The sequence below is a fragment of the Tenrec ecaudatus genome, chromosome 8 (genome assembly GCF_050624435.1).
Source record: "Tenrec ecaudatus isolate mTenEca1 chromosome 8, mTenEca1.hap1, whole genome shotgun sequence".
Lineage (NCBI taxonomy): Eukaryota > Metazoa > Chordata > Mammalia > Afrosoricida > Tenrecidae > Tenrec > Tenrec ecaudatus.
In genome coordinates, this window is record NC_134537.1 from 18,946,639 (window position 1) to 19,018,727 (window position 72,089).

General features: G+C 38.5%; 1 protein-coding gene across 1 annotated transcript; it reads right to left on the minus strand.

Moving 5' to 3' along the window:
- Nucleotides 1–41,422: 41,422 nt before the first annotated feature.
- On the minus strand, nucleotides 41,423–41,764 carry LOC142454655 (large ribosomal subunit protein eL29-like). Its single transcript, XM_075555864.1, has one exon. The coding sequence runs from the start codon at nucleotides 41,762–41,764 to the stop codon at nucleotides 41,423–41,425; it is 342 nt and encodes a 113-aa protein (XP_075411979.1).
- Nucleotides 41,765–72,089: the final 30,325 nt, after the last annotated feature.

A 72,089-nucleotide genomic window follows, 5' to 3' on the forward strand; every position in this document is an offset into this window, starting at 1 on the left:
TCCAATAATTGGGTAGTTAACTCTGGAGGCTCAGCTAGATTTGTGTTTGAGGTTTTGGTATAGATGTCTTAGATGGTGGCAGAATGGTTATGCATTAGGCTGCCAACCCCAAAGTTGGCTGTTTGAAACTATCGGCTGCGCCATAACAGAAAGATGAGGCGTTCTATAACTGAAACCCACCTGGGTAGTTCTACTGTTTGATTGGGTTGCTATGAGTCAGAATTAACTTGATGGCAGTGAATTTGATTTGTTATGTCTTAACAAATTTGATTTGTTACGTCTTAAGTGAGGCTGTATATTTCCAGCAGGGGACATATGATTAATGGCAATCATTGTTCTGGGATTTGATACTAGTTTTTACTGTTGATTGTTGATTAGAGTCAATATTTTATTAGGGTATGCAAAATATTAATGTTCTAGTTACATTATTTCATCCTCATTTTTATGTGAAATAATTATCTATGGGGGGAATAAAACACCCTTTATCTACTTTTCCCCCTACAGAATAGGGAGGAAAATATTATTATAGTTCCCCTGTACCTCCTATTTATCAAAATGGTGACTTAGTTCTATATCATCTTTCAAAGATGACTGATGAGTTCTTTTATTAGTGTCATTCTGAACTCATAATGCAAACTTAGAGCTGTGGAATTGATTACAACTTAGTGACACTGCAGGAGAGACAGGTACAGGCTCACAGAGTTCCTACAGCTGTAAATCTACAGGGAAGCCAACCGCCACATCTTTCTGCCAGAGAGCAGCTCGTGCACTTAAACCTGGGTCAGCAGGTGAGCGCTTCAACACTGGGCCACCAAGGAAGGGTCCTATGAACACATAGATGTAGGTATTTTTTGAAATAGAACATTGAGTAAAAACGTATTATAAAATAATGCAATCATTTATGAAACAAAAGTATCCAAAAGTGAAGCTATTATTGCTTAACATATTCTCCATTAAGGCCGATACCCTTCTGAAGGCAGTTCCAGTCTGTTTGAGGGACTTAAAGATTATTTCTTTTAAATGTTCAAGGGTGGGGAATAAATATATCTGAAAGGACATGATCGAGCTGTCGGGTGGACAGGATAAGGTTTCACAATAAAATTCTCATTGGACAGTCCTTGCCATATGGGGAAAGGATCAAATAAACTGGCATGATGGTGGTGGTCTGGGAGGAAGGGGATAGCCTGGGGAAGGGGATCTTCCAGACCACTTGCCTGACCTTTTCCTCACTAGTGCAAGGTTCAGGTTCCTTACAACTGTATCCCAAAGAGCTCTCATGATCCGGGGTCTTTTGAGATGGCCACTTTGGGATTCTAACCTTGTGAGATGACTTTCTGCCTTGAACTGAACTGGTCTGGCAGATCCTCTTGAGATTTTGAGTGGTCACGCCTCTCAACACTCACCCCCCCATGGTTTTTTTTTTTGAAGTCGTTTTCATGGGAGTAAGAAAAATGAGCGCACTTGTCTTGCAGAGACCTATTTACATATATTTCCTTTGGAATAAACCTATGAGTGTGTGAGCTAGAGCCCCCATAGCAGCACTTTCTGATTGCCCATCACACATCAGGGTATCACAGTTACTATTCTATTAAACTTGAAATGTTCTCACTTTGGTAAGTGGAAGCCTTGGCAGTTAACTTCTGGATCTTTTTTACATAATAAAGGTATATTTTTCAGGTTTTTTTCTATGTGAGATGACATTTCTCAAAAAAAAAGAGATAAGATAGTTGGCAACTTCATGCATGGTGTAAACAATCGTGCCTAACTAGTAATAGGTGTCAATAGAAATTAGTTGACTAATAGCATTTTAAAATGGAAATGAAGATTACAAGATAAACCATCAATGGAGATTTTGCTCTTTGCCTAGATGAAACAACAACAGGGATAAAATGTACTCTTCCACTTGACATTACATAGACAATATTAACTAAACAACCAAACATGGGCAAAATATGCAAGACAATTATTCTCAAATATTATACCATAAGCAGCAAAGCCTAGTGATCCCTGTGGCATGGGAAACAAACTAGGTAAGATCTACCAAATCCACAAGAGATTCCTAGGATGAGACTGGGGAGAGAAGCGTGACAATATCTTTGCTGCAAAGACTTAATTGGAGGTCCTAAGAGGAAAGGTGGTTAGATCTGCATGGTAGGCATCCATGGGAGCCTGTCCAAGAGGAGACACTGCACTAACACAGGGAGTGAGATCTACAGAAGAATCCCTTTGCTTATTGGGCAGATAGCTGATTTGCATAAGAATGTGAAGAAATTACCTGAAGCTGGAGAAAGCACCGCTGAAAAGGATCAGAAGTGTATTAGTCTGGGTAATTTAGAGAAACAAATCCACAGAAACTCATGTATAAGAGAGAGTTTCATATAAAGGGTAAGTGCACATCAAGAAAATATCGCAACCCAGTGCTGCCCAAGCACGCAAGTCCAACATTAACCCATTGACCCATATGTCCAACACCAATCCACAAAGTCCTCCTCCATCTCACAAAACACTCACTATGATGCCGATTGCAGGAGGAAAGCTGAGTCAGTGAATGTGTAAGCATCTCAGTGCTGACAGGGGTCTCTACCCGGCTGCTCCAGCACCAAGGGCTGCATCAGGCTAGGTCAATGTGACTTCTCCTTGGAGATGTCTCGCAGGAAAGTCAGCCTTGCCAGCTGAAGCAGTGAACTACTAAGGCAGCTGTACCCTAGTGCGACCATCACAAAGCAAGAGACTCAAGAACTAGAAAGGGGAGGCTCACTGAGCCATTTATCCCTCTGCCCTTCGATTTACCTCCCATGTGTTTATCAGCCAGGTTGGCACAATTAACTAATTCAAGAAGGAATGATTAAAAACAAAAATTAAGTGGTAACTAGTGCCAGAGTTGTGCTTCATGAATCAAGAGGCATACGTAGAGTATGCTGTTGCAGGTCTGGTCTTCCCATCCAATGTCAAATCAAGAACTGAAATAAATCACTGCTCCCTAGAATAAAGTTCAAGAATACCTTTAAGAATACAGACATTTTGTACATGCAGCAAAGTGATATTAAAAACACGTTTGGCCCATAGTGAGAAAAACAAACCAATAGATACTAACCAAGAAATGACAAAGATGGTAGAATTAGTAGACAAAGTCACTACCATAGCTATTACAAATTAATTCCACATGCTACAGGAGCTACAGATAAGACTGGATATTTTAAATAAAACATCCTGTAGCAACTGAAGTCCAATTTCTAGAACTGAAAACAATGTCTGAGATGAAAATATACTGAAAGGAATTTTTATAGGTTATGTTTTACTGAATAAAACATTATGGACTCAAATATATAGCAATATTTTAAATACATTGAAATTAAAACATGCAGGGAACAAGTTAAGTGAAATAAACAGAACTTCAGTATAAGAAAAAAAAATCAAGCCATCTAATATACATTTGTTTGTGGTCCCTGAAAGATTTGACAGAGGCTTAAAACTTTTTGAAGAAATGACAATTAAATTTTTTCAAAAATAATAAAAGCTATACACGCTCTGATCCAAGAAACTCAACCAACTCCATGAAAAGAAACCTGAAGAATTCATACTCAGGCTTGTCAAAATACAATATATTAAAAGCAGTGATTTTTTTTAAGGAGCCAAAAAGGATACAGCATAAAGATAACAGAAATAGCAGTTTGCTGGTAAAAAAAAAGATAATCTAATTAGAGATGGCTGAGAATAAGCCTTAAATCATGCAAACTCAATTCATTTCACTAAGTCAATTCTGATTCAGTACATCAGGACAGGGTAGAACTGCCCCTGTGGGTTTCCTGTAATGCTCTATGGGAGAAGAAAACCTTGTCTTTTTCTTGTGGACTGCTGGTGGTTTTGAACTATTAAGTTTCTGATTACCATGCAATGCATAACCACATAACCAATGCATGTAACCAGTATTCTCTCTTAAACCACTAGGAAACAGGAAATGGGATAACTGCCAACCGAGAGTTTCAAATCCATCAAAAATATATTTTTCAAAGTTTAAATCAGATTCCAGTTCAAGATGGCCGACTAATCACACAGAAAGCAACAATCAGTAAGAACACATCAAGAAAGAAAAAGCAGGTAGCAAGTAATCTCTGAGAATGACTCAATAGATATATAACCCACACCCACCCAGTCCCTCATCCAAAGAAGGTGAGAGTGATAAGGGGAAGAATGATGGGTAATCACGCCCACCTGGGAGCTGCCTAGTGCTTTCTCCCACAGGACCAAACCGTTGATTGAGCTCACAGCAGACGTGAGTAGTCCCCTAACGTCCCAGCTGGCACACACTCCATCTATCTGGTCCCGACTGCCCATACAGCTTCCTCATCCTTTGGCTAGCATGCCAGACATACACTCTGGAGTTGGATATAACCACCTTGGGGCCCAGCCGAAGTGGCTGGCCCCAGCACCCCTGCTCCCTCAGGACTCCATCTCTAGGGAATACTCCATTTAGACCACCCCAGGCCATCCGGTGTGACATCTTAACTTCCAAGAAGGCATATGTCTCACTCCACTCCCTGTAGGTCACACGAGATGAACTTTACCACAGTAAGGTGCCTGGTCCAGCTGTCTCCACCGCAGTTTCTTCTCAGAGAGCTCCATATCCTGAACAGTGGAGCCCTACCACTCTGATCTGAGGACCCCTTCATCTCTGTTCCTTCGGGACAACTACACTCAGCCCTGGACGGATGAAACCAATTTACCACTCAAATAACAAGAGGTTTGGTCCTGAAGCTCCCATAGCCTCACTGCAGTCCCTCACCTCCAAGTTAGAGCCTGTACCTTTAGCACCTGGAATGAGCAGACCCACTTGCCCCTGGGTCTGCTTGTAGCTACTCATTTGGTCTTTGCTTCGTGCATGGTCAGCACATCTCTCAGCCCACAGAGCACCTGGGCAGTTAGCTTCTGTCTTTTTTTCCTCTTCCATATTTTTCCTTTCTTTAAAACAAAATCTTATACTATTTTTAATAAATTTTATTATTAATGTAACTCTTTATTTTGTCCTTTTTAGTAAAGAAACCAATTTATGCTTAATTAAAATAATTTTCTAATATTTTTGAATGCCTTAAATTAGCATATACCTTCATTCTCATCTTGTCCCTCATTTAAACCACCCAGGCCATTCAGAACTGTAGTCTACCACCTGCATCACCCTCTCTCAACTAGGCTATCAGAATAAAAGGTACCTGACACTGCTACCTCCTCCCCAGAAAACGCAGAACATTATCCAGAATACACTACATGTTTTGTCACAAAGAAGCCTTAACAAATTCAAAAACATTGAGATTCCACAATCCATTTTCTCAGATCACAGTGCTACAAAACTAGAAATGAATAATAGAAAGAAAAGGATCATAAAGACAAATATATGGAGCCTGAACAACACATTACTAAAAAATGACTGGGAAATAGATTAACCAAGAAAATAAATTAAGAAGTAACTTGAAACAAATGAAGATGAAAACAAAACAAACAATTATACTAAACTTTTTGGAAGAGGAAAGGTAGTTATTAAGCGGCATTTTAAAACAAATAATGAACACATGAAAAAGAGGATAAGTCCAAAATTAACACCTTACCACATCACCTGGAACAATTGAAAAATAGAAACAACCTAAACCCTCCAACGACAGAAGAAAAGAAATAATAAAGATCAGAGCAGAAATAAATGAACAGAAATCCATGGGAAAAATCAACAAAGCCAGAAGCTGGTTCTTCAAATTCAAATGAAACAAAAGGAATAATAACATACTACCACAAAAGATTACTCCAACAACTTTGATAACCTAGAAGAAAGAGACTAAGACCTAAAAATACAGCACCTACCCAAATTAATGCAGATAGATGTCGAAAAGACACATAGCAAAAGAAGCAATAGAGATGATCATCCTGAAACTTGCAACTCAGTAAAACACAGAACCAGATGACTTCACAGGGGAATTATGCCACGTATTCAGTGAAAAGTAGTCACCAATTCTACAGACTATTCCAGAATGTAGAAAGGGACAGCAGGCTCCGAAGTCATTCTATTAAGTGAGTATAACCCCGATACTCAAACCAGGCAAAGACTCCAAAAGGCAGAAAACTACAGACCAATAATGCTCCTGAACATAGATGCAAGAATATTTTGACGCTTACAACCCAACATAAGAAAAAAATAATTCACCGTGATCAAGTGGGTTTCATATTAGAGATGAAAATATCATATTAATAAATTCAGAAAAGGCATTTGACAAGATCTAGTACCCATTTCTGAGAAGACACTCAACTAAACGGAATGGAAAGGAATTATGGAACATAGTAAAGGTCATAGATGAAAAACTAACAGAGATTGGAAGGAAATGAGGGACTAACACTAATGAGTGAAAGAAAGAACAAACATTTCTAAAATTGATTGTGATGATGATTGCACAATTATTTTAATGAAATTGAATTATTGAATTGTATGATATGTGTATTCTAGGTCAACAAAATTAGAGGAAACAATTTCTTCAGACATAGACCTTAAACAATTTTATGTTAAAAATTAAATACTTAAAAATAAATAAAATTATAAAATATATTTCCAAAATATTTCTGAGATAAATTGAAGAGAAGACCTACACAAATATGGAAATATACTATGTTCGTAATTCAGAGAACTCAAAATTAGGATGCCTTTTCTCCCTTAATCATCTATCATTTTAATGTGATTTTAAGTTAAAACAAAACAAAACAAAAATACCAGTAGGTCTTTCTTTGGAGGACATAGAAATTTTGTTTTAAAATATATATAGAAATGCAAAGGACCTACATTAGCTGATATCATTTTTAAACCAGAACAAATTAGCGAGCTTATATTACCTGAGCCCAATACTATAGTCTAAACTATGTTATATTAGGGTCAAAATGAATACATATATCCACCCCCCAGCTAGCCATACAGTTAGGTTCCAAATTCTAAACATTATGAAAAAATGGCATTATATAAAAATTGAAGATGATTATATCATATCACATCTGTCAAATTATGTTATTTGGCACATAAATGCCAAAAATCTGAGAATTCTGACCCATAAAGGTTTACATATAACATAACCTATAACTGCCAGTTACTTCTGTCCAACACCTCAGCATTCATTATTTCCAGATATACATATAATAGTCCAATATTAGATTTGTTGCAATTTTGGTAAAAGCAAAATATTGGATCACTACGTAGCTTATAAGTGAGGAATAAATACAGAAAAACTTAAGATTAATGTTTAGAAATAGATATAAACATAGGTGATCAACTAATTTTTTATAGATGAAATTCTACGTAGAAAATAAAATGCTCTTAACAAATACAGCTGTCATTACTGTATACCTATAAGTAATAAAAGAACTTTGATGTAAACCTGATGTATATATGGGTTTTTCAAGTAGAGGCTGTGTTAGCCCAGGTAGACTAGAGAAACAAATGAATAAACACACACGTGTATTAGAGTTTTATATAAAAAGTAATTGTACATTAAGAAAATATCTAAGCCCAGTCCAGATCAAGTCCATACTTTCATTATTAGCTCATATGTCCAATACCAATCTATAAACTCCTCTTGAGACTCACAAAACACATTCAATGATATCGAATGCAGGAAGATCACAGGCCAGTGGGTGGGAAGTCTTGTGGCTCCAGTGGCGTTGTAAGCATCTCCGGGCTGGCAGGGGTCTCCATGTGGTTCCTCCAATCAGGGAACTAGCATATTTTTGTGTATTGTCAGCTGATATGTCTCCCAAGGAGTGAGCTGAAAGAAAATCTCCCTCCTCCAAGGAGGAAGACAGGAGTTCCCAGAATCCTCAGGAGAAGGCCATTCCCACACAGAGGCCTCATTGGCTATGACCTGATTGACACACTAGACTCCAGTCCTTCACTCTCAATCCTCTCAAATTGACATACAATTATAGAACTACCACAGGGGATTTGGCATGGTTGGTCAGGTTAGCACCTGAACCTCATTTTAAACCTTTGCCTTTTTAAAATTCAGTTACAGTTCACCATTGTGTAGACTTATTTTTGAATCTATGGATATGTTTTCCTGCAACCCGATTAAGAAAAAATGTTTTCAACTGATTTCCAAAGAGCTTTTATTCGAAGAATGTATCTAACCCCTGTCGATGTTAGATCACATCCAGTCACAGTAACCCATGTGTAACAGAATGAAAAACTGCCCAGTTCTGAACCATATTCACAATTGTGATGTTTGAGTCCCAGGCTGTAGCCTCTGAGCCACCCCATTTCATAAACCTCTCTTTGTTTTGATAGAACCTGCATTGTATCTCTATGACAATATACAAAAAGTTAATCAAAATGGATCATAGGCATATACATGGAAGTCAAATAGAATTTCTACAAGAAAACATTTTATAAGAGAATTTTTATTGACCTTGGGTTAAGTAAGTTAAAATAATTATGTATAAAAGAATACATCCTCAAATTGGACTTCACCAAGATAAAGGATATTTTTTCAAAAGTCAAAATTTAGATCTATAAAACACATATCTGATGAACACCTTATACTGAGGATATAGAAAGAACATCCAAAGTTCAATATTAACAGAAGATATGGATGCTGTAGCAAAGTATGGTGAAGAAATTAGATGATGCTTGGCTATCAAACAAAATAGCACCTGGGGTCTTTCCAACAAGCAGCCATCTAAGTGAGATATCAACTACGTTCACATGGAGAAGGATTCCAACATCAGTGACCAAAGGATTGCAAATCCTGTGATTTGAAACCAAAAGAGGAATCAGTATCAGAGCCCATGTTAGTCTGGGTGGACTAGAGAAACAAATTCATAGAGACTCATGTGTATAGGAGTTTTATATAAAGGGTAATTATACATTAAGAAAGCATCCCAACCCAGTTCAAGCCCATAAGTCAGATATTAGCCCATATGTCGGATCCAATCAATGAAGTCCTCTTCAGACTCATGAAACATGCAATGATACAAGATGATCACAGGCCAGTGGGGCGAAAGTCTTTGGATTCAGTGGTGTTGTAAGCCTTTCAGCTTCTATGTGGCTTCTCTAGTTTCAGAGGTCTGGTTGAATCAGGATAGGTCCATGTGGCTTTTCAAGCTCAGTGCACCAGTGTAATTCCATGTGTCTTGTCAGCTGCAATGTCTCCCAGAGAGTGAACTGAAGGAGAGACCGTTTCCCATCTCCAAGGAGATAACTCCAGTGTTTCCCCAGAATCATCAGAGGAAGGACATGCCCACAGAGGCTTCATTGGCTCTGTTTTGATTGATAGGCTAGACTCTACCCCTACATTCTTAATCCTCAAATTGACAAATGATTATATAACTACTACAGAACCCAAATTGTGACTTTCTGGTTTGCAGAAGGCTAAGATGGCAAAGGGAGCCCAAGATACATTTGTGAGATCTATACAGGAAATAAGCCTCTGGTGATTTCCCTCTATGAATCATGGAGGGATGGCAATAATCTGGTTACACAACAGAGTGTATTGGAGAGATGACTGTAGGAAATCAAAATGATAGACCTGACTTGAACAGTTAAAACTTTGTCAGTTGACCCCCTTTGACCCTTGATGGGCCTGATCTGGCTTTCAACATTTTTCTGTGTTTGTTTCATTTTTTTTCCCTTCATATTGGTGTTTTTCTCTGATGTATTTTGTCATTGGGGTTAGCCCCCTTGAATTTTTGTTATACTTTGCCCTGTTTTTTTTTGGTATATGAAACCCAGGATTGCTGAACCTATCAAAGCAGCAAGTAGAATAAAGGGTCCTGGGGGGTCCAGTAGGGGTGGTGGGGGATACAGGGGAGAGGATGCCAAAGAGTTCAAGAAGAAAGAGGATGTTTGAAACTCATTGTGGTACCAATTGGACAGTACTACTTGATGTGATTGAACTATGGAATGATATGAGACCTGTATTACCTCCCAGTGAAAAGGATTTTTGAGCCAAAAAAAAAAGTAAGCAAGATAAACTCTGATGATCTTCCCATCTAAACAATATTCTGGTTGCGCTTCTTCCAAAATAGATTTGTTCTTTTTTTTCTGGCAGTCTATATGGTATGCTCAATATTTCTTGACAGCAGGTTACATGTATCATTATGATTTTTGCCACAAAAACCTTATGGATTGTTTCTATTCTGTAATATATGATGTTTTCATGAGCCAGACTCCACTTAAGAACAATAGGTTTCATTTGATGTTCAACCAAGATAAAAGGATAAATAATACTGACCATGAAAATAATAATAATAGCAATACAAATCAAAGTAAAATAAAACAGATAGCATTCATTGAATGCTAACATTTTACTGCGAAAAAACAAACAAAATTCAATATTAACAAGATAAAGGGTCAAATTTGAAAAACGAGCAAATATTTGAACAGAAACTGTATTAAGGAACACATATAGGACATCTATTTACACATAAAGAGATTTGCCACGTCATTCCTTACTTGGTCCATGCAGGTTAAAGTCACAAAGATGCTAATGCACTCCTATTGTTCTCATTATATGCTTTCGAGTCAGTTCCAAAGCATAACAACCATACTCACAACTGAACAACACATTGTCCATCCTCAGTGCTGCTGTCATGTTTAAGTCCATTGTTGCAACCACTGTGTCAATCCATCTCATTGAGGGTTTTCCTCTTTTTTGTTTCTTCTACTTTATGAACCATGATGTCTTTCTCCAGAGACCAGCCTCTCTGACTAATATGTCCAAAGTACTGGAAATAAAGTCATGTCCTTACTTTCAAGGAGCATTCTTGCTGTACTTATTTCAAATCAGTTTGTTTGTTCTTTTGGCAGTCTATGATACTTTAAAAATCATTTTATTGGGGGCTCTTAAAACATTCCATACATCATTTGTATCAAGCATATTTGTACATATATTGCCATCATCATTTCCAAAACATTTTCTACTTGAGCCCTTGGGATAAGCTTCTCTCTTTTCTCTTCCCACCCCCACCCTCTCACTCTCGTGAATCCTTGATCAATTATACATTGTTATGATCATTTCGTATCTTACCCTGTCTGTCATCTCCCTTCACCCACCTTCCTGTTATTCGTCCCCTTTGGGGGGGCTATATATCCAACCTGGTGATGGTACTTTCAATATTCATTGCCAGCAACATAATTCAAACACACCGATTTTTCCCCAAACCATCTTATTGAGAGCTAATATAGAGATCAAATCGTTCCATAGTTCTATCACATCAATCTTTATTATATAAATTCTACCACAATCAATTTAAAACCATTCTCTTCCTTCTTGCATTCCTTGATATCAGCCCCCCCCCCCTTGACCTCACTCCCTCACTGTGCCCCCAGGAACCTTTATTCTATTCATTGTCTTAGTAGGTCATCAATGCTGGGTTCCATATGCCAACAAATAAAAACCATATAACAAAAAATTCAAGCAGGCTCCCCCCAGGTGACAGCCCCGATATCAACATCAACACAGAAAAAGTTGAAAACCAGATCAGGCCCACTGTGTAGCAAAGAGGTTACAAGTCACAAGGTTTTAAATCTTCAAGTCAAGTTGATCCTTTTTTAAAATTTTAATTAAATCATTTTATTGGGGGCTTGTACAACTCTTATCACAATCCACACATATATATCCATTGTGTCAAGTGCCTTTGTACATTTGTTTCCTTCATCATTCTCATAACATTTGCTTTCTACTTGATCCCCTGGTATTTGCTCCTCATTTTTTCCCTTCTCGTTCCCCTCTTCCCCATTAGCCCTTGATAGTTTATAAATTATTATTATTTTGTCATAGCTTACACCATCCGATGTCTCCCTTCACCTACTTCTCAACTGTCCATCCCCCAGCGAGGAGGTTATATTTTTGACCTCCTGTAGTCATCTATCCAATATACTCTGTTTGATAGCCAATTTATTCTCATCCCTCCATTATGGATAGGGGAAAATCCATAGGCTTCTTTCCTGTGTAGATCTGACAAATGTATCTTGGGCTTCCACTGTCACCAAATACATTGATTCTTTTTTCTTATTCCTTATTTGACATCCAATTTTCACAAATTTCCTGGGAGCTGCTTCATGATTACTGATTATGGTTTCAAGCAAGATGAAATCTATGACGACTTCAATCTTTTTTTTCATTGATTATGATGTTATCTAGTGGTCTAGTTGTGAGGATTTGGGTTTTCTTTACATTGAATTGTAATCCATATGGAAACCTGCAGTTGTGGATCTTCTTCAGTGTTACAAATCCTTCTCATTTTCAGCAAGTAAAGTTGGGTTTCCCTGCTTATGGTAGATTGTTAATAAGCCTTCCTCCAACTCTAATTCTGCATTATTCTTCTTCACGTAATCCAGCTGCTCAGATCATGTCCTCAGAAGACAGATTGAATAAACAGGATGAAAAGATGCAACCGTGACACACCTTTCCTTATTTGAAACAACTCAGTGTTCCCTCATTCTATTTGAATGACTCCCTCTTGACCCACACACAGGTTCCACAGGCGCACAATCAAGGGCTTCACAATGCCCATTCTTCTCAATGTTATCCATTGTTCGTTACGCGCCACTGAGTCAAATGATGTTGCGTAGTTAACAAAACACAAGGAACAACTTTCTGGTATTCTCTGCTTTCAGTCAACATCCATCTAATCTCAGCAACGATAGCCCTAGTTCTCTGGGCTCTTCTGAATCTCCCTTGAATTTCTGGCAGGGCATGCTGATGTACTGCTGCAACCATTTAAAAATTATCTGCAGGAAATTGTTACTTATATGTGATATACATTATTTTTGATACTTTTTACATTCTCTGGGTCAGGTCTTTGGAATGGGTATAAATAGAGACCACTTCCCGTCACTTGGCCGTGGAGCGGTCTTCTAAATTTCCTGTCGTAAAGCAGACAGTGCTAATGCTGAATCAGTGCTTGAACATGGCTTTGGGTATTTTATCCTTTCCTGGAGCCCTGTTTTTCACTCATGCCTTCAGCGTGCTTGAATTTCTTCCTTCAGCACTACTGATTTTTTTTTTATCATATGCTACTTCTTGAAATGGCTTGATGTTGTCTTAACTTTTTGGTACAGTGACGATTCCTTCCATCTTTTTCCAAATTTAAATTTGATTGGCATAAAATTCACATATCATACAAATCAATGGTTCAAAAGTGGATTAATTGTAAACACTGATCTTCACTTAACAAAAAAATGAAAGAAGACCTATACCTCACACCATATACAAAAACAAACTAAAGATAGATCAAAGCGCTAGTCCGGGTAGACTAGAGAAGCAAATCCACAGAAACTCATACGTGTGTAGGACAGAATTTTATATAAAGGTTAATTGTACATTAAGGAAGTATCCCGACCCAATCCAGTCTAAGCCTATATGTCCTATATTAGCCCATATGTCTGATACCAATCAATAAAGTCCTCTTAAAACACATGCAATGACACCAAATGCAGGATAATCGGAGGCCAGTAGGTAGAAAGTCTGTGGATCCAGTGGCATTGTAAGCATCTCAGCGCTGGTAGGGGTCTCCATGTGACTTCTCTGACTTTAGAGGTCTGCTTGCATAAGGTCTATGTGGCTTCTCTAGCTCAGGACACTAGTGTAGTTTCATGTTTCCTGTCAGCTGCAATGTCTCCCAGGGAATTAGCAGAGAGAGCGAGAATCTCCTGCCTCCAACTGTGAAAAAATAGGATTTCCCAGAATCCTCAGGAGAAGGCCATGCCCACACAGAGGCCTCATTGGCTATGACCTGATTAACAGACTAGACTCCACCCCTTCACTCTTAATCTTCTCAATTTGACACACAATGCCAACTCAAATACTGCAAGAATCAGGGCAAAAGTAGAGAGCATTATGCTTAGCAAACTCAGTCAATCTTACTAAAATATATATTTAAGATCATCATGGTTATAAGTAAAAATGATGAAACTAAAACATGATTTGTACACCAATTGACAAGACTTTGATAACTAAGAAGAGGCCAGGGTATGGGAGGGAACAGGGATAGAAGGGTGTGTGTGAAAGGAAAATGTAGGGGTTTAACTGGTTGTTGTTTATTTCATTTCTTGAGACCGACTATGAGATTATATATATATATGCATGTCACAAATGTGATATATATATATCCAACAAACGTGGTGTTCAGAATTTAAACTCTGATATAATTTCCTCCTCTGGATTTGAATTTTATTATTTATAATCCTTAGATCACTGTGACTGGTGGGCTTCTGTGTAGATTCAGTTGTTGCCACGCTTAGGTGGTTGCTTGTTTTGAAAAAGCCTTTAAGCTCCCAGGCACCATTATTTTACTGATAGCCAGACACCATCTGATTTCTTCTCCTCACTTTGCTGTATCACTAGACCTTCCATCTTATTTTGAATTTCCTACATCATGTGATATATTTCTAAAGAAACTCTTTTTCTAATAATTTTATTGGGGGTCCTTATAGCTCTTACAACAATCCAAACATCAATTATATCAAGCACATTTGTATATATATTGCTATCATAATTTTCAAAACATTTTATTTCTCCTTGAACCATTAGTATCAGCTCTTTTTTTCCCTACACCCAACCTTGATAAATTATAGATTATTATTATTTTCATATCTTACTCCAACCGCTGTCTCTTTCACCTATGTTTTGGCTGTTCGTCCCTCTCATGGTGGAGGTGGGGTGTTATTACATCGATCAGTTTCCCCTTTCTCCCCTCACCTTCTTCTCTATCCTCATGGTTTTTCTACTCCCATTCCTGTTCCCGAGGGAGTGGGGGAGGTTATCTGACCAGGATTCCATGTGTCCAGAGCACTTATCTGTACCAATGTACACGCTCCGGTCTGACCAGATTTGTAAGGTAGACCTGGGGTTATGATAGTTAAGGGGAGGAAGCATTAAAGAACTAGAGAGGAATGTTGTGTGTTTCATCGGTGCTATACTGCACTTTGGGGGATTTGTCCCTTCATTGTGGTCCTTTTGTGAGCGGATATCCAATTGTCTACAGATGGGCTTTGGATCTCCACTCTGACCCTCCTGTTCACATCATTATGATTGTTTTGGATCTTCTAAGGCCTGATACCTGATCCAGTTGATACCTTGTGATCACACGGGCTGATGTGCTTCTTCCATGTGGGCTTTGTTTCCCTGCTAGATGGCTGCTTGTTTAATTTCAGGCTTTTAAGATGCCCAGGAGCTATATCTTTTTACAGCCAGGCACCATCAGCTTTCTTTACCACCTTTCTATATACCATGTTGTCTTCAGCGATCATGTCAGGAAGGTGAGCATTACAGAATGCCACATTATTGGAACAAAGTATACTTGTGTTGAGAGAGGGCTTGTGTAGAGGCACAAAGTCTGTCTGCCACTTTAATACTTAACATATAACTATATGTACATAGACCTATATCCCTATCATTATATATTAATATGTTTACAGTATATGCATGCTTATATTTATACCTCTATGATTGTCTTTTGCCTCCTAGTTCACTCAGAACCTTTCTAGGTGGCAGTTTGAATCTTGCATTTTTTCCACTTTCTTCAGCTTGATATATGCTGAGAACGCTCTTTCGTGTTGGTTTTCCAACTCCTCATTTTTCCACATGTCATTATAATACTGGACTTGAAACTTTCTGTTCAACTATTGTACTTCATCGTTTCTTCCATTAGCTTTAGCTACTCTACGATTAAGAGCAAGTTTCAGAGTCTCTTCTGACATCTACTTTGACCTTTTCTGTCTTTTCAATTATCTTTTCTTTCTTCACGTATGGTGATCTTAATATCATCTGACATCTTGGTACATCTTCAGTCATTAGTGTTCAGTGAGTTAAACTTATTTTTGATATGTTCTTGAAATGTAGGTGGGATGTACTAAAGGATGTATTTTGGCTGTCATGTACGGTATTATTTTAATTTTGTTCAACTTCAATGTAAACTTCTCACTGACATCAAGTCCATGCTGACTCATAGTTACCCCTTGCAGGTTTCTGAGACTGTTGTTGGGAGTAGAAAGCCCAGTGTGGGAGTTACCCAATCTCCTGTCAACTTGAGGATATTAAGAGTAAAGGGATGAAGTCTAGCCTGTCAATCAGGTCACAGCCTGATGTGTGTGAATCCTCAGGAGGATTCCGGGAACTTCCACTCTTTCTCCCTGTTGGTGGGCCACACTCTCTCTATCTGCTTCACCTTCCTTGTGGAGGAGGCACTCAAGGAGCTGGAGAAACCATGTTGAGACCTACACCACCGGATCCACAAGACTTTTTACCTGAGATCTTCCTGCATTTGGCATCTTTGCATGTGCTGTGTGAGTCTAAAGAGGAATTCATGCACTAGTATCAGACATTTGGACTAAGATAAGACTTATGGCCTTGATCTGGACTGGGCTGGATTGTTTTCTCAATATATAATTGCTCTTGGATATAAAGCTCTCTCTTGCACACATATGAGTTCCTCTGGATTTGTCTCTCTAGTCAACCTGAAGTAGCACACCCAGTCTTTCTCCAGTAGAGCTGCTGGTGATTTTGAAATCTTACCTTACATGTTAGCTATGGATATTTTTTTTTTTCGCAAACAGTCTCTAACCTTGTTTTGACTGCTGATACTGAGCTTCCATGTAGTCTTTTCCGTTAGATTTAGTCAATTTGATTCTTGTGATTTCCATCTAGTGAAGCGCACATGTATTGTCACTGTTTATATTATTGAGTAAATGTAATTGCAAGGAAGAAGTCATTGAAAACTTCTTACCTTGGGATCTCCAGATTTGTTTCTGTCCCCAAGGTCAAATATTCTAACTACTGTTTCTTTTTCTCTGCTTCCAACTTTTGCATTCCAATTACTGATAATCATCAATGCATCTTATTGCCTATTTGATCAATTTCAGACTGAAGAAGTCCATTGACTTCCTCATCACTTGCCTTAGAGGTTGGTGCATACATTTGAACAATAGCCGTGTTACTGAATTCCCATGTGCGCATAGAGAAATTATCTAGTGAGAGAGCACTGTACTGAAGACAGATCTTAAAAGGTTTCTTTCAATGAGGAATGTGATGCCATGAGTCTTGAATTTTTCATTCATAGCATCGTAAACCATATGATTGTGTGGTTTAAAATGAGCAATATCGGTCAGTTTCGGTTCCCTGATGCTTAGGATATGGATCTTTATGGTTTCCTTTTTTGCTTTCCATAACTTCCAAGTTTTCTAGATTCACTATGTGGGACCCTGCAGATCTTTGATATACCATTGACATAACTTCCAGTATCACAGCAACACACAGGCCACTCCAGTGAGGCAAACTGACCGTCAAGTGATGGACACTCCTATTAAAATGACTAAACTTTAAAGACTGAGCTTACCGAGTGGTCAGGAGGACACACAGAAACTGAAATTTGCATAATCTGCTGGTGGGAATGTAAAATGATACAAGTACATTGCAAAACCATTTGGGGAGTTTTTTGTTTTGTTTTGGTATGCTTTTTAAAGACTGCATGTACTACTTGACCTAGCCATATTCCACCTCTACGTATTTTCCTGGGGCAATAGGAGAAGGGTGAAAATTGGCCTATAGAAAGAGTAACAAGATTATTCTAGGACTTTTATTTTCAATAACTCAAAAAAATAAAACAGGATGAATAAATAAACAATTGACATTAGCCAACAAAAGTAAAGATATTAGAATGGTTTAATCTATAGAAGCACATAAATGTAAGAATATCTTTGTGAAAATATCTGTTATTATGAAAATATTTATCATGTATGCTATAAATCAGAATTCTGCATCTTTAAGGTTTTCATATGTGTTTTGTCTTGATATCTGTGTAACCTATTTATTTATTTCATTTTCTTAAGATCTTGGTCCTGTAAGGAGCCTCAGCAATTACTTATTTTCAATGTCTAATTTTAATGGTAGCTTTGAAGGGGATAAAACACGGAAGTTCATGGGGTCACTAGCAGGAAGCATTAAATTCAGACTTTTAATTCTCACAACGCTCCTCCAGTTTTTCTTAAATTTTGTCACATTCTGCTTTCCTTTTAAGCAGTTCCTACTTTGGATTAGGTGATTCTTCTGAAGATAGAAATAGAAATTACTTCATTTTATACAATGGTGTTGCCGAAGGTACTACCCAAATTATTCTATTGATGCCTTAATAACTGGTGGCTGAATCTGATTTTACATTTCTTGATGCTGCTCTTGAAGGCCCATTTGTTCTCTTCTGCCAGGCCGCAGGGAAGTGTATTTCAGCCAATACTTACTGGGCACTTATTCTGTTCCGGCACACCTTTGCACTTTTCGGTGCTTTGCACACATTGCATATTTTATAAACTGAAGACTTGTAGCAGCCCGGAATCAAATGAAACTACCAGCACTATTTTTTCCCAACAGCATGCACTCACTTCATGTTTCTATGTCAGAATGTGGTAATTCTCACAATATTTCAAACATATGCATAATGCTATTGTACACCGCCATCAAGTTCATTCCAACTCATGGCTACCCTATCAGACAGGACAGAACTGCCCTGTGGGTTTCCTAAACTATACAGGAGGAGGAAGACTCATCTTTCTCCCTGAGTGGCTGGTGGTTTTGATCTTCTGACCTTGAGGCTAACAGCACAAGACACAACCACGATGCCTTCAGGCCTCCCTTGAATGAACTACGGTGTGACTTTCAAATACACGGAAGGAGCATTTTAAATGTGACTTGCTTTATTGCTGTCTTTACTTTATTCTGGTAGTCTGAAACCAAACTTGTGAAATCTCTAAGGTGTGCCTGTGTTTGGCAATATACCAGGCGCTGGGGACATGGCAGATGAAAAAGAGCTGGGACAAACTCACTCAGACAAGAAAGGTACGTGAGAGAGATGGGAACATTTCTTCCCATTACCAAATCTACAAGAAATCTATAGAAAATATGTCTAAGAAGCAAATCCATATTGCCTTAGGGTTTCCAGGCTCTTTCTTTCTTTGTACATATGTAATGGACTATAATTTTTCTTTACATGCACAGACTGTGACTTTATCCAAACCCTGCAGACCTGCAAGGCCTTCTCATTCTTTGAGGGAATGCTGATTTCTGCTCTGCTGTGCTTACTTTCTCAGGCTACCTCTTAGGTCAGTCTTTTTCAAGTTATTGGAGACATTCGTTCCCAACCCCCCGCATTCAAAACTAGTTTTAGCTTTTTCTGTTTTTTTCTGTAACAGTGGACCAAAGCTCCCTCCCGGCACTGCCTAATCTCTTCGAGAGCAGGCCTCTGGAATACACCACTTATATACCTTCTGTTATTACTCTGTGTATTCAGCTACACAGCAATGGTAGAGTTTTGATACTTTCAATCCTGATAAGAGCTATTAGTGCTGATTATTACAGTAGATATTGCTCCTGTAGTAGCTGTTTTTAGCCTATAGAAATAGGTAGGATTTAGGCAGTAGTTTTATGGTAATGAAACGAGAAATGAATACGCTTAAATCTTTTATGATTACCATCGTAGCTTTACTGAGATTCAGAATGCTAAATGTGCTCTGGGCAAAAGAGCCAATTAAGTAGTAGAGAGAGAAAATGAAATTACTTTTTATCCTGGATAACGAAGTGTTTGCTACTTGTATTTTAAAAATAATTCCTCTTAAATTAAACTGTCTACATCTGGCAGGTTCTTAAAAGAGCGATCTGGTTTACCTTCCTATCTCTATGCATATCTGAGCCCAAACAACTATAGTTACTGTTCCCTTACCAGCTATTTCAGTATGAATCATTTTACATGTAAAGAAATTGTCAAATTAAAAATATATATACTACCATCCTGGCTATTGTAATATCAGCAATTAGTCTCTGGCAGTAGCAAATGCAGAAGTACCAGGTAAGAGTAACTTTGTCTGGGACAGTTAAGGTCATTAGTCAACCAGACTGGGTCAAGAGTCTCAGGTAATCTGACAGTCTGGTAATGATGTCATCATCTTCCATTTTATGATCTGTGTGATCAGCCTCCATTTTTGCATCATACTGAATTTTATTCTTTGCCCTGGTCTTTGTAAACGAACCACCAAGTAAATGAGAGGTGAGAATAGTTTTAAAGACTATAGAGAAAGAATTCAGAACATTTCTTGAATATTGTTTCCAACACACTATTCCCTATAAAATTTCTAAGTCTAACCAAATTCTCTTCCTTTGGTTATGATATTTTTCTGAGCAGAAGAGCCCATCCTTAATTCTCTACTTGCATTAAGGATGTTTGAAATTTTATTTCTAGCTCTTTCTGTTACTAAATAGCCTAATTCCCTTCTCTTTACAGAAATATTATTCTTTCTAGCTTCATAATTACTTTAGTTGTTCTAGACCTTCTTAAACTACAAGGATTTGTAATTTAGTAGGGGTAATCATCTGAATGTGATGGGCATAAAAGAGTTTCATAAAAGGGCTACTTCCTACGGAATGTGTTGTCAGGTGCCACTGAGTCCGTTCCAAATTTCAACGACTCTACTTAACCACAGAAGGAAACACAGCCTGGTCTCATGCCATCCATTCAGGGGTTCTTATGTGTGACCCATAGTTGCAGCCCAATGTCAATCTAGCTCATCCAGGGTCCTGTTTTCTCTGTGCCTTCTCTTTACCAAGCATGCTGTCCTTCTCCCAGAATTAGTGTATCCTGATAACATGTCCAAAGCAAGCGAGACAATCCTTGCCTCTAAGGAGTTTTATCACTACGTCTTCCGAGACAGTTAAGTTTGTTCTTTTTGATGTCTTTGATACTCTCGCTATTCTTTGCCAGCACCATAGGTCAAAGTCTTCCTTATTCCATGTCATCTTGCACATGCATATGAAGCAATATGAAGCAATATCATGGTCTGGGTCAGTCAAACCTTAGTCTTCAAAGTAGCATCATTGCTTTTCAACACATGAAAGGTATCTGGTCATTTGATACCATTTGGTACCTTACTGCTTCCATGAGCATTGATGGTGGAGTGAAGCAAGAAATCCTTTAGAGCTTCGATCTTTTCCCTGTTTACCAGGATGTTCCCTCTGCCTCCAGCTTTGAAGAGTTTTTCTTGCTTTACATTGAGTTATAATCCTTAATGAAGGCTGCAATTTCTGATCTTCTTCAGCAAATGTCTCAATTCACTCTCGGTAATTGAAATGTTTCAACCTGAACTTACATATATGAAAAACTGATGGTCTGATCTACAGGTGACCTAGTTTTAACTTCTGACATTGAGTTTCTCTATCATCTCTCCCCACAGACACAGGAAGTTTGCTTTCTGTGTATTCCAACTGGAGAAGTCTAAGAATAAAGTCACCTTTTGTGTTTCTGTAATATGGTGTGTGTGATAAAGAAGTCATGCATCTTGCAAAATTCTCCCATGCAATCTGAAACTCCATTTCTAACACCAAGACCAAGAAGTCTTCAACTTCTGCTTCTTTCTCTTTGTTTCCAACTTTTGCATTCCAAATGATAACACTTTTCAATGCATCATGATTGCAGGTTCAATCTATTTCAGATGAAGATATTGGTAAAATTCTTCCATTTCTGCATTCCTAGCTTTAGTGGTTGGTGTATACATTTGAATAGTAATTATATCAATTGGATTTCCTTGTATGTGAGTGGATATTATCTTACCACAGCAATATACATCAAGATAGATCTTCAAATGTCTTTTTTTGACAGTGATCACAGGTCTGTCCTCTAGAATGTCTCACTCCCAATATAATGGACAATACCATTCCTTCATCTCACTAATGTCCAGGATATCCATTTTTGTGCTTTCCATTTCATTTTTGATGTATCTATTTTCCAATGCAATATTAGATACTCAGAAAGGCATTACAATAGCACCAGTTTTTCAGAACAGCAGCAGTTTGCTATCCTGCTTCCGCCTCAGTTGGCTTTCTCTGGGTACCTCTAGCCTTTGCTTTTTATCTAAAACCCCCAAATCAAAGCTCTAAGACTAGGAGGTTCTTGGAAACCGATACGACAATTGAACAATGAGGTGTAGACAAAGGAATTTCCAGCAGACCCAACACAGCATGTTCATTATTGGAGACTTGAGCTCTCAAGAGGCAAAACTTAGTTCCAGTTTGCCCTACTTCTATATATTGCCCGTGTGAGTTTCCTAGGAGGAGGAAAGAGCCCTGTCTTTTTCCCAGGGAGCTGCTGGTGGTTTTGAACTGCTGAACTTGCAGTTAGCAGTCCAGTGTGTAACCATTAGGTTTCAGGGATCCTTTAATTCTTATTACCCTTCCTAAAATACATTTTGCTATTATTTTAAAAGAAAATCTATTGACCTATCCAGGCAGTCACTTATTATAACTATCATTATTTTTATTTAATCTCTCCCTTTGCCCACCCCAACCTCTTTCCTACTTCCACAGAGAAAAAGAAGAAACACAACAAACAAACAAACAAAAAATAATATGGATGTCCAGAGAAGAGGAGAGAAAAAAGAGACAGAAGACTGGGGCATGGCTTGCGTGTGGGCACTGGGTATTTTTTAAATGGAATTGTGAAAGTGGATGAATTTGCACATCCATCTGGGAAAAAAGCCCTTTTTTGGGTGGATGTGCCAGGATTTACAGCCCTGCCTGATTTTGCCTAAGAGGAGGAGTGGGATCCCATGGGAAGAGGAAGTGGGAGAGAATGAGAAAATAAATAAATAAATCTATTACAATGGAATAAAAGGACAAAACCTGAAGAAAATCAAATAAAGTTGAAAACAAACAACCCACCTTGTGGGTGGGTTTGCTGCTCCTTGGGCTGTGTTATTGTGTGTATGTCTGCTACGTAGGGGATGCAGCACATACCTGAGACTAAAGCAGGAAAGAAGGAAGAAAAAAATGGTGCAAACTGTACAGAGTGAATACTGAAATGCCTGCACCAGGATGCCCACGTGGTCTGCTATCTACGCAGAGCTCTGAGCCCAGTGAGGAGGGCTGTGGGGTGTCTACAGTGGCTTGTGCTACTGGTCAGTGTAAAGGGGAGTCTGTCAGCAGGTGCCGCTGCTCTCCCACTTTCAGAAACTGGTCTATTTTGCATTTCAGTTGATTTTCTACTACAGGGAAGTATGCAGGATATCTCTTCAAGTGGAACCTCACTGGTAGTTGCTGAGGCGAGCCTCCCATGGTTGTTAACTGGTAGCCATATTTCCCCCATCTAAAAGCACAATGTGAGTTTTACGTGTCTTGTTGTTTGGACACATCCAAGTCAATTAAACTAGACTCTTGCGATAGAACTCAGAAGCATCAATACTGTATACAGTTCTTCTTCAGTCAAAGTCGAGAACCACTGCTCTAAAGCGTTTATAGGTGTTGCCGTTGCTCTTGTCGCTTCTAAACACCTCCTTTAAAGCATACATTTAATTATTTTTTGATTTAGGTAGAACTTTCTTCATGGATTATACAAAGATCTTATTTATTCTAGGTCACAATTCTTGGTTATTGAAGTTGATCAAACATTTGTTATGCATTGCATGTGTTTCCCCTAAATATGTGTTGTGTTTCACGCATATAGCTGTGGTTATTATTCCATTTAGGGATAGAGTTTCACCACTATGTTAAGAGGCCATATCAGTGGAAGATGTTTATTAACAAATTGCCCAAGATATATAAGAAGAGCCATTTAGAACTGAGAAGGAAGCACAGATGGGGAAGATAGATGCCAGACCATAAGAAGACCACCAGGAAACCAAGGAAGAGAAGCTGAAAACCAAGAACAACCTACTTCAGAGACGAGAGAGAGAGAGAGAGAGAGAGAGAGAGAGAGAGAGAGAGAGAGAGAGAAAGAGAGAGAGAGAGAGAGGAGAGAAAGCCTCCCTATAGATCAGGAATCCTAAATTTGGACTTCTAGTTGCTTTACTGTGTGTGGTAGTTATACAATATTCGCCAATTTGAGGATTAAGAAGGTAGGGGTGGAGTCTAGCCTGTCAATCAGATGACTGCCAATGAGCCCTCTGTGTGGGCATGGCCTGCTCCTGAGAATTCTGGGAATTTCGGTATTTCCTCCTTGGAGGTGGGAGACTCTCTGCTCACACCCTGGGAGACATAGCAGCTGACAAGACACATGAACCCACCCTGATGCAGAGACACCTGCCGGTGCTGAGATGTTTCCAATGACACTGGTTCATAGGACTTTCTACCCACTGGCCTGTGATCTTCTACATTCAGTGTCATTGCATGTATTTCGTGAGTCTGAAGAGGACTTTATAGATTGGTATTGGACATAGGGGTTAATATTGGATTTATGGACTTGATTTGGACTGGGCTGGAATGTTTTCTCCATGTTCAATTGCTCTTGTATATAAACCCCTTTCTTATACACATGTGTGTCCATGGATTTGCTTCTCTTGTCTACCCAGAATAACACATTGTAGGAAAACAAACATCTGTTGAAGTCATTCACTCAGGGTGTTTCAGTGAGGGCAGCACCAGATAACTACAACATAACTAACATGAATCCCACATGTGGATGCCTTTGAGAAACAAATTTAGTTTCTTAGACAGTCTGAAGGCCGAAAGTCCAAATCAGGGTCTCCAAAGGGCCAATCTCTTCCTTGTTGGTAGCCCTAGTCATTCCTAGGCTTCTCTAGATAACCCTCATATGACTTCTGTCTTCCCCCATGTGTGTACAGGAGCCAGCCTGTTCTTTTTAATACTCAGAAGTAATTGCCTTTATAAGCTAACCAACAGGCATGTTCTAATTAAAATAACAAAGAAAATGTTCATTCCAAATGTGGTGGCATGAAAATTCTTAATATGGTTTCTCCTACCCATTTCTCTGCAATGTCCACCAAATGATAGGGCGGCACTCTACTCAGAGGACATGTGTGACACTAATAAAGAAGATTTGTCTGTTTTTGTTACCGAATCTCTGGCTACAAAGATGAGTCATATTGTAAGCAGAAGCAGAGAAAGCCTAGGGCCCTTGGAAGAGTACATTCCACATCTCTTTCAGAGGAGATGCAATGACATGAAATTTCCAGCTTTTTTGCAAGACTCCCTTGGGAAATGTTGTTCGGACCTGTGTTTCCATAGTATCTTGTATAGGCATTCCTGCACTAACATCTCGGGGACCTGGTTGTATAGTGGTTATGTGTCTGGCTGCTAATCCTCGCAGCAGTCCCAAACCACCACCAGCTCTCGACAGAAGAAAGATGGGGCTTTGTCTTCCTGTCAAGAATTATAAGAGACTCACAGAGGATGTTCTGCTGTGCCCAATAGGGTTGCTATGAGTTGGCGTGGACTCAATAGCAGTGAGTTTAAAGAGGGAAAGCAGAGGAGGTCAAACACCTTCCATGCTGATATTGTGTGAAACAAAGTAATATTTACAGGTACAGAGATCAGGATTTCAATATGTATTCTTGCAAGACACACCTTAATCCATAGCATAATATAAAACATTTAATATATGTCTATATTATTGCCTTTAAAAATTCATTCACAGTTAAGGTAGGAAGTTCAAACTCAGTAGCTGCTCTTTGAGAGGAAAATGAGTTTGTCTATTTCCATAAATATCCACAGTCTTGGAAATTCTATATAATAGGTCTCAGGAATGGAAATTTCTTGAATGGCAATGGATTTGGTTTTGGTCATATAAGGCAGAGGATACATATGCTAGGTACCAGATATTAGAAAGATAAATAAAATTTGCAGAAGAAGAACCAAAAAAAGAAAGAAAAAAAGAAAGAAATAGAGAAATTGCTTGTGCCTGTTCTGGACTAAGGCAGCCCCTTGTGCCAGCTTCTCAAGAAGACAAATGACCTGGCTGAACTTCAAAAGAACCTGAACTTCAAAGCACCTGCCTTCAGCGTTTCACTGAGCTCACCTCCCAGCACAGAACACAGCCCCCCTCTCCCTAGCATTGTTTCCTAAGAACAGGATGACTTCCCCAGACAGAACACAGCCCCCCGCTGTTTGATAAAATACTCTCATAGGAAAGTCTCTTTGAATAATAAACAAAGACCAGAAGAAAGAGCCAGCACTATTCTTGATTGAGTAGTTCCAAGAGGCTACTCTATGCCAGTCAATGAATGTATCAGGATAATAACATGTTGCTTCTCTCTCCAAGAATCTTAGAGCCTGGGAAAAGACAGATATGCACACCAATAATTAAAACCAGTTTGGTAGACATTAATATAAAATCAAAAATCAGGCTCACTGCCATTGAGTCTATGCAAACTCATAGCAACCCTATCGGCCACGGGAGAACTTCCTCTGTGAGCCTCTTGCAATTATGTACAGGAGGACAAAGCCCTATCTTTCTCACGCAGAGAGCTGGTGGCTTTGCACTGCTGCCAAGGTTAGCAGCTCAACACGTCACTACTGCATCACCAGGGCTCCTAGACGTTAGTGCAGGCATGTACAAGGTGCTGTGGAAACACAGGCCAGAACATTTCCCAAGGGAGCCTTGGGAAAACGTAGGAAACTTCATGTATTTGCATGCTTTTCATGCACAGAACTGTGTAAATCTTCCAATTATAACACATGTGTTATAACATCTATTCTTTCTTAGTTATTAAATTTATGTCCAGTATGAGGAGGGATTCTAATTTCCTGCCGTGTCCCCCTCACAATGCTCTTTATCCCGACACCATCTGTCTACCAGGAGCAGAACAATTACAATGGTCCAGGTCAGGTCAATGGGGAGAAGAAAAGACAGGGACTTCTTTTCATGTTTCAAAATGTTTACTGTTTGAGCAAGGGATCAATCAAGAGATTCTGCTTATAAATGTAATCAATCCAAGTTTCGCAACAGTCGATTATGATTTATTCAGGCATCTGAAAGGTGTGTGTGTGTGTGTGTGACCTTCAAATGCTTGATTCTCCAAATTTCTGTAAATGCCCTTAATCTGCCCAGTAGAGATTTGGAGTCTGTAGGCCTAATTTGTCTGTTTTATTGATGATTTCGATGTGGATAGGCCCATAGATTACATCTAAAAATCACTCTCTAAGCCAAAGACAATTGCTCCAATTGTATCTTGATGCTGTGCGTCAGTGTCCTAACTAAAAGGGTCTTTTTTTCACAGTATAAATGAGATAATCTAGATACCAGTAGGATAGTGCTCTATGCTGTCCAAATAATTAGACCAACAGGGATGTTAACAGAAAACATACTTATGTTGTTGAGTAAAAGACTCCCTTATGATTCTTTTTATCAAGTTGTCCAATGTTTTCTAGGAGAAATAATAGATAATCTCTTTCCAGATCTTATAGATTTCTCTTTTAATATTTTTGCTGAGTTCTAACCTCATTTTCCCAATTACAGTTATCTCCTTTGGATACAGCTGTTTTCCCACCTTAAACCCATCCTTTCTGCTTAGCAGAACCAATCTTGTTTGAAGTGTCAGTGGTACATGTAACTAAAAATGGCATAAGCTTTATGGGTTCCTTTATAATAATATGTGCTCATAAAACACTCTTCTAGTAATCACTAGGTGAGATTAGAGGTGACTCTGATGTTCCTGATAAAATGGTGCCTCTTTCCCCTTTACCCGTCACTACTTCTTCTGTGTTCTGAGAGATGGATGACCAGAGAGAGGATTTTGGAAAAAGAGCGTGAATGGAATTTGAGGTCAGACAGAGCTGAACTCAAATTTAAATTCTGCCAATGATCAACTCTGTGATCTTGGACATCATTTTATTTGTTTCAGTTCATCTTCTTAATGTAAAATAGAAATATGTATGACTTGCTCCTACAATGGTTGTAATATTAAAAAGGGTTGTATATCAAGAATTTATAAAGCAACATATTCAATAAATGCATTTTCTGGTACCATTTCATTAAAATTGTCTCATCACTCTCAACATCCACAAATATTTGATCACTCTGTTCTACATAAGGTTCTGAGCTTGGGCCATATTTAGGATAAGTTCCTAGAATTCCATCTCATTGCACAATGTAAAACACAGAAGCTAAACTGAGAGTAAATGAGCCATTGCTTTCTCATAAACAAAGCCATTAAAAGCGGAGTAGAGATCTTAAAATATTCTTTTCAATGAAGTAGAGATGGGTGATTTATATTCCTTTCTTAATCTCCATTTCCTTGAAATGAATGTCGAAAACTGTCTATGGATTAAGGAATGGCTGAGGATCAGCTACAAAAAAATAAGTTATAAGCTTTTCTGAAAGAAAATGAATAATCCTTTTTTAGCATAGGGTGAAAGTTCCTTCATCCTATGAGACAAGAAGACAGGAGGCGATGCGCAGAGCATCGATTCTAGCACACTTCAGCACTGTCACTTGCTAGCTAGGGGACCTCAACCAAGTTCGAGATCCCTAAGCAGCTGTTTCTGGTCAATGGATAGTGTATTAAATAGTTGAAAAGTCCCTCTGTATACATTTAGCACAAAATAAGATTTCCTAAATAGAATTTTTATTATTTTAATTAAAAAGAGCTGGAAATGTGCATGCTTGATTGCATAATGTGTTCAACTCTCAGCCGTTAACAAAGGGTTGCCAGTTTCAGCCCATCAGTTGCTTTCCCGGGTAAAGAAGTGCCCATCTGCTTCCGTAGAGACTTCAGTCTCAGAAATCCTAGGGGGCAGCTCTCTTCCGTCCCATAGGGTAGATGTCAATTGGTCATGGACCTGACGCTCGGGCTGGGTGTTTTGTTTGGGACAGCAAGAGGAACAAACCTTTATAGTGTTATGTACTGCAGGCCGTTCTGAAGCAACTGTACTGCAGACCATAAAATGCTCTATGACAGTAGAATGCACAGTCATTTTATTACCCTGTGTAAATCTAACCACACTGAAAGCCCATGCCTACTGTTGAGGCTACAGTCAGCTGCTGGTCAATATTTCTAAAACCCCTGAAATTGTTCCTAAATCTTTAACCATTAAAACAACTTAATCCATAGAAACCCCTTGGAATGTTTTACCTCTCAAATGGAATGACTAGAAATGAGAAAAACGGCCCACAGTCCCCTTGGACATAATTTAATTTTAAATCCCCTAGGCCCATACATCTTATAGGATGGAAAGAAAACAATAGGAAAAAGGAGAGAAAGAATAAGGTGAAAACAAAGTGAAACATTTAAATCAGAAAGTCCGAGGGGGGAAGTGTTTAGGGGAACCGCCCTGAAATATCTCTGTGTTTGCTGGGTGCTGAGGAAAAAAAAATTGTTTTTGTTCCTGCTGATTTGTCACCTTTGCTGGGTTCCTGCTGGCGGACACCTGAGGGTAATCATGCCTCTTCCGACACAGGTGGCGGGAGCAACCATCTCATATTGCCCAAACAATTGCAGATGGCAAACAACCAAATGGATTTTTAAAAATAACTGTTAGCAATTACCGGGGAGCAAAGTTTTGTAGGCTGCCTTATTGAGTCAAAACTCTGTCACTAATGCCAAACAATGACATCATGCCTCCAAAGTGGGCGTGAATAGATCTGTTGACACTTTGCTGCTATCCAAAATTATGCCTACGAAGGATGCTGCCCTAGCCCTCATTTCCTCTGGGAAGACCATTGGGAAGGGTGATAGGACAAGATGAAGTTTTATTAAGCCTGGCCCTTTAAGGGCTCAGAAAAAGACTTGGAATCCTGCACAGCAGATAACAGATGCGGAGTGACAATTGCTGATGAGTCAGACACCAGAAACCACTGGAGAAACCCTTAAAATAAACCGGTGGAGGGTAGTGGTGGGAGTGGGAGAGTCTAATTCGGGGCTTCAGTAAAAAGTAATAATAATAATACAAATATCTCTTGCCTGCTCATTATTTTTCTTCAAGATGTATGCACTCATGAACTGCAATAGAAATCATTCCAATCTTATAGAGAATGTCATCTTTGAAATGGTTCTTTTCTTACCACGGACAGAAGTTCATGGAGTCTTGGATAAAACAGAGTATCCCAGACAACCCCCCCCCCTTTGTCTGTATCCCTGTCATGGAAATGTGAACTGAGTGCTCTCAGAAAGAGAAAGCCAAGCTGGCCAGCTTGCACAGAAGTGATGCTATTTGAAGCAGGTCTTTAAGAGAAAATGAAATTCGCTACTCAGAGGAAGTGGAAAGTGGTCATGTAGTCAGGGACAATGGCACGAGCAGCGTCAAGGAGCTGTGGCAGAAAGTGGCATGCTCTGGGAGTGGAGAGCTGACCCAGCGGCTGGAGACGAAAGGAGGCGCAGGGCAATATGAAGGTACCGCAAAGCAGAGACCTGGAAGAGATCTAGGGCGATACATTGGTGACAGATTATACTCTTACCACTAATCATAAGAACTGCTGATGACCCCATCACCATTTTTATTTAGCACTTACTCTATTACTGTTGCTATTGGCTACTGTCCAGTGGGTCCCCTGACCCATGAAGACTCGCTGGAAAACACATGAGAGAGAACTGGATCCTAAGTTATCCTCATGATCTACTGTCGATCAGACCTTTCTGATCAATAGGATTTTCACTCCCTCATTTTCAAAATGAGATCATCAGGCTGTTCTTATTAATCCATGTTATTCTAGAAGTTTGGCGGAAACCTATACAACATCATAACAATGCGTGTCTCCACTTACAGGGGAGGGGTGGGGGTGGCTGCATGCAAGGTAATCTGGGTATCTCCTATTTCCACGTCACAAGAAACACTTGCTCTGCCATGTATCAAATACGAAGTATTGCCTATCACTTAATGCTCTCCAGACCTATGCGAAGACATTATTGACATCTTAATTTTATGGAGGAGGAAATGAGCAACAGAAAGGGTAATTTCTCAAGTGCCCACTGTTATGAAAGCATGACTCAGCTCAGCACTATCAGATTTCAAAGCCTGTCGCCTTAACTGTAACCTAGTCCTTTCAGATTCCAACGCCTGTCTTTTTAACTCCTTCATACATCGCTTTCTGATATGACATAGGGATACTTCTTTTTGTTGTTGTTGTTGTTGTTTTTGAGTGTTTGAGATGAAATTTCCACTAAAGATTCCACTTTAGTTTTACCTTTCCATCTTTCTTTAGCCTGTTTTCTTAACCCTCCCTCTCCCCCCTGACCCCATCGACTACTAAATATAGGGCTATCTCTTGGCATACCCAGGAGTCTGTTCATTGGCTAATAGTCACAGTTAATGAAACGTTTCAAGCAAAGGATGACACAGTGCAGAAGACAGTCCAGCAAATAACGTGGTTGAAGCAGGAGATATGGAGAGTCAAAAAGTAAAACAGGAGACAAAGATCAAGACCTACTGTGGAAGAGTGTCTGAAGTGCAATACGTACAATATCCTACCATTTGGAAGTGAATAGGATGAAGTACTTATTTGGGGATGAACTCCAGATTCCTAGGCTGGAAAACTGGTTTAATGATAGGTTCACTTAACAGAAAAAGGAAATATTTTAAGATAGGCAGGCTAAAAAAAGAGATCATTAAATCTATTTTGGACATATTAAGTTGGAAATGCCTATGAGTCAAACAGGGAAAGTTAGTATTTGGAAATCTTTCTTTAAGTTCACCCTCTTCTTGGATCACAATTCCCAGAATCAGAAACACACTAGGTTTGCTCTGAGTGGTCTAAACTGGGTGGCTACACTGAGGTGAATGAAAGTACCCTTCAGCATTATGATTTTCCATCTAGGAAGCACAGTAAGGTCAAGAAACACTGAGACTTTTAAGACTAATAGTACAGAACATTCACAGAAATATGGCCCTTTCTCCTTGGTCTTTAAAACTGGACAAGAGATTATAGATTTCCTCAGCCACGTCTTGTCCCACTTTGCTAATGCACAACTCCCTGGGAAACAGAGGGGCAGATCAACAATGAGTTTTAACATTTATAATGATGACTTTCGTCAACATCAAGCAACCTTTGACTGGTGGGTACCCCACGTACAATAGAATCTTGGGGAAGTTAGCCAATGAATAGCCTGATGAAACAGAGCAATCCACATTTATTGAACACCAATAATAGTATTTTTCTAAGTCCTATAACTAGATTGATATAGTCTTCCTTACAACTCTGCGAGACTCTGAGGATTTACTTAATAGTGGGCTAGTTTGTTCCACTTTATCCGTGTTTCTTTGTCTCAGAGAATGACAAATTGACCTCATGAACCTTGCTTGTTTATGTTTCTCACACCCTCCTTCCATGAACTGCTTAGTTAGGACATAAACCTGATGACAAGCAATCACATAACAATGAGACTATTTCATTGCGGATTTATAATTGGAATTTTTGCTCTCTGATGGGCACCTTCTTCAACATATTCAAAGTGAAAATTCATTGAATACCTTTTATGTACTGGAACCCATACTAAATGCTTAGGTCACAAAGTAAAGTAAAATATGCTTTGAAGGAACTCATAGACAATCTCAGGGAAATAAAGACAAACAACAATGAAATTCTAGCTTCATTTCTCACTAGCTTGTATGCTCTTTCATCGTCTTGTATCCCCAAGACATCTCCTTGTACTTATATTTCACGTGAGAATCCCTTCCAGAGAAGGCAGGACATGGTTTAATGCCTAAATTAACCCATTGATATAGGGACCATTTGCCCACCATGCATGTAGTTGAACTTCATGCCCTTTCTTGGCTCCTGTCCTCGATCTCAGGCTTCAAGATCTCCTTGAAGGGAATTATAAATTATAACAAATGGCAGTGAGACCAGACTGGAAAAGCTAGACCCAGATAGAATTCTAAAAGGAAAATATTAAAGCCAATCAAAACCTTAATCAGGCCAAGCAGCTAAATCAGTGTGAATGGCGGAGAAGCCGCAGGATTACGTGAGAAAACATCATTATGAAACCAAGATCTAGTGGAGCACAGTGGACATGACATACACTTAATGGAATCAGGCTCTGTAATCAGTTAATGAGGTCTGAACAAGAAAGGAGATGGTCCTGATGCATTGCCTGCTTGTGGCTTACTGCAAATATTCAACTTCAAGAGGATACAGAAATTGGTATTCAGGAGGAACGGCTTGAATGTAAAATTAGAAAGAGCCAGGACATGTGGAAAAACACATTGTAAAACTGTTGTACGTGTTAGTGAGTCAGGCCTGACTCCTAGCCATCTCAGACCCAGAACCTGAGTCAGGCACTGTTTGCTCCTGGGCACCTTCACTATGTTGAATTAATTGTTGCAAACACTGTCAATCCACCTCACTGAAAGTCTTCCTCTCTTTCACTGACTTCCTACCTTACCATGTAGATGTCCTTCTGAAGGGACTGATCCCTTCCAATAATACATCCAAAGTTAAGAGACAGGAATTCTCACCACCCCTGTATCTCAGGAACCTTCTAACTCTACTTCTTCCAAGAGATAGGTATTCATTCTTCTGACAGCTATGGCATATTTAATATGCTTTCTCAATGGGATGATTCATATGAGTCAATTATTTTTTTTATTCCATCCTACCCCCAAATATAGGAGGTCCAAATTACAGAGACCAAAGAGAAACAGCTCAAATCACTTTAGAATGCAGGGTAATTTGGCTAAGTTACTGACCTTTAATTTCCTGAGAAGAAAAAAAATGTTTTGAACATGTCATGATAACAAATAATTAACTTTTTATAATTATGAAACTGGAGATAGATTTGGAGCCAATAGGAAGATGCAAGAGGAAAATAAAATTGATTCCTTTATAATACTAAAAATTCGAATGAAATAGCAGTCTTTAATTTGTTTAAAATATGTATTAAACACCATGTCATCAGGAGAGACCAAGTCCTACAAAAGGACCTTGTGCTTGGTAAAGTCAATGAGAAAGAGGCAAACCATGAAGGAGATGGATGTAAACCATACGTATAGCCTAATGGCCTTCAACATGGTAACGATTATGTGGGTGGTGCAGGACCACGTGTCCTGCTGTTGGACAAAGGGTCACTATGAATTGGAACCAACCTGGCCCACCACCTAACACCACCAAAACAACGACGGCCAGGTTCTGTGTTGATTGTTGGCTGCGCAACAACTAACATTACAGCCATGAAAAAGGCTACTTTCGTAGAGTTAAATTTCTAGCAGGGTGAGGCAAAACATCTCCAAAGTAAGTAAGGAATCATGGTGTCTTGAGATGGACAACTGAGGCCAAAAATAAAGCAAATGCGGGAGGACAGGGCATTCTGGAGCAAGATGTGCTTTCAAACAACATGGATGGTCAGTCACTGGGCAGGAGTTCTGGGTGGCACAAATGGTCGAAAAGGTGGCACCAAGAGTTCGTGCAGAGCTAGGAACAAAAAGTTTAGCAGCTGGGACTCACCATGTGGCGCATCTAAAGAAAACTCTGGTGACGTACTTCCTTAAAGAGGATACCCAAGAAATCCCGATGGAGCTCCCCTCGACCGTGTATTCCAGGGAGTCTCCATGATTCAGAATCTACATGATGGCAATGGATTTGCTTTGTTCTGAGTTACTGGGGAGTTTAAAGACGCCAGCTCTTCCTAACCAAACCTACTGCCTTGAGTCGATTCTGTGTTGGGATTGTGAGACAGCCTTCTATAGAGGGGCGAGTGAGTGTGTACCAGCAACCTTGGGGTTAGCAGACAAATGTGAAGCCCACAGCCTCACCAGGACTTCATTCTCAACAGTTAAAAATTATCAAACAAAAATCTTTCCTACTGGAAGAAATAATAAATGCAGAAGAGTCACGGGAGGGTATGGCTGGTTTGATTGCACATGACTAAGGGGGTCAGTACAGCTAGAGGAGCAGATAGACGGAGGATGGAAAAGGGCTGGGGCAGGAAGCAAGGGTATTTGAAGGGGGAAAAAGACATACTACAGGAACATGCAGGCAGGGCTTATATATTTATCTGAACAAAATGAGGAAACCTTGGGGTTCTAAGCAGAAAAATTCCCTTTGACATTCTGATTCTGAAACTAGATCATGAGAGATAAGGGAAACAGGAGAAAGATCACCCTAATTGTTTACTAAGTGTCTGCAGGCTTTATATTAGGGGGTTTATATTGTAGGGTTTTATTGTGATTACATTTGACTGATGAGGGACTAAAGCATATCATGGAAGCTGGATGGTTCTTCGTTGGCTGGTAAGGTTTGTAGAACACTAAGCACCATGGTCTTAGATATTTTTCCCAACACTGTGTTGTTATGAAAATATTTCTTCAATAAATAGAAGCATAATATAATGCTCACCTAAGGATAGAACAGTGAACAAGACCGCAAGGGCCTATATTCTCACGAAAAACCCACTGGAAGAGGCCAACATTTAAAAATCAAACAAACTAATAAATATATAATTATGACAAATGCTAGAGAAAAATACAAGAGTTAATGAAAGTGCACAGAATTTAATTTAGATGAATGAACTAACAAAGGGAAGGTCTTGAAATATAAGACACAATAAAGCTGAAACCTGAAGGAGAAAAAGGAGCTATCAGGGGGAAACACAAAAGGAGGATTATTTCAGCTAAATGTAACAAAGCAGCCAGGTGATTCAGGGATCCTCAAACTATGGCCTGTGGGTCACATGTGGCCTGCCGAGGACATTTATCCAGCCTGCCGGGTGATTTTGCCACTGCTGCCTGCCCTGTTTAGCAGCCGACTCGTCCAGTGTATGCATAGGAATTTGCTCATAGTTTTTTTTTTTTTTAACTATAGTCCGGCCCTCCAATGGTCTGAGGGACAGTGAACTGGCCCCCTGTTTAAAAAGTTTGAGGACCACTGAATTAGAATTTCTAGAGACTGAGAAAAGTCCACCAATTTGCAGAGGAGCAGAAAGTGATCAGAATCAAGGTGAAAATATAGTCAGATCCTGGTAGACAATAGTGTAGAGTTTGAGTTTTATCTCAAATACAATAAGAGGCTACGGGTATGGGTATGTTTCGAATAGAATGTGGAATTATTGGGGCTTTTCAAGATCCCCTTGGATTTATCAGGGGGGATCCCCGCCCCCTTTCCTTAGTCATCATTCTTTGCATAGACCTGACAGATACAAACATTGGTACCAAAAAATAAAAAAATAAAAAAGGAAAGACTCAAGTTACAGATGAAGCAGATTCTTGATGGTGTTTCTAAAAGAGAAATTCCAACTCAGCAAGGAGGAAGGCTTCATTTGCTTCCCATCCCCATCCTCCATAACTTCCCAGGTGGAAATTTAATGGATCCAAATGAATGTTGCTTCACATCAGGAGCTAATGGAAACTGGAAAAATAAAATAAAATGACAAGATTTGGAGGAGAGGAAAAAGGGGGAGAGACAAAGTAGCCATGGGAGAATCATTCTCGGTGAGTGTGAAAACAATTTCTCCTGGATCAGTCATAAGAAGCAGAGAGAAGGACTCAACATTCGTGGGCAGGCATGGAGGAGGAGGAAACATGAAGGAGGAGCGGACACTGTATGACTGAAGATGATAAAAGACAATGAGCAAAGTTAAATGGAGGCTACCCCAACAAAACACTGATCAATTATGATGGTTCTTGTCAGGTGCCATCCATCAACTCACTGATCTTCTCCACCGTAAAACTCTGGGAGAGAATCCATTCTTGTCCCCATTTTACAGAGGAGTTCAGGGAAGCACAGTGAGTTTAGGGAACTTGCACAAGGTCCTTAAGTGAGGAAGTGGTGTTCATGTAAACGCCGCACTTTGCAGCGACTGCAGTTCCCCAACCACTGTTTTAGCTTCAAGATCAGTCTGTATGACTGAACTGATCAGAAGTGCTACCCTCCCAGCACCACCGAATGTGAATATAGTCAAACAATGGGGAATCACAGCCAGCGGCGTCCTTCACAGCCCTCTCTCCGTGATTTGCTGCCGGGCTACTTCAATCAGCCTGAAGCACCCTGTTAAAATTCCTTGAAGCTAATGATGAATTACTAATGTCATCGATCTTTTCTTTCAGCGAACTGGAATAGCGTTGTGTCGGGCAGATGATAAAACTCTCACAGATTATTGTTTTATTTTTGACTAATGTTTCAGCCTATTTTCATCGTTCTCAGAAACCGTGTTTTAGATTTTATGTTCCCAAGGAATTGAACTACTCAAGATCAGTTGAAGAAGCCGTGGAAAGCAACTGCAAAAGACAACAATCATTACTGCTACTGGAAAATGCGAGACACAGATTTGAAATGATGATTAAGCTCTTCTGTTCTTATTGAAGCATGATTTTCTGTCTTGGTTGAACGCCTCTCTGAGTCATTGCAAAATGAAGCTATTTAATCCGTGGTATAGAAATATTTGGAGAGCTAAAAATAGGAATGTCTTTCCGGAAGCACTGGTACGTAGGGGGAAAATGTAGTTAGGGCTCCCCCAGTTTTCAAAAGTTCACATTATGCCACTTCACTGTTCTGAAAGACCTACCTGAGGACCTGTCACCACTAACCACAAGAAAAACCAAGGGATGTTTCACTTTCACAAAACGAGGCTTGGATGCTGGTGTGACATGCAGCTCTTATTTTACACTGAGCCATTCAAGAGCTGGCATGGGCCCTGAGCAGGGTCGCAGCATTGCCAAACTGCAACCCTGGAAACGGCATTCAGCTTCGCGGCATCAAACCTCCATAACTTTGAAGGATAGAAGTTAGTTTTGTGCTTGTTGGTTGGTTTTGGTATGGTTTGTTAGAATTTGTTTGCTTTTGTTTATTTTGGTCATGGCCATTCAGATACATTTCTCATATAACTCAGTGATCATTGCTTCTTCGCTTTATGCCACTGAAGCTTAGGAATTATTTCATAAGAATGCTCTACTTTTGGAAAACAAGGGACACTTTTATCTCCGATTTATTCCATTCTAATTTTCATTGCAATCACTTCAAAATACATTTAAATTAAGAATCCATTGAGTTTTTCTCATTTGAAATCTGCATATCTACCCACGTGTTTTCAGTGTACTATAGGTCTCCAGACATGCCAATTAACCTGACTGGGAAGACATACACCCAGAATGCTTCTCAGAAGCAGCAAATATGGGAAGACTTCATCTCACTTAATTTTGACCTGTTATAAGGAGAGACCAGTCCTTGGAAAAGGACATCATGCTTGGTATAATAGAGAAGCAGCAAAAAAGAGGTAGCCCCTTGACAAGATGGATCGACACAGTGGCATTAATGTGATCAAACATAACAACAATTGTGAGGATGGCATGGACTGGCCAGTGTTTCCTTCTAAAATACATAAGTTGAAATTGACTAGACGGCATGCAACAACAACAGCAACAATAACGTGGATCTCTGTATTATTTCCCCATCAAATACAGTCTTTATTATGGGCAAAACAGACTGAGCTTAGAATGGAAAACACAGACAATCAAAAAACACAGTCTCTAGTCTTCTACCTGAGATGAAGGAGCTATTTGATCAATAAGGCTCAATAATTGAAAACAAAATGATTCTTATAAAATAGGCTGAAACAAAGATATTTGAGTCAACCAAAAAGGTTGAAGGAAAAAGGTGTAATTTTCTAGAAGGGGTGATATTGAAGATAATTTTAAATAATGACCTTTTATGTCTGTATTATCTGACAATAAAATTCAATATACTGGCTGAATGAATTAAATGGTAATTTCTTGGGGGGAAATAAAGAAAGGGAAATTTGAAGCCTTCAGGAAGGGCAGATAGGAACCCTATTCCAGATTGATAGCTCATTGCCTACACAAACTCTCCTTCGAGAAAGAGTGTATATCTACAGAAAGACTCTAAAGAATGCTTTTAATTGAAATACACATTCGACTGTCAGAAAGTGAAGAAACAATTGGCTGTGATTTGACACATTGAATAAATGAGGTGTTAGGAAGGCTTTGCTAACATAATTTATAAGATGCGGTTATTTTCTATCTATCTCTGTCTCGGGGGATGCCATCATTCTCCATTCACTAGGTGAGCCAGACTACTAGAGATGGGCCTTCACACAATCCTCTCTTCTAGCCTTTCACAAATTCTGTGAAGTGTGTGTCCATCAAAAGTCCAATAAATGGTCTACTTCTCCCCATCTCTACTATGGTCTTTCTCATGCAATTTTTTCTCAGTAATTTTATGAATGGTCTCCCCATAGCCTCCCATGCCAGGTAAAATGTTATTCTCCACATTGTGGTCTGACTGATCTTTCTGAAAGGCAGATCTGTTCTTTGCTAAAACTCTTAAAATGGTCCCCAATTACACAGTAAAAGAATCCTTCATGGTTTATGCCCTGCCTACACACTCTCCGCTCACTCGTTTTGATGTTTCTTTCATAGACACAGTCACTATAAATGTCTCCTTTCTGTGGGATTGACTTGTCTCTTTCCTATGCAAAATCTGATTGTCACTGAATCCAAACGGTGTGATACTGGCCAGGTCAAAACTTTTCCACCTTAGTTTCTTCATTTGTTTAAAAAAAAAAAAGAGGAGGATATCATGTTGAGTGTATATACACATTGAAGAGAAAAACACTCTGAGTTATTACTATTAGAGTTCCTAAACAGGGTCTGTTACGTAGTACATGTGCAAATAATGAGAACTGCAAATTACAAGCTCCCTATACACAGGTCCTCAGAGACATAACAGTATTTGTTTGACAAATAGTACTTAGCATGATGCCTAACAGTTGTATCATTGTTCAATAAATATTTATTGAGTAAACAAATAAAACATAATAGAAATATAAAAGTGGACAGTCAGTTACAGTTATGACTATTACTTCATTTCTATGAAATTAAAGGGATAAGGTAACTTTCTGGAAAGATGAGAAGGGAGTCAAGGTGACTTCTTTATCTGGGCCTAACACTCTGAGGATCTGTGTGTACATCCTCGGCTTAGTAGGTGGACATACTCATCTTGTTTCAGTGTTTTAATGAACTGAAACAGTAGTGCTAGATTCTGTAATGAGATGCAGAGGAGATAAATGTAAAAAGAAGAATGCTAATTTACCAATTTAGAGTTAGACATTTATTCTATATATTTGGCGAGCACATCCTTTCCTTTTTAGGAAAGTACACGTGTATCTCAAAGTATTAAAAGAACTGTGCTTGTTAGTCATCCAATCAGAGAAAAGGGAGAGATTTTTATGAGGTCTGCAATTATTTACATCAAGCTATGAAACTTTGATCCAACACAACATTTCACTCTAAAACAATGGTTCTCAACATTCCAATGCTGTGGCCCATTAATACAGCTCCTTATGTGGTGGTTACCCCAAACAACAAAATGATTTTCATTGCTACTTCATAACTGTAATTTTGCTACTGTTATGAATCATGATGTAAATATCTGATATGCAAGGTGTATTTTCATTGTTACAAATTGAACATAATTAAAGCATAGTGATTAATCACAAAACAATATGTAATTATATATTGTAAAATAATTATTTCTAATCACAAATAAATGAAATTTTGTCTTAAAGCATGGTGTACCATGGGTAACCGTCTTAATATAACAACAGTAAACTACATTGCTTCCTTTTCCGACAGTATGCATAAAAAGCCAATGTCAGTGCGAAGGTTGAGAAAGCTGCTTTCCCACCAGATCAGAAATTCTCGGGGCCGTCTTTGCAAGAGCATAATAAAGATCATCTTCCACAAGCCTACTTCTCTATTTAGACTTGATAATCAACAAGCTGGAAAACCGTGTTTCACAAAGATATGTTGTTGGAAATGGAATTAAAATGCACAAAACAGTCTCAGATCGAACAGGTATGACTGCAAACACTTGATCCAAAATTTTGTATTGTTGAGAATCAGGTCTTGCTTCATTTTTGAGAAGCAGGTCTTGCTGCATTACTGTTAATAAGTTCAATGAAGTCCTCTTGTGCTATCTCAGGAACATCTTCAACTTTGACTGTGAATGGGCTCTGCCAAGTGCAAATGGGGTGTCATGTAGATTTGGAAAATGTGAAACTTAGTCTGTAAGTGCAAGTGTTATTTCACAGAAATGATCATCATAGTCCTTTTGTCTGGTTCAATGTCATGTTTCTCAAAGAAAACAGATAAGGTAGGCAACATGTACATTTTATTTTCATCCAATTTTTTTGTGTGTGTGTGTGTGTGCCAAAGTCGAAGTTTCATTTGGAATGATTGGATATTTTCAGAGAATTTGAGGTGTGTTGTATTTGGTCCTTGCAGTGATAAATTTAACTCATGCAAGATAGCAAAGATGCCAACCAAGTACCATATATACTCATGTATAAGTCGAGTTTTCCAGCACATTTTTAATGCAGTTTTTGTGGTAAAATTAGGTGTCTTGGTTGATATTCATGTCGGTTAATACTCAAATATGTACAGTATGCTATTTTCTACAGTTCAATTTTATCTCTGAAAAGTAGTCAAACTGCAGCCTTGCTTTTTTTTTTTTAACAGCGCCATGTGGGTTTATTTGTACAACAAACAGCACAAGAAGACACCAGCGCCATGCAGGCAGCAGCCCAGGGCTCACACCAGTCCCTCTCGCCCTCACAGAGAACTCTACTTTGTGGGAGCCTGGGGGCCTTTGGGAGCTTGAGCTGGGGCGCCTTTGGGAGCTTCTGCTGGGGTCGTGGCCTTGGCTGGAGCATCAGCCTTGCTTTGTGCCTTGGCCTTGGGCCAGCAGAGCCTCAGACCCTTGGCAATACGTGCCCCTGCTTGCCAAGCTTGGGGTGGGCAATGTAGGCCAGTTGGCTGAGCTTGCGGTTGACGCCCATTGGGATCTTGGCCTTGACCTCTGTGGGCTTCACAAGATCCTTGATAGCCTCAGCGCGAGCAGCCGCAGCCTTGGCGTTGTTGGCCTGCATTTTCTTTAGGCCCTTCTTGTGCTTCTTGGCGAAGCACATGTTCCTCAGGAACTTGGGGTCCACCCCCTTAAGAGATTGGTATCGTTGTGACCGGGGTTTTTTGATGCCGTTTCTGTGCCATTTCTGGGATTGGTTGTGCGTGGTGTGGTTCTTGGATTTGGCCATGTCTGCACCGACGCCTGCAGCTCCCGGAACGCCAGGGGCAGCAGCCTTGCTTTCTGATTAAAAAGTGTTTTGAGTTCCTCACAAAGCTCAAAAACACATTTTAAAACTTTTCCTCTCCACAATCATCTCACTTCAGTGTGAAATAGCAGAGCATTATTTGGCGCATCCAACTCGTTGCACAGTTACGAAAACAGTCGACTGTTTAAAGGGCTCGCCTTTACCAAATTGACAGAACTTATGACGCTTTTCATGACTTCTTATAAGTCTTGTGGCAGCGTCTTCATTGCTCATATTTGCTGATGAGTCATACAGTGAGTTTGGATGACTTTGTGTGACTAATTCATTACCAAACATTGAAATCCAGATCAACATCCTAGCATAACTGGAGCACCATCGGTGCAAACACCGCAAACCTTTTTTCCAAGAGATCTTATGCTCTTTCAGAAATGAGCTAGCTGTGCCAAATACATCACATGTCGTAGTTGTCATTTCAAGGTTTCCAAGAAAAGAAACTCATCTTTAAAGTTGCTGTCATTCATATACCTCATGCAAACCAGTAACTGTGAACAGTTTGCAACGTCTGTACATTCATCAAGCTGGATGGTAAGTATTGGAAGTGGAGCGGATTTAATTTCCTGGCTTATCTGATCAAGAATATCAGCTGACATGTCATCTCTTCTTTTGTGGACAGCGTTGTTAGATAAGGAAATTGCACTCAATTTGGTAACAAATTCATCTCCGATCACAACTCAAACAATGTCTTTGGCCACTGGCAACGTAAATCCTCAGCAATGGTGTGGGGTTTGATAATTCTGGAGATTCTGAGTGTCACCAAATATGAAACATCAATAGCTGCTACGATTTGTTTGTGGTACTTACCACCACTGTCAAGTCTGGCTTTCTTGAGTCCATCAGCTTTGCTTCTAAAATAGTTTGTATCCTTGCCAGAAAAGCTCAGATGCTTGCTATCAAAATGGCATTTTCGTTTGTTTGGTTTCATACATTTTGATGATAGAACTTCACAAAAAATAACACATTGCAGTTTCTCAATTCCTGCTATAATTATTGAGGTAAAACCATACTGTAAAATATTTGCCGATGACTTTTATTCTTTTCTTAATGTTCTTCTTTACATGATATATTGTAATGGAATGGTTTCCTAATGAAAATCATATATAACAATGGCTTTAAAAATACAAAAGATGATACATGGCATAGGTCAGTCAATACAGTCCATTAGTTTCCTATGATTTACCATTGTGTTGTTTTTAAAAAATACCTGTTATTATCACAAGGGGGCAGTATTCATATCAACCACAACTGAATATAAAAAGACCAGTCAGCATCCAGATTAATTTTCCATGGTTTAGCCTATTTTTGCAATAGTTATGATTTTACAGTACATGATTTTACATTTACTCAGTAATTATAATTCATGAAGTATCATTTTACCTCCAATACCGCTGCTCTCAACACAGTAGCTGCTTTTAACATAGAATCTGCTTTCAACACAGCAGCCACTCCTACACTGTAGCTGCTCTCTACACATGTCTGACTGGTCCACATATGTAAATTATGGCACCAACCCTATTACATACACTTGTATTTTTATGGGGTGTATGTGATGGGGTTGGCACAATGATGTCATCACCCCAGGTACTCATATGTGGGTGTATCTGCTTGTGGGAAGACCAGCCTGGAACAGATAGAGGAGCAGTGTCTTGGTTCCTAAGACCATTGGAAATATTTGTTTTCTGATGGTCTAAAGCGACCCCTGTGAAAGGGTCTTTCAACCCCCAACGGGGTTGTGTGACCCACAGGTTGAGAACCACTGCTCTAGGGATACAATGGTCTATGGATGTACCATAATCTCCTTGGGTTGTGCAGAACCAGTCTTAATGATAGTTCATCTTCGATATATTTGGGCCACCTTTGTATATTTTTTTATTACTCAGACTATTTCTTCTTCTTTCTCTCTCTCACTACCATCGATACAGAACGGACTCATATAAAAGCTCTGTAGGTTTCCGAGACTATAACTGTTTAAAGGAGCAAGAAACCAATTTCTCTCTCTCATGGAAACACCAATGGTTTCAAACCGGCAACCATGGTGATCATAGCCCAACACATAACCACTGCACAAGCCGGTTTGTTATAGTCATTTATCAAGTTTTAAGAAAGTATCTTGATAGCAGTTTTAGCAGACCTCTGCATTTCCCACATCTCCTTAGACAGTTTTGCAATGATTTTCTGGGTGCTTTCAGTCTAGTTTCTTTCTTCTAACCAAGAGCTGACCTCATTCTCTGTGCTGAGACTTTACTACACCATTCCAACAATTCCAGAGCCATTTAATGATGTCAAACTCTCCCATAAGAGTAAAATAATGGATATTTTAGAAATTCCTTTTCAGATAAACTGACTCTTTTGTAAATAGAGCACACAGTTTAGTTGCTGCCATAGTATAGTTCTGTTGAGTGTTTACTAATTTTTGGTTATTATTAATAAGCCTTTCATAATTCAATGTGATTTTTAGAAAATTTGAGAGAAAAAGATGATGTGTTAAAATGTTGAACATTGCTGAACTGGAGGTTTACTTGGACACAACCTAGGAATATAGACAATGACATGAGTTTCTTTAATCTGTGAGCAATTATGGAATTCTATTTTACTTAAAATGAGATAAATTTCACTTCTGATGAATTATTATGATGAATAAAATGCCAAATATTATCTTTATAGTTTTTAATTTCTCTTATCATTGGATTATAGAAAGAAATGTTCTTTCTTAGGTTTAATGGATATTTGTGTGATTGGCAGCTTCCAAATTGAAGTTAGCCATAGGCAAATCACATTTTACTAATCAGAAAGGGAAAGTTATTTTGAATCAAAAATTTTTAATTGCTTTTATTATTTTAAAATATAGTGACAATTAAAATAGATTTATTCTATGCTATATTAATTAGGTATTATAACTGAATTGTAGTAGCATATTGGTTGTTTTAAAATCATCAATACATTTCATATCCAATAATGTCTCAGAAGAAATAATGAAAATACTTAAGAGGATGAATATGATTTCTGCTATTGATATTTCAAACTTACCTTGCAAAACTGTCTAAAATTCTATTTTGTATAAGAATTATTTGTAATTATTACAAGTATCAAGATTTGCAAGTCACAAACTAAGGATGTTAAAGTACATTACAAACTTTGTAGATGAGAAAGTTTGAAAAAGTTATTTTATATAAAACAGACTTCATGTGTTTAGGGTCTTTTGATATTTTAATATCTGCACATCCCTAAGTCTGATTACAATTATGGGCTTAGTTAATGTTGACTGCATGATTATGTGGGAGTATTTCAGGTAATACTTTAACTCAGTAATTGCCGGTGATTAATTCTATTTTCCCAGATTGTTTTTTATTTGAGTTTGAAAGTTGGCTTCTTGTTTCCTTGAGTTGTAATTGCTTCTAAATTATGCACGAGGTTCTAAGTTCTGAGTTAATTATATCTCAGTGAGCTCTTTTAAATCAAACTCAGAAATTCCAAGGTGCACACATCATAAGGACCCATTAAAACCTTTAACATCGCCTGGGTAAAGAACTGCCATGCATGATTGATGACGGTGGCTTTTTGAAGTTCTTTCAATTCTGTGGTGCCAATCATTAAAGCATTAGGAATTCATCTTTATTTAAGAATTCATGGAATTTCAAAACACTAAAATTATGCTGGTGAGTCTCTGGTCAATAACCCGTTATCTCAACTTCTTTGGGAAACATGCTCCTGGTCTGAATTTGGAAAGAACTACAGACACAGACATGTCGAAGTAGCAGTGATTTCACCTAACTTGCATTAATTTTATGCTCCTGAATGAAACAGAAATCTTAGAATAAAAAGTAAGGAAATATAAGAATAAAGTTGTGCTAAGTAATGAAGAAGGTAAAATTGATGTTTAAAACATGGTTCTAATTAAATTCCCTTGTTGAATTTTTCTTTTCATTTGAAGAATAACATGAAGTTTTCTTTTTCATTTATTTAGGTAACTTGTTGTTAGTTACTAGCAAGTCAGTGCCAATCCATGATGAACTTATAAATAACTAACTGAAACATTGCCTGTTCCATCTTCATGATTGTTGCTATATTTTGATCCATTCTTAAGCTATTTTTCACTCAACCTCTTTTAGGGGATCTCTTAATTTTGTTGTGGCTATTGTTTCCAGATAGGATGCTCTTTTCCAACTAGTCTCTTTTCTAGACGATATGTTCAAAGTATTTAAGTACAAATCTCTCTAGCCTTGCTTCTAGGGAATGTTCTATTTCTATTTCTTTGGGATGTGAATCAAGGGGAGATTGCTTGGACAGAAAAAAGGAATACTTTGTTGTTCAAAATAGGAAAAAGTATGCAGCAAGACTCTAGCCCTTCACCGTATTCTTTCTATAAACTGTGCAAATAATCTGAGAATCCAGACTAAAGAAAGAATGCAGCATGAAGAACAGACGAAGACTCACTCACAAGCTTGTTGAATGGAAAAGACTTACAGCACGAACTGATGAAAACTTAAACAACTATAGCCGCTCACATGTTCTGCACTGTAACATGAAGAAAATGATAATCCTCAAAACTGGACTAATAAACCGCCTTACAAAAAATACAGAAGAAATTTAGATGGTCAGTAATGTTTCTACTTAAATTAAAAATCAATGTATATCGAAGCAGTCTACAAGAAATCAAACATATTTCATTGGTGAAATCTGTTAAAAGTTATCTCTTTAATATTTGAAAAAGCAAAGACTTCACTTCGATGAATAAATTGCATCTATCTCACATCACTCCTTTCAATGTCCTAATATATACAATTTTAATCAAAGCTAGGTTATGTCAAATATTAATAGAATGAACTAACTAAGAGATTAGCAGTCAACTTTTTTATAGTAGCACGATACAACTGAATGTGATAACATGAAAATAATTCTACTTTTAGTATAATGATGCAGAAAGTTGTCATGCTACAAATATCACATAAATGGCTGAAAACATGCACATGTGCACAGTAAGTGTAAGGTTGGCACGAATGTTACATAACATCTATTTAATGTCAGAGTATTATAAATCTATGTGGAGAAATTTTATAATAAGAATAATTCATTAAAATACATAAAAATGGGGATGAATGTATGATCAAATTTTTAAAAATAACTGAAAATATTATCCTCATGTTGATTCTCAGTCAGGATGAGAGGCACTGTATCCTGCAGCGTGGGACTGTACTTCAAAGGTACGACTTTTGAGAAACAGATTTGCAGTCATTTCTTGTGAGGTGCTTCTGATGGGTTCAAGGAACAAACCTTTCAATTAGTAGTTTAATATATAAAAAAATTGCACTATGCAGGAATAGTCTCCAAAACACTGTATTTAACATTTTACTTCCTTCCTTGCTTTATTATGACATTAATCTGGCAGGTGTGATTCTGCTAATTTTAATGAATATTAATTATGATTTTGCCCTATCATAAACTCCCATTGTTTGTGTAAATAGTGTCTAGTCATTTAAGAGTTTAATCTAGATAAGCCAACAATTCACATATTAGAATTCATAGGCAGCCTATACTTGTATAATTTCCTTTTCTCAACTGTGCTTTAAATTCCATACCACTGACTAAATTGATGACACTAAGAATACAATTACTTTATGCCCTCGGGAGGTGATTGATAATGTTCTTTAACATAAAATGAAAATGATGTTTCTCGGGTTAACCTTGATATATGAATGGAATTGGGGCTTTCACTTAATTTTAGCCCCAATCCAAAAAAAATGAACATTTATGAGTTGGACGTGCTTAATGTTTGTCCCCAGGAAGAGATAACTAAAGATATGGGTGCTACAGCAAAGTTTAGTGAAGATACTAGAGGGTGTCTGGTAATCAGAAAGAATAGCATGTGAGTTCTTGAAGGTGTGTATTCAAAGCAAGCAGATCTCTGTCATCAATGAAAAACACATGTTAGAATAATACCAGTCTGTGTGATCCAAGAAGGGTAAATAATATACCGTATATACTCATGTATAAGCCAAGTTTCAGCACAAAATGTGCTGAAAAACTGGGGTTTGGCTTATACTCGGGCCAGTGGTTTCCCAGCGAGGTGTAACATCTTGCTGGAGCCTCCACAGGTAACTGGATGAGCTCCTGTTATCTCGCAGGTGATTGCCATTTCACTGCTGTTCATTCAAAGCCCCTCTGACACTGCAGGGCTTTGGATATTTGTTTACTCACATCTAACCAATCAGAGCCGTCCTATGACATGGACGGTTCCAATTCCCAGAAGCACCCGTAGTGATTCACTTACGCCTACAGCTGAACTGGTAAGGATGTGTCTGTGGCTGCACTCCATTGCTCCCCTCTGGTCTGTGTTAATTCACATCCTGCATTTCTCACCCTAGGCTTATACTCAAGTCAATCGGTTTTTTTGGTTTCCCAGCTAATAATTAGGTACCTCAGCTTGTACTCGGGTCGGCTTCTATTCGAGTATATACGGTAGTAATGCTATGGATGGCAGTGAAGACTGCGCTTTGTATGAAAATGACAGCAGTGATGGTGATGACAGCGATCTCTGTGAGGGCAGTGCCTATGATGACCTCACACCAGCTGAAGCTCTGCATTGGGATACAGATGATGATGAGGAATCCAGTTTTGAAGGATTTTAACTCTTTACATTTTAGCTTGGTTGCTGATTGGGCTCAGGGAATAGTACTCTTAAGGTATCATTGTTGATACCTAATTATTTTTGTTGAACCTATTTTCCACTTACTGTACTGGTTTACTAATGTTAAATGACTTGTCCTTTTATTTATGTTTTTTATTTAAAATAAATATTTAAATACATTATCCCACTGATGTCTCAATTTTTAGTAATTTTATTTTCATTTGTTTTGATAATTGAAACTCACCAATAGCTTCTGCATTATCCACCCTAGGCTTACACTCGAGTCAATCCGTTTTTTCTGGTTTCCCAGGTAATAATTAGGTACCTTGGCTTATACTCGAGTCTATACGGTAACTCAAATCTGAAGGAAGGCGTGGTGTCAGAGTCTAAATTGTGCCCTGGCTTGCAGAGGGCTATGGATAACAATAGAAGGCCAAAATCGATTTGCAGGATCCACACAAAGATTAAACCTCAGATGAATCCACTCTGACCATAAATGAAGGCTGTGAATAGCCTTGTTATTTTAAAATGAATTATGGAAGATGTAGTTAGGTTAAATGTAATATCTTATCATTTGATTTCCATTTAAAACAGTGAAGGGGATATACCTGTGGTTAAGCCTCTGACGAATTCCTTCAGAACACGAACAGGATGTGAACAGCTTTGATACCACACAGCGTGCATTAGAAAGTGGGTGACTACAGATGTATTTAGATTAAAATTTAATACCTTATCATTTGATCACCCCTTTGACCTATTTTAAATCTGTTCAAGTTTTTAATGTTTTCTATTTTCTTTTCAATTGAGGTTTTTTTTGTTACGGTTGTTTGGGTTTTTTTGTATGTTTTTCTGTATGTGAATATGTTAGGCTGGGTCAACTAGAAAAATGAATCCATAGACACTCATGTATGTGTAAGAAAGCTTTATATCAAGAAATAATTATCTATTGGGAAAACATCCCAGCCCAGTTCAACTCAAGTCCATAAATCCAAAACTAGTTCATAAGTCCCCCTTCAGACACACGCAATGATGCAGAGCAACTCCAGTCAGTGTGGTACAAGGTTGTGTGGATTCAGTGGCAGTAGATGTATCCAGGGCCCTGGCAGCAACCAAGTTCAGCCATTTTTAATATTTTAAAAATATTAAGGCAAAACATGGCAACACCAATGAAAAAAATAAACATTTGATAAACCTTAATGGGTCAATATTCATATGGACAAATGTTGTAAACTATGAGTAATAAAGAAAATGCAAATTTAAACCATAATGAGATACAACCACAAAGTATTACAATGCTTCAAATTAAATTGTCTGATATTACTGAGTGTGAGCCAGGATGCAGAGTACATAGAAGTCGCCTACGTTACTGTATAAAACACTTTGAAAACTATGCATACACGTCATGCCACCTAGCCACTCTACTCAAAAGAAATGTATGTATATGTCCATAAAGGACTTGTACATGAATGTTAATACCGGCGTCATTCACAACAGCCCAAACTAAGAACACTGCAAAAGATCATCAAGTGACTGAATTAACAAATATATGGTTTAATGTACAATGAAATAATATTCAACAATTAAAAGGAAAGCGTCCCTGTTAATGCATAACACCCTGACTAAATGTGAACTCAGATTAAACAAAAGAAATTACATAAAAATATAGTAACAAAATGCAGACTGGTATTGTTTGGGGGATGGAGCAAAAGGTAGAATCAATTGCAGAGAATCACAAGAAATATTTTGCAGGCGATGGACAGATTTTATAGCTTGCCTGTGGATGTGATTGTTGTATTGAGCCACTAAAATTCATCTAATTATGTTTCATGATGGAAGTGTATTTTACCTAAATTCTTCTAGGACAAAGAAGAGAAGAACGAAGAAACCAGTAACGAATTCTATACAAATAATTTGCAGTCAAGGAAGGAAAGAAAGAGAAATATCAATAGAACAAAAATATTAAATGAAAATTGATGAAATCATAATTGATTCTTGATAACACTAATAAAACTGATCAATATTTGCCAAGAATGACTGAGGAAAACAGAAGGTGGTTGTGGTAAGGCATAAATAACCAGGACTAAGTGTAAATGGAGACCATCCTTATAGATTATAAAATTATTCTAAAAAACTATGGATATAATTTTGAAATTTTCATAAAACATGAATTTACCGAGAATATTATAATAACAACTGATGAAAGAAACTGAAGTCTAAATTACCCCTTTTCCATTAACTAAATGGAATTTATAATAAACTTTTAAAATTAAGTTATAGTCTCACAAGTCTTTACTTAGAGGTTTATCAAATAGTAAAATGAAAAATAAAACAAACTTACATAAATGTTTTGAAATATTGGGAAGAGCGATAACACTCTCCAAGTGATTTTATAAGACAGGCACAAACCTAATGAAATAATCAGACATGATTATCTCGATAAAGGAAAACTACAGATTAATCTCTCAAGAATAGAAATATAAAAATTCTAAACAAAATATTAGGAAATAGAATCCACTATCTAAAAAGAATACATTTTGACTAAGTTGGGTATATTTCAGTGATGCGTTTGTTTTAACATTTGAAATTGAACTGATTTGATGAAATATACTAATACAATAAACAAAAACGATGATTTAAGTAGACTCAGAAAAAGATCAATACATTTCAATACAATTTTATGATAGATGAACTATTACCAAACAAGAGGCAAAGACTGGCACAACACTGAGGATGTACCCGAAACAAGGAAAGAAATCAAGAAAGGGTTAACAATACTCAGGCATTTTCTCCATCAGGTGATTGAAAGATTGAGACAAGGATTCTACAGATTGCACTGGAGATCCTGGGCAATTCTTAGTGAAGTATAAAGGCTGACAAATAGATCTTGAACGATGTAAAGGCCTTTCCATTTTTGTCAGTGCTTTCTTTTTGTTGTTATTTTGTTGGTCTTGACTACCTTTGTTGTTTTATTGGACTTTGCTGGGCCTTTGTGCTAATTAATGTATCTGCATGTCTATCTAGATAAGATAGGCAGGATAAATAATTTGGAGATTAAAAGATGGGGACCAATAGATATGGGAGAAGGGGATGTGAGAGAAAGGAAGGGGGTTGGGACCAACACAGGGACAAAAAACTAAAACCAATGGAGAGAAGGGCATAGGGTGCCTATTGGGGCTTAGTCAAGGGCTATGCATCAGCAAGGAATTACTAAACTCTAATGAAGGCCGAACATGATGGTCGGATAAGAGGAAAGTAAAAGGAAACAGAGGAAAGAACCAGGAGGCAAAGAATATTTATAGAGGTCTAAATACAGGCATGTACGTGTGTGTATATAAATATATATATGAGAGGGGAATAGAATTATGTACTCAAATCTATATGTTAAGAATTAAGGTTGCAGATGGACACTGGGCATTGGGCCTCAACTCAAGTCCTCCCTCAACACAAGAACACTTTGTTCTAACAATCTTGCATTCTGTGATGCTCACCTACCCAACACAATCGCTGAAGACAAAACAGGCATGTAAGTAAATGTGGTGAGGAATGCTGAGAGTCCCCAGCTATTGAAAGATATATTGTCGGGGGCTTAAAGCCTTGAGGATACAAGCCATCTAGCTGAGTAGCAACAAAGCCCACATGGAAGAAGCACACCAGCCTGTGTGATCATGAGGTGTCAATGGCATCTAAGACCTAGAACAAAATTATACCCAAGGTGAATGGGCCTGGTGGGAGGCATGGAGTGGAGACCCAATGCCCATCTGTATACAGTTGGACATCCCTCTGCAGAGGGGTCACAAGGAAGAAATGAGCCAGTCAGGGTGCAGTATAGCACTGATGAAACACAACTTTCTTCTAGTTCCTTGGTGCTTCCTTGCCCCTACTATCATGACCTCAATTCTACCTTACAAATAGGATTAGACCAGAACATGCACACTGCTACAGACAAGAGCCCACTACATGGAATCCAGGATAGATAACCCCCCCAGGTCCAACAATGAGGTAAAGATTCCAGGAGGATTAGGGGAGGGTGTGGGGAGAAATGGGGAATCAATCACAAGAATCAACCTATAACCACCTCTCAGGGGGACGGACAATGGACAATGGAAAAGTTGGTGAGGGGTGATGGAGAATGATGTAAGACATGAATATAGTAATCTATAACTTATCAAAGGTTCATGAGGGAGGGCAGGAGGGGGGAAGGGGGAAGAAATGGAGAGCTGATATCAGGGGCTCAAGTGGGAAGAGAACGCTTTGAGAATGATGATGGAAGCATATGTGTTTGACACACTGCATAAATGTATGGATTGTGATAAGAGATATAAGAGCCCCCAATAAGAGTATTTAATAAAAATGATACCATCTAAATATTTATGAAACATGATGTACAGATTTGATGATATTCTATGATTATTCACGTCCATCAAGTCAATCCTGAATATATAGTGAACCTCTAGGGGGTTTCTGAGACTAAATCATTATGGCAGTAGACAGTCTCATCTTTATCCCATGGAGCAGATGGTTGGTTTGAACCACTGCTTAGTGGTTAGCAGCTCAACCCACAGTGTCACCGGGACTTCTTATCGAGGGATCAAAAGAGCCACGAAAATTCAAAAGAAAAGTGTGATTGTTATCATTACATGTCAATTCAGTGGGGCTTTGATTCTCAGTGGCTTGACAGACACTATGTAATCATCCTTCCAGTTTATGGTCTGATACTATTGGCCAATTCGTTGGAAGAGGAATTTCTTTGGAGGTGTGGTCTGCATACATGAAATAGATGTCAAGTTCACCGAGCCTAAAGATATGGTTTTTAAACAGATACTCTGGCAAAGCTCATTCTCTTTCCATTCTTCATTTTTTTCTCATTGCTTGATTTCTGTTTTTTTTTATTTTTTATTTCTGGTTCTTGCAAAACAGAGAGCTTTCAACTTGCCTCCCAATAATGGATTTGTCAGGCTCTGCAACCATGACCTCAGTAGAAGTCAAGAGTCTCAAAGAAACCTTCAACCTGTTTCCTCAGTCATGGTTTAGGAATTATCCTCTACAATTTCATGAACCCTCTCCTCACAATAACAGGAACTATGTCCTTCGTGTAAATGTATCTCTCTATATATGCGTCACTGGAGTTGCTTCTATGGAGAACCCAGGCTAAAAGGAAGACAAATTCATAAAGATTAGTGTATAAAGGGGTAAATAATTATATTTCACTTAAAGAAGTCAAGAGATATTATGTTGAATTAACAAATGAGATTGATATTAACATGAAGTTATTTATCTTTAGTCTCAGCATGTAAAGCAGTAAAAAAATGTTTCCTTTGGGGAGTGGGACTGGGGTAGTGAATTTTATTACATAGTCCTTAACATCCAACTCAAAACATTTTTACCAATTCAAACTTTTTCTTAGAATTTTATACTGTGGTATTGTAGAATGCATGTGTATGGTAGAATTTTATTTTAATTGAATATTAGGGATAGTGAATATTACAGCTTTCTGCTTGACTTCACTTGGAAATTCTCACAAGCTTCAAAAAAAAGTGTGCTCTTCCAGTACATTTTGACAGATACTCCTAATCAGGTTAAGTAGATTCTATCTACTATTTGTTGTTACATGTTAGTTGCTTTGTTGATTTATCATAAAAACATTAAATCGTTTCAAGATTTTTTCAGTTGTTTATAATTTTAACTTATTAAGTTCATTGTAATTCTGGATACACTTATTTTTATAATACATTTTTGTTTCCTTTTAAAGGTGATATTTTGTAAAGATATTAAATTATTTAGAGGGCAAAGGGTGGGGCAGGAAAATGCTTAGAGAAATAGACACTTTGAAGTGATAAAGTAATTTAAAAGGATGCACACTTTAGGATAAATTTCAAGTTGTGCCTTCAAAACTAAAATACTGCCATCTAGTCAATTTTGACTCATAGCAATTCTACAAGGATATACCCAAGAAACCCAGGAACCACCCCCATCCCAAGCTATGCATTTACACATTTTTATAAAACAAACATCACTTTCAAAGTACTCTCCATTACACTTAATCCAGTTGCCAAATCTATGATTCCATTCTTGGAAGCATTTTTCAAGCTCATCTTTTTGAGTAGCTGACAGCACCCCCCTTGTGTTTTTCTTGAGCTCTTCTAGGTCATCAAATCAATGTCCTTTTATGTCTCTTTTCATTCACAAAAGCAAAAAAGTTACAAGAAGCGAGGTCAAGTGAGTAAGGTGGGTAGGGCATGCTGTTTTTTGCCCCAAACTGACACACTGAGATGGCTGTGCGAAGAGGTGTGTTGTGGTGGTGGCAAAACCACTGCCCTCACTGTCACAAACCAGGCCTTTTCTGTCACACGCTGTTACGCAATCTTTTCAGAACAGAAAGACTGATTAACAGTCTGACCTGGTGGAATGAACTCTAAATGAACTATCCCTTTACATAAAAAAAAAAATGAGTATCGTCTTGATTTTCTATTTCACTTGATGAGCTTTTCTTGGGGGAGGGGCAATGCATCTTCCACTGGCTTGGTAGATGTTTGTTTTCAGGGTCCTAAGAATAGCGCTGTCTTGTCACCAGTAATGACCTTGGGCAAAATGTCTGGGTTCATTTTGAGCTATTCATTTGGAGCATTTCATGTTTCCACTCCACGCACGTTTTGCGACCCGTCAGAACTTGAGGCATAAATTTCGCAGTGACCATTCTCATTCCCAAATTTTCCATTAAAATTTGCTCAACTGAGCAACAAGATAGTCCAGATAATGTCCCCATCTCTTCAACGGTCCATCGTTGGTCTTTGAGCACAGTGTGTGAACTTTGGTGACATTTTCATCTGTTTGGCAAGTTGACAGACATCCAGATTGAAGTTTGTTATCAATCAGCAATCACCTTTTTTGGAAATGAGAAAACGACTCTTACACTTGAGTTTTTCCCATAGCACTGTCCTTGTAATTGTATTCAACATCCTAATAGTTTCTGTGGCATTTGCCCAGAGCAGGAAACAAAATGTCACAGCCACACGCTGTTCTTATAAATTTGCCATCACAAAAACGAGGTTTGACTGAAACTACTTTTATGAAAAATTCACTGTGACCAGAGAGAACCTTTCCAGGCAACACCACTGGGTGCACTAACTCAGAGCGAGTAGCATGATGCTCACCAGGGGGAAAATTCTTACTATGAAAGCTCCACTCAGCTGAGCTTTTATACACTTTTATTTGGGTAGCCCCTTAAACAGGACAGAGTAAAACTGTCCCGAGTGTCCATCTCAAACATAATTTTGCTTTTTTACCTCAAGCTTATCCTTTCCCTGCACATTCCACCTTTATGTTTTATGCTCTTGCAAAAATAAACAGCATTAGTGCACGTTGTCTTGGGTCACACTGCACATTGCACTTGAGCTATAGTCAATTATGGCGCATCTAGACATACTCCCTTAAGTGATGCATCATAATTCTGGACTCCTTGTCTGTGGCTGTCATTCAATTTTGGAGGGTGCTCCCCACTAAACACACTAATGACACTATTAGAGTGGCATTAGAACCTGACGTTAGTACCGGATGTGAACCAAGTTACACCCCTTTTTTCCTTGGAGGCTTTAGACTGCACCTTCCTAGATGGTATAATGCAAAATACCATCCTCTGTTTTCCTTGGATGGGTTATAGATGCTAGTACCACTGTATTGTTCTAACTCACACATATCACCCAGAAAGCCTTGATTTTCGGGCATTTTTGACTTCTACTTCTAGACCCTGTATTTGGTTTATCTCTATTTGACTTTTGTATTTGGGACTTAACGGCACACACGACCACATGGGATATATTTTCAAAGGTTTGTGAGTTTCTGTGGGATGGTGCAGTGAATCACAGAACCCAAGGATACCTTCAAGGGATGAGTGCTGAGAAAGAGCATCTTCAATCCAAGGAGTGGGAACTCCTTGGAACAAGTCTAATATTGACTCTTGTAAAAGAAATTATTGCCACAGTCGGTGTCAGAAGTGGGATGCAAAAGAGGTGTTTGCAAGAACAATCACTGAGTAATAGTCGCCGTTAGCCTGTTGTATTTCCTGCCCTGTAGATTCCATGTATGGAACAGCTGAAGACACAGGTAGCATCACTTTATTTAGGCTGCCTTAATCTATTGTCAGCCTCCACAAACCATCTACCTTTTTCACAGGCCATACAGGACTGCTATAGAGATAATTTGTGGGCAACAACACACCAGCATTTCATAGGTCTTTAATTAAAGCAGAGATATTTTGTCCACCAGGTATCCTCTGCTCTTCAGATGAACAATTCAAGTACTTTAGACTATTGTAATGGTTCCCATTTAGCATGTCCTTTCAAAATTGTCCTGAAGGCAGACTTACACACCTTCAATTTTACACTACCAGGTAGATAGAGCAAATTAGAAATAATATCCATACCAACAATGCATTCATGTAAGGGAGAGGCAACTACTATGTACAAGATCTGTTTATTACAATTCTTATCTAAACTTTCACCTTTGTCTCATAAACTGTTGCATCTCCATATCCCTGGAGTCAAAATTTAGGTCCCTTCAATATTTTATCGGAAGCTTTTGGGATTATAGTACATTGAGCTCTTCTGTTTAGCAATCCCAAGAACATCTCTTCCCCAGTCCCAGACCATTTCACCCACACTCAGCATGCAGCATTGGGTGCCCTGCTGGTCCCTGACCCCTTTTCAATCATCATCTACATCAACTAGTTGAGTGTCTGCTCCACATAGTGCCAGCTGTGAATTCCCATAAGGAAACACCTCCAAGCTGGGATGAGTAACACTGACTTGTTTAGGATTCCTTAATATTGATGGGGAGCCCTGGTGGCATAGCGGTTACAGGGCATGTTGCTCACCACTAGGTCAACAGTTATAAACTGCCAGCTACTCCTTGGGAGAAAGGTGAACCTTTCTATTCTCATACAGAGTCTCAGGAACTCACAGGGGCAGTTCTACCCTGTCCTATAGGCTTGCCATGAGTCAGAATCCACTCAATGTCAGTGAGTTTGTTTTTGTTTGTTTATTTGAACATCGTGGACCATTGGTCCACCCAACCTCGTATAGTGCTGTATTAGCACTTTTGGAGCAAGAAGACCTTCATTGAATTTTGAGCATTTTTGACTTCTGGATCTGGGCCATGCATTTTGCATCTCTGCTTGACCTTCAAATTTGGGACTTGATAACACTCACAATCAAGTGAGATATTTCCTTAAAGTTTTGTGAGTCTCTGTAGGATGTTTCAGTGAATGGCAGAACCTAGGGACATAAGGAAATGTAACATTTTGGATGAGTTAGATATTTGGGACATCTTTATCTTCTTGGGACTAGTCTGGTATTAATTCTTCTAAAAGTCAATATTACTACAACTTTACCATTTCTCCCCAATATTTTTAAAACTTGCTTCTTCAACAAACAGCTCAGTGTTAAATATACATTCTTCTCACCCATGCTGTCTTATCCTTGTGCCCACATCAAATGAATTTTTGTCAGTTCTTTGTGGGCAGGATTTGTGTCATGCTCACCAATGAGATCCCAGATTTGAATAATGCAGATATGTTACAGTGCAGAAATAGTTTATTAATTTAAAAAGGTTTTAAATACAGAACGCCCAGAATTTAGTGCTATATATTTTTTTCTGAACCCCCATTCATATTCCGGTCATAATCCAAATTCTGGCTAAGCCATTGAGGCTTCTTATCTGCTTGTTTTTGTTTTTTTTCCCCCAGTACCTTTTGATAATAATAGGTGCTTAATTCACGTACAAGTACTATATTTTCCCTGAGAGAGACACTGAATCAATCCTCTGAAATCAGTTCACTACTTCCTCACAATGAAATCTTTAAGAAGGAACACCTTCATAACCCAATAAGTGAGATGAAAACAGAGTTTCTCCACAGGGGTTACTAGATTTTTAAAAATTTTTAAATTTTGTACATATAAGAGAAGTGAAAATCTGTCGGGTTTTATTTTTCCTGTTCTATTTTGACAACATTCATTGATATATAATTTTTTGAATAATACGCATATATGATGATGCCACTTTAGAGAAACAGAAAAGGGATCATTTTTGTGAATAATTTTAAAATGTATTACAAGTCGTCAATATTTGAGATCAGGTGCCTGATTGTTATCAGAAAAACCAAACAACTGTGCCCTTATCATTTCCTGGTGCAAGAACCCAGCGAGCCTGCTTATTTTTCCTACTCTATCCCCCAGGATGGCATGGGTTTCCAATGCGAGAGACATGAGATTCCTCTTGTAAACTTTTTGTTAGATGCTTAATTAAATATATAAAAATGATAACCATCCGTCAGATATAATCAAGGCTTACAATGTACCCATCGGCCTAGAGTAACGTTTCTTGCTTGGTTCACTCAAGTGTTCTCTGAGGAAGGCAGTGTTCATTACTCTCATCTTGTACAGGCACAAGCTGAGGTCCTAAGAAAATAAATTGGCCAATTTGACTCAAAAGCTTTAGTGCTAAGGTGCAAACTCAGGGCAAACGACTTCAATATCAAGGCTCTTTCCGTTGCATCAGAGTTGCAGCAAGCAACACACACTTTAGCAGCAAGAGGAAACACCCCAGACAATGTGGGTTTTAGATATTATATTATAATCCAATCGTAAAGGGATAGGCTCTCAAATCGCTCAACTCTTGGCCCTGCGACTTGTCTTAGAGTGTTCATAGGCTGTCACTGATATGAAAGTTTAAGACAAAGCACATACTTCCCCTGTTAAACCCTGACCATAGGAAAGAGAACAAATGACAATAACGGGCTGTTCCTCTTAATAGGGCTCTGCGACCGGGGTGGATATCTCATATTTACTTTGAGCCATAACAAGAAAAATTGATTTACTTCGAGTTTCTGATTTCACCTAAAAAATGTATTTCCATTCCTCTATGAGCAATACCCTCTCCTGTGCGAGAGCTCCATCTTACATTTATTTTATTGGCAATTGCGCACAACTGCTGATAGGAACATTTATTTTCAGAATTAGCTTGACCAAATTATAAATGCCTCCAATGGAACAGCTTGTCCTAATAGATAGATCTCTCGCTCCCTCCCAAACCTACTGCTACAAGGTTTTTAAAGAACATTTATCAAAACCCCTAGACAATCCTCCAATTTCAATTGAACCAATTAATTTTATGCAATAAAAAATCTGAAGGAAGTCTCTTGACTGCCTCTCTGACACTTTATATCCTGTGATATTTCATTTTTAGCCATAAGTGATTGAGAGCAACAGACATGACTGCTTTTTAAAATGGTATGTGGGACTAAAAGCTACTTTTTTTATTTGTTAGCAGAATCCTAACACCCACTCACACTTTAAGCCTTACCACATTGTGTCATAACAATGCTGTATCATTGTTCATTTGAAAAATCTAAGAAAAAAATCAGCCTTTCGGTAGAAATGGATTTAAATACATATTAAATATATATTGCATGTATCTTTGAGGGTTTTTTATTAACATATATTAGGGGTAAGAATCTGGTCTATTTGGGTGAGTGAGCTTTAAAGCCTATGAATAAAATTTGGTTAGTATTTTTGGTACACTATGATACTCACCCATATGGCTTATAAAAAATTCACTTTTTAAAGATATATAGACACATATATATTTAATTATAAAAACGGACTCAGTCAAGTGAAACATTACCATCTTGATTCTAATATACATGTACTAAGCAAGGGTGTGAATACGGGGATTTGGCCAAAGCATGTGTGGAGTCCACGACAACCTTTTGGGATTACCTTTCTCAGAATCTCTTGTACCCCTGGAAGTCCCAAGGAATCTCTGCTTTAGGAAAGATTTAAAGAGATGAAACTCACAGAACAGGAGGGAGGGGGCCACTGATCGCAATGAACGGCACATAACCACACACCCCCTTCCAGGGGGGAGAGGGGAAGAACAACAGGAACCAGAGGGGAAGGGAGACAGCGGTGGTGTGAGATTTGAAAATATTTAACAATCTGCAATCTATCAAAGGACCAAGAGGGTTGGTGGGGCGAGGGGAGGGGGAGAAGAGAGGGGAGGGAAAGAGGAGCTGATCCCAAGGGCTCAGTGGGAAAAAATATCTAGAAAAAAACTATGGAAAAAAAAAGAATGATGGAATATATGTATGAATATGTTGGATACAATTGATGTAGCTTTGTAATGAGAGTTGCAAGAGCCCTCAATAAAATGATTTTTTTTAAAGAAAATATTTAAAAATGATGCATGCAGGGATAAGAAGTACCAAGACCAGTCATGCTAGTCTCTTCTGATATCCCGTGTCTTTCAAAATGAAATCTCTCTTGGTAAGAAAAGAACCTGAATTCGATTAACACCAATATTCTGAGTTGGGCTGTTCACTGTATGTGAGGTTAGCAGTTCAATACCTCCATGTACTCTTTCGGAGCTTTCTACTCCCCTAAAAAGTTACAGCCTCAGAACTCACAGGGGCTGTTCCACCCTGTCTGGTAAAGTCATTTTGAATCAGCATCAACTCTATAGAAGTGAGTTTGGAGTTTTTTTTCTCTTTTTAAAATGTATTGAAAGTCTGCTACACTGGGAACCATGCTCATGCGGATGAAACAATATAAAGTAATAGATCATCTTTTTACATTGGAGTGATTAATATATGCTCTCCTTAACAACAGGCAGAGGATAATGATTCTCTTTACCAACTCTCATCCTTCTTTATTTTACAATCAAGCTTCTTGGAAAAGTAAAATAGAAATTACTGCTCTGTCCCTGTACATATCATTAACTTTTTCAGAACTTGTCTTTAGTGCCCTACGGTGATTAGCTTTTTATTTCAGCTGGCGCAATGGTGATATCACACATTTTATTTCTTATCTATTTTATTTGCATCATCTTTTCATTAGTTAGATCTACCATTGGTTTGTCTGCTTTATTAATCTCTTCAAATAATAAATCTAGTCTTGTTGATGCTATTATTTTACTCTTTCATTTCTTTATCCTCTTATCTTTATTATTTCTCACCTTCTCATGACCATATGTTCTTTGCTACTCCTTTTCCTACTTGTTGTATATATTGGATTGAGGTGTTGATTGTGGTTTACTTTCTGATTTGTAGCTTTATCGTTATAAATTGCGGCTTGAACACTGAAACTGATTTGAAAAGTTTTGGCATGTCACTTTAAAGTTCTCCTTTGTTTCAAGATTTTGAAAACTTTCTTTTTATCATTAATAACTCAGTCTTTTGAAGCAGTGTGTAATTCAATTTCTATGTAAGAAACTCACACACACCCTTTCTTGATTTACTTATTACTTGATTTTCTGACAGCATAGCATTGTGATCTGAGAAGCTGTTGTAAAGTAATTTGAGGTCTTTAAATTTATTGAGGCTTGTTTTGTGGTCTGACATATGGAGAATGGTCTCCGTGCATTGATGCCTTAGGCTGTGTTGTCTAGAAAGCAAAACCAGTGACATTTACATAGAAAGAGGAGTTTATGTAGAGAAAAATGGCTCACACAGTTGTAGGAGTAGATAAAACCAGTTCAGCTGAAGCACATGGGTCAGATGTTAAGTCTAAGGCTTCTTTCTGAACCAGGCAACCGCTGGAGGTAATAGGCCAGGAAACAGAAAGACAAACAGGCTGGTGTATTCTTACAAATCAGGTCCGTTGCTGGCAAAGTTGAACAAATCCAATGTTGGTATGCTCTGATGACTCCCAGCATCACAAGCAATGCGGCTGCCCATTGGTAGCTCCCCGGGTGAGCAGGCTGTTGGCTCAAGAGTTAGAGATTGCTGTAGCAAATGCAGGCTACCGGCCAGCAAGCAAAGTGAACCTCTCCACTGTGCCTAAAGTATCAAGTGGACCACACCCAGGAAGTGCTATCATTAGGTCCTATGACCTGAACAACTGCTATCGTACTGCAAAACCCATAGTGGAGCTGATTACTTCTGTTAGAACCATTACGTAGAAGACCTCCACTGACAACCCCGTGAGAATCCTGGCCCAGCCAAGATGACACAGAGCTATCACAGCGGGATAATAAGACAGTGCTGTGTTGGTGGATTCCAATGTTCTGCATACATCTCTGAGGTCAAATCCAGTTGACTGTGCTGTTTAGTTCTCCTGTCTTGGTTCGGTTTCTTTGTAGCTGTTTTGTCCTTCATTGAAAGTGGTATATTACACTTTTGGAGGAAGGACAGCCAGAAACTCCTTACAAGGAGAGCAAGATTTCTTCTCACGGAGTCTGGGCATATTCTCAGGAGACACCAGTCCCTGGAGAAGAACATTATGCTTAGTAAAGCCTTCGACAACATGGCTGCAGCAATGGGCTCAAACGTAAGAACCAATTGGAGGAAAGCACAGGATCGGGTGGTCATGTGTTTTTTTGTACATGGGGTCACTGTGAGCCAAAACCAACTCGATGGTACCTAACAACAATAACAGTTTTTTGTAGAATAATCCACTAGTCTCTTCAGTTTTGCTAGACATTGATTTGTGTATTTTGGGGTCTTTCACTGGGTGCACAGATATTTGCTATGGCACTTTGCTCTAGTTCAATTGCCCTTTCATCATTACGTCATGCCCTTTATGACTTCTTATGTTCCGATTTTGCCTTAATTTCTGTCATTTTAGAAGTTAATATTGCCATTCCTGCTCTTTTCTCTGCTTGTCATTTTATTGATATATTTTTCCATCATTTGGCTTTTATTTTTGCCTTTGTGTCCAAGATGTCTCTCTTGTAAACAGCATATTGATGAGTTCTATTTCTTAACCTTTCTATTCATTGCCTTTTGACTAGTGTATTCAATTCATTTAAATTCAATTTAATTATCTATAGGTATGAATTTACTGTTCTCATTCTGCTGTCCAAGTTTTAAAAATTTGTGTTGCTGCCAGTTTTGTTGTTGTTCTTCCACATCATTCTCTGCACTGAGTTAATTTTGTTTGGGGACTTTCTTATTCTCGTTGGTACTATTGTTTTGATGTTTACTAGATACTATGATGTCCTCTTTTTCATTTTGTTAAGAAGGTCTATTTATTTTGTGTTTTTGTTATTGTGTTCATTTACAAATTGATAACTCTGCTTCCCTATTTTGAGTTTTGTAGGTTTGTTTTACATTAGACGGTATTATATCTGGGTTAACGTCTGGAGAATATTGTTACATATGTTAATCTTATGATATTGCCTTTCAGTTTTGGTTCTCTGCCCAAAGAACTTTAATATTTTTTGTAAGGTTGGTCTGGCTATTACGAAACTCTTTTTATTTGCTTCTCTGGCTATTTCCTAAGTTTTCAATCATATTTGAGAGACAATTTTCCTACTTCTCTCATTATTTATTGGATATAACTTTTCCTTTCAGTTTTATAGTTGGCATCCCAGTGCCTTCTTGCCTTCATGATTTCGGCTGAGAAATCAGAGCTGAGTATACTGGTTCCCCTTTGTAGGCAATTTTTTTTGTTTTTCTCTAGCTATTCTCAGGATTGTTTACTTGCCTTGCATTTGGAAGGTTTACTTATGTCTTGAAGATTATGCTTTGAAGTCTACTTTGTAGGGCATGTGTTGAGCTTCAATACTACATCTCTTCTCACCTTCCATATTATGAAAGTGTGTTTCCAACAAGTATATAGTAATTTCTCTGTACTTTCTATTGTATCTTCCTGTTCTGGAATTACAATCATATGCAAATTATTCCTTTTGTTAACGTCTTCCATAATTCCTAGGCTTTCTTTCCTTAATTTTTACCCTGATTGTTCCTGTAACGAAATAGTATTGACAGCCTTGTCTTCAATATATCTCAATCGTCTTTTGATTCAGTTCTACTTCTTTGCCCTTTGAATATATTAACGTTTCTGGAACTTTAGCATCAATCTTTTGGAATTATATATGCTGCTTTTTATATGGTTTAAAATTTTTAAATTAATTTGGTGAGTTTGAGCTTGTAGTATTATCCTGAATTGTTTGAATTTTTGTCTCTATTTTACTTGAATTCTTCTGTATTTTTCCCCATTCTTTCTCTTAATCTGCTTGAAGATACCTATCATTCTTTTAAATAATTATCAGGTAGTTTCAATACTTATATTTCTCCATAATTATTATTATTTGGTCAATTGATTGAACCACTATTTTGTCTTTTTATGTGAACTGGAATTGTGCTATGACAGCTAAGACTTTGTGCCAATTTATTTGGGCCAGAATTCTTAGTAGAGTGGCACTTAGGACCTAGTCTTTCTCCAAGATATGTTCTTGCCCTTTGCTATTATTTCCATAAGGAGATCTTCTGGGAATAGCCAATCAGGTGCAAGATTTGTGTGGGATGCAAAATCTTTATTCACATCAAAATCATAACCCAATCAATAGAAGAGAAGTTTCCTCAGGATTGTGGCCAGTTTGTGATATAAATGACCACTATAGAACATTTAGTTGTCATATTGCTGAGTCTGTGTCTTGCATCTGGACCATCCCTTAACTCTGGATCCCTGCACTTGAATCAGTATTTCCTGACTAACATGAAAGTTGTATGTACTCTATCCTTTTAATTGCCTTAGATTTATTAGCCTCTGTAGTCACAATCCTATTGTCTTTATGCCAATATGTCAACCTTGCATTAATGTTGCATAAATCAGAAGAAAACTCCATCCTAATATCTGACCCATGGATCCTGAGCTTATCCGGACTAGCCACTTGCCCATGTATACAACTGCATCACCATTTTCTTAATGTAAACCTAACAACAGCAAAAATAAAGAAAATTATGGTTATTTGAGGTAGGGAAAACACAAACCAGAAAAAATAAATTAATAAGTAAAAAGAAACAAAGGGAAGCAGAATAAAAAATCTTTTCTAAAGTACAATATAAAGCTAAAGAGGCAAGGAGAAGTAACAATAAAGTAAGGAAGAAGAAATGAAAGAAATAAGTGCAAAGAAATAGAAATAAAGAAAGCAAAAGAGAATAAAAGAAAAAAAGAAAGGAGTAAATAGGGAGGGCAGGGCACAGAAAGGAGAAAACTTGTTTGTGGGGAGGTAGATAAGTACCACGGACAGGTTGGCATCCAAGGAAGTCATGAAGGAGCTCTTGCTGGACTAGATATGAGGTATCTGGGGTTAGGACACCCAGTCCCTGGCAAGCAGTGTTTACTAGTTCAGAGTATACATGAATCCAGAGTACCAATGCTAGAAGGAGATCCTACCTATGCAGGGTTGTCTGGGAACAGAATAGAATGATCTTTCTCTTAATTTGGGGAAGTGGAGAATGCATATCTTCAGATGCAGAGATAGAGGAGACATGCGCCCAGCATCTGATTCCCACATGTGCGCCTCTAACCTGAAGCTGAACTCAGTTTGGGCAGGAGCATGAATGAGGATAGGGGTTGGCTGTGCTTCTGGTCCCTAAGATGAGGAAATAAGGAATGATTGCACCTTTCTAGTCATGGGTCACTGTTGTAGGTTCTGTGGTTGTGGGTCAGTGAAGTCAGTTATGCTGCTGTCTCATACAAATGTTCTCATTGCCAAAGTTCAAAATCAGGTCAGTTGACAATTCACCTGTTCCATTTATCTCCTTGTTCACTGCATTTGTTTAATTACTTCTAGTCAGTAGTCAGTTCATTATTATTTCATCTGAAGCGGTGAATAACAGCACAATAAATTCTACATATGTAACAGCAAAGTAATGTCTATAAAGGAAACATCAGTGCAAGAATATGGATTTAAATGAATTCTTCTTAACACAGCCCTTCCTAACCAGTAAAATGTTGCAGATCATGACTGATTTAGAAGAATGTTCTGAATGTAGGAGCAAATGAAGAATTTTGTGTCTTTAAAGTGGAAGGGATTTTATTGATCACTACCTGAACATGCTTAGGAATGTTCACACAAGTGTTGTTATCTACTATTGGAAAGTGACTTAAACCAGTTTAAATTCATAATGTACTAATAACCATTGTGGCCAATATCAAGAGGCAAGGATCCTAAGTAAGAGAGGGTTTGATGCCTGCTTTTATATACTATTTCTATTAGTTATAAGCAAACCCCAAAGAAACTCTTTGACACATATAGACATTTAGCGTCAAGTATATACAAGTATAAACACATGTGAGAAAGATGATGTGGCCACTCCCATAAAGGCTGAAAGTTCCAGAAAGCCATAGGGTTACCCTGTTCAGTAGACTTGGTATAAGTTGGAATCAAGAAATTCAATAAATGAATTATCTTAACTGTAAGATACAGCTAACTATCAGTTCAAATTGGATAACCAAGAATGCCCTTATGTGTTGTTCTGAGGGAAGGCTTTGCATTAACAGAACTTAGAAGACTATTCTTTAGAAAATGAGTGATATAAATCTATTGTAAAAGCCACTAACCACTAATTTCTGCCATCTATTCTTAATATTACCTTTCTAATATACAAGAATGTTCGTGTTGATTAGCCTGTGAAAACACTTATAATAGCTCCTGTTGGTATGCGCCTCCTTGTTCACAGCTTAACTTGTATCCTTTTAAAATAACTTGTCTCCTTTTCAACAAGTGTATCTGCCAATGAGAGTAGTGAAGTGATGGATGATGCATAAAGGGAAAGCTGATAGCTGTCAGTTATTCTGGGAAAAGAGAGGTTTAGGGTAACTGCTCAGATTGGAAATGTAGCTGGTTGCCTGAGAGAACCTGCATTAATTTATTATTTTTTTAAATGTATTTTTTAACATGTAGTGGCTTAGAGGTTTCTTTTAATCTATGAATAATTTTTAGAAGTGATAGACAAATGTTGCCCTATCTATATAGGGAACACCCCATATAAAATACAGAGGGTATAAGTACCATATATATAATCTTTATATCTGATGTATAGGGGAATGTGCTTCATAATCAGAAAAACCCCTCCAGTTTAAATCCTATTCAGAAGGTATAAAATATTTCTCAATTAAATAATTTTATTGATTTTAAATAATTACTTCTATAGTCCAACTTTTTCCCAGTCAATATTCAAAAAAATAAAATAATAAAGAGTTGGAACAATTTGTTGTGGTTTATTCTGAAGAGCTATACCGTGAAATCATTTTGCGAGGGTTGAAGGAGCCACGTGTATTTGTTTTGTTTTTGTTTTAGGTCTCCATAAAAGTCTACATCACTTTTCAGTATAACCCACATCTGCAGGGCTATGCTGAAATTAATAAAGAACACACACAGAATAATCAGATTGCTTTCATTACACTAAATGTACAAAAAGTAGAATGTGGCTCAATATATTTTGAAATAATTTTCAGCATTAAAGGTTACAACCAAAAGATGCCTCTAGTTAACCTTCAATTATACATGGCTGCCTGGCACTTCCTTATTAATCAAGATTGTTCTCTTCTTGCATTATTTTTATGGCATTCAATTGTATTGGGTTTCTTCAGTATATTTCTCAGAGGTGAAATAGCTCTAAGTTTATGGATGAAAATCAAATAAAAATGTGGAAGGCTTACTGTGTGACCTTCATAAAGCCATCTCCCTGAGGTACTGCTCTTATTTTAAAAATGGCAATAATGAGCCTGTCTCGCTGTGCTGTGTGAGGATTGAATGCGATCATGCAGAGGAGCAAGGTAGTGGTGGAAAGATGGCAGATTTAGAGTCAGGTTGATGTTGTGACTATCACATACTAGCTAGCTGTGTGACATTGGACATCGCTGAGCCTCGGTTTTCTCGACAGTATCTTACAAATGTAAAATTTGGTAGGGCCATTGTTAGGGTAAGTGAAGTAATAGATGGCATCGATGTAAAGGGGCCGTGGTGGCATGGGGGTGGCACCCTGGGCTGCTAACTGCTGGGACTATCGTTCAAAACCACCAGCTGCTCCTTGGGAGAAAGGTGGGGATTTCCATTTCTGTAAAGAGTTACAATCTCGGAAGCCCACAGGGGCCGTGATTCCCTGTCCTGTAGGGTCATTCTGAGTCAGAATTGACTCAGTGGCAGTGAGTTTGATTTTTTTGTTGTAAAGAATGTGTACGTAAAAGTAAAAAGACAATAGCTGCTTTTTTTTTCAGTTGATGGAGTACACTGAATATATCTTTGAAAAAGTAATATTAGTTTTAGACTTTGCATATATATGTATATATTAGCCCTCACCTTAAAATTGCCTTTTTTTTAATGGCACAAATAATAACCTCTTTTTCAAGGCCCGCTAATGAAACTCAGACCAATATATCACTGAGAAAATGCATACGTAGCCTCACAGGGACCTGCTTGAACATATTTTGTTCGGAATAAACAAATGCACTCACTAACTGGAGCACTAGTAACAATACTTGTTGATGTACCTTCATATATCCGGTGGAGCTCCCGGGGGGCAGAGGTAAAATGCTGAGTGCTAACAGAGAGATGGGTGGTTCTAATCCACCAGTCAAGCACCAGAGAAAGGTGTGTCCACCTGCTTCCGTACAGATGACAGAACCACCTGGCAAGTCAGCTCTCCTCTGTTCTATAACAAACGCTCAGCCTCCCTGCCATCAAGCCAATTCCAATCCATAGGGAACCCAGGACCAAGCAGAACGACCCCTTGTGGATTTCTGACACTGCAAATCTTTATGGGAGTAGAAAGCCTTGTCTTTCTCCTAAGGAGTGGCTGGTAGTTTCAAACTACCGACCTTGCAGTTAGCAGCCAATGTGTAACCTACTGTGCAACTAGAGCCTAAGCACTGGTACTGGGTTTGGGGTTACGCACGCCTATACAGACATAGATAAGGCAGTGGTGGTTCAGTGGCAGATTACTTGATCCATGCAGGAGACCCAGATTGGATCTGGCCAATGTACTTCATGTGCAAACCACCACCACCCATCTTTGGCAGCACACCTGTGGATGTTGCTAGGAGACTGAGCAGGTGCCAGCAGAGCTTGCAGACAAACTCAGTCTAGGAAACAAGGCTGCCCAACTGCTGCCCCAAATCAGCCAGTGACAACCCTATGGATCATAATAAAGCCCTGGCTGACGAGAGGAATGGTGCCAGCCTGGTCAGTGGTTTATTGCACTGTTCATGGGATCGCTGAGCATCTGGGTCGCCATGACTTGGGGCTGACTTGTTGGCAGCTCAGTGTGTGGGTGAGATTGGAGCATAATATATCCTGTTTATATTTGTTGACCATTTAAATTAGAGTAAACTGCTTGTCCAAAGAACCAGAATACAGAATCCGATTGGATCCTAAGTGACGTAACATATGCTCTCAGTTTGAAATGTGGTATAGAAATATTATTGTTGCCAGGGCTTTGCTTTGAAGATATTTAAGGAGGAGAATGTGCAAAGAAATATTAAAAATGCTGAACAGCTTTCTGTGAACTAATGAGGACTCCACACTCTATCGGGACTCTGAAGATTGCTTAATAATGAAGACTTTCCATAACACTGGATGAGGAGTCATGTATGAATCGGCACTTCTCAGTACACTGAATTGTGAAAGACTCCAGAAGTAGATGAAGAATTGCTAACGGCAGTGATGCTGAGGTGTGAACGCCACCAGCAAGTCGGGATTCCGTTCCAGCTCAGGAAACATATCAGTAAAATCAAAATTAATTTCGCCCCTTTGGCATTTTCCACAACCATATGTGGTTTTAAATTATGATGATGACTTCTATCACTTTATTGAAAATATACAGGATGTATTTATCTGGGATAAATATGATTTTACTTGGTGTGTTTTCTGAAAGAATAGCACACAATATGCATCAGAAAATAAGGCAATTATAGAATGCCGTGGTAGCTTATGAATTGTATGTGATTCTGCCAGACTTCAGGAAACATGTATGATTAACAGATGTAAATGTTTATATTAGATCATATGGGATAAGATTTATATTCATCTGCCTTTTAGACAAGCGTGGAACTGCAGTTCCTTCTCAGGAGAGTTATTTTTAAATTGCCTTAGGTGTTCTGTCTATGAATTCACTTCCAATCCTTTCTGAGTTGCCTGATCCCAACGCTGGCATTGGGGCCTAGTATTCCCAAGGAGCCTAAATTCGTGTTTTCTTTTAATGTACAAGGAGATGATATGATGCACGGGTAAATACATAGAAGAAATATAGATGGATATAGAGAAAAACATACCATCTCTATAAGCAGAGAGGTAGACAAGCAGATGTTGTGTAAAATCGATACCTTCTAAATGTATACTTGGACCTCAAAAACTCTGAGTCAATGAGAACATAATTAGACTTTAATTACATAATGGGAATCCTGTTCACAGCATTGCAGGTGTAAGTTTATAGGAACATTTAATACTGTTTCCTTCTTGGTCTCCACAACTATGTGAAAAAAGTCAAACTGTGCAAATCCTGAAGATGAAGAACCGGGTACTGGCATTCGCAGCCTTGCTGAGTCATGGGGTATAGAAATAGCTGAGTCAGGAATCAACTCCTGTGGCACGGCTCCAGGTCCCAGCTTCCTCCCACTCCACTGTGCTGCATGAAGCAAGCGGAACATTCCCCTACTGTTTAGCTTGTCCTTAAAATCCCTCAAGTTCAGTACGAGACACTCTCAGCAAGAGAAATAAATTCTGATTGAGAAATTATTAGTAATTATTATAAGCTTCTAAGCAAGAAATGCCAAATGAAGTAATTGGATTGTTTTTCTCTTTTGCAAACATACATTTAGCAGAGACTCCTAAAATGGAATGACACTGAGATTCAGCTGTCAGAAGTTTTGACATTACAGGTTTATGGTCCGCATTGAGACTTACGTGCTGCCTGGTATTACTGGCATCCAGTCCGTCCCACACCTGGTGACCCGATGGACAGCAGAGCGAAACACTGCCTGCGCCTGCGCCACCTTCCTGATTGGTATGCTGGAGTCCATTGCTGCAGCCACTGTGCCGATGCATCTGGTGGAGGGTCTCAGTCAACAGCAATGGAGGTCCATATCCAACCTCCTCTGACTCCTCCACCCATGAGGCAGGGGTCACATACGTCTCCATGGACCACCCATCTTTTCAGAGCGTGACACCATTGGTTCCATGTCCCTCCACATCTAACTTGGGTTTGAGAATTCATTGCAACGGCCACCCATAGCTCACCTCAACAGTCACAGTTTATTCGAGGAGTGAATAGGCTACCACAGGTCAGGATCAGCAAGCAGTAAGGGCACAGTTACCGGTCTCCCTAGCCAGCAGCCAGGTCTCTCTGCAGTGCTCGGCCTGTAAGGTATGTGATAGCCAAGCTCTCTCTCCCTTCTTCAATCTCCCAGCCTCGTGGTCCCTTGGCCTTTTTCCTCCTGGAGCCAGAAAGCCACTTATCTGCCCTCTGTCCCACAGTTCCTTAGTGGCAGGCCTGGTCAGGAGAAGGCACCAGCAGTTCCACAGCTGCTCCTCTGGGTCTCCATACCACAGTCTCGGATGCATCTGATCTTGAGTACGTGGTATACACCTTTGCTGATTGTAAACCATGCATTCCCTTGTTCGGTCTGAACGATTGTCTGCTGGTCTAGGTACAATTTCCACATGAGCGCAATGAAGTGTCTCGGAATCCCCATTCTTCTCAACTGTCTCTATAGTTTGCACACAGTCATATGCCTTTGCGAAGTCAATGAACCACATGTAAACATTTTTGTGGTGTTCTCTGCTTTCAACCAAGATCATTAATCCGACTTCTCTTTCAATGGCCTCTTGTGAGTCTCCCTTGAGTTT

What these genes read in the sequence shown, in the direction of transcription:
- LOC142454655 (XM_075555864.1), bottom strand. Translation starts at nt 41,764, where the DNA reads ATGGCCAAATCCAAGAACCACACCACGCACAACCAATCCCAGAAATGG.